The sequence below is a fragment of the Paroedura picta genome, chromosome 9, assembly GCF_049243985.1.
Source record: "Paroedura picta isolate Pp20150507F chromosome 9, Ppicta_v3.0, whole genome shotgun sequence".
In the NCBI taxonomy this organism is placed as follows: Eukaryota; Metazoa; Chordata; class Lepidosauria; order Squamata; family Gekkonidae; genus Paroedura; species Paroedura picta.
The window spans coordinates 9,620,387-9,691,917 of NC_135377.1; the positions used below are offsets into that span (position 1 = coordinate 9,620,387).

Here is a 71,531-nt window from a genome sequence, read left to right on the forward strand (position 1 = left end):
TCCTTGGCTGAAGGGCAAGAATTTTTTCCCCCAAAGGGAGCAGGTATTTCAACACTTCACTTATGCCCTGCCCTTCTCCACAATGGGGACCAAGGTGACTTACATAATTTCTTCCGTTTTATCTTCACAACAACCCTGTTAGGTAGGTTAGGGTTAGAGGGAGTGACTGACCGAAGGTCACCCGGCAAGTTCCCGGGACACAACGGGGATTTGAACCTGGTTCTCCCCATTCCTAGTCCAGCACTTGCACCACCACACACATGAACACTGAATCTGACCCTTGGTCCATCGAAGTTAGGATTGTCTACATAGACTGGTAGCAGCTCAGAAGGGTTGCCATGTTCCCCTCCTGCCCTGGCCAATAGCAGGGAATGGGGAGGCATGCAAGGCAGATGTTCTACCTCTGTGGTCTTTCACATCACATACTTGCTTTGTTCTTTTGACTGGAGATGCCTCTTGTGGCGCAGAGTGGTAAGGCAGCTGTCTGAAAGCTTTGCCCATGAGGCTGGGAGTTCAATCCCAGCAGCCGGCTCAAGGTTGACTCAGCCTTCCATCCTTCCGAGGTCGGTAAAATGAGTACCCAGTTGCTGCTGAGGGGTAAAACGGTAATGACTGGGGAAGGGAGTGGCAAACCACCCCGTATTGAGTCTGCCATGAAAACGCTAGAGGGCGTCACCCCAAGGGTCAGACATGACTCGGTGCTTGCACAGGGGATACCTTTACCTTTACCTTTACTTGCCTGGTTCATTTAACTGGAGATGCCAGGGATTGAACCTGGGACCTTCTGCATGCAAGGCAGGTGTTCTACCACTGAGATCTTTTGCATCACCCACTTGCCTGGTTCATTTAACTGGAGATGCCAGGGATTGAACCGGGGACCTTCTGCATGCAAGGCAGATGTTCTTCCACTGAAGTCTCTCACATCACCTACAGCCCAGTCCTTTTAAGTTGGAAATGACAGGGATTGAACCCGGGACCTTCTGCATGCCAGGCAAAAGCTCTGCCAGTGAGCCACAGCCCCCCATGCTGGTGTCATGTCAGGCTCCATGGAGTTCAGGGGCCTTTACTCCTGAGTAAGAGCAGCCGAGGCTTGCAGCCCTTCACAGCCTTTTGCATTAGAGCCAGGTGATTCACCGGATGACCTTTTAAGCTACCTCCTGGCTTTTAAGTTTTACGAGTCTATAATGGGGAGGCAGAGCATGTACCTTTGAATTATTTGAATGGGGAAGCTGTGTGCAGCCAGCTGCTCCCTCCCCCTCCCTTTCCAAATATGCTTAAACACTGTGAGATTTTTCTGGGCTGAAAATAAAGGCAGGAGGAGAGAGCCTGAAGAGCTGTAATAAAACAGGAGGCCTAATGGGCTTCTCAGGGATATGAATTAATCTCTTTCATGGGAAGGAATGCTGTTTGATAACTCCGTGAATATTCTAGCAGGGGAATACATTTCGCACCTACCCGGAATTTACTATTATGCATATCCTGAATGCCATCGAAATCCCCCGCCGAATCTCTACCCTCTAATGTCTATATAATAAAAGGCGATCTGTATTCTTGGCACGCAGGTAATAAATAGGGAAGCGGGTTTTCTTTCTCTTTTTTTCTCTCCTTTTTTTTAAAAAAAAGGGCCAGGCTTGGAGAGGAAATTCGAGATCTTATGGGATACGCATTAGTCCCTCCAATAAAAGAACACAAATCAAGAGACAGGCCTGAGCAGGAGATGAGTGACTGATTATGCAGGACTTCTAATGAAACCCTCTCCAGGAAGACGCGTTGGAAAGATTGATTGGAGTTTAGTTAGCTGCCCAAAATGTCCATTGCTGTAATGAATCTGACCAGGAATATTTCACACGATTTTGCAGTTGGGTGTTTTGTTCCAAGTGAAACCCCACCGGCTCCTTTACGGTCGAAATAAATCCGTTTGCTTTGCAGGGAGCTTTTTAAAATTTTATTTTTGGTTCCTCCGCAGGCTTATCTATTATGCTAAGTCAACCATTCAGAGCGAGTATTTATTATTTTTTTAATCACCCCCCCCCCGGGAGCTCAGGGCAGAATGCATAGAATTTGGGCTTGCCAACTTGCAGGTGGGGCCTGGAGATCTCCTGGAGTTACGACTGGCCTCCGGACAGCAGGGAGCAGCTCCCCCGGAGAAAGTGTTAATTTAAATTCATTTAATTTATTTAAAAGATCTAATAGCTGCCTTTCTCCTTTGCAGGACTCAAGGCGGTATAGAATAGAACACCCCCGTGATAAGAACTTAACTTGGGAACAACCCCCCAGAAAGTGCGTGCTAGAAATAATGGTTGTAACTGATGCTGCTATGTTACAGTTGTGATTTTAAATCGTTTTAAACTGGTTTACTATGTTATTCATTCTTAATTGTTTTTAACCTCTATTATTGTTTGTTGTGATGTTATACACTGCCCCGAGCCATGTACAACATCATAAATAGAATATTGGGGGGGGGGGTCATCATCTGGGCATGGAATTGGAATCACTGTGGGTGGGCAGGTAGTTGTGAATTTCCTGCATTCTGCCAGGGGTTGGACTAGATGGCCTTGGAGGTCCCTTCCCTCTCTGTGATTTGAGGATTCTATGAAATTAATAAGTAAACATCATTATTTTAAAAATGAAAGCAAGATTTAAAAAAGAGCAATCAGGAGAAACATATATAAGGTCACGATGGCTGCTTTGGAGGATGGACTATATGGTATTATAACCCGCTATGCCCCTCTCCTCAAATACTGTCTTAATCCAAGTACGATCTCCCAAATCTCCTGGAATTTCCCAACTCAGAGTTGGCAACACTAATAGAAGCTTTTAAAAACTGTATACCCGCTTTTCACTACCCAAAGGAGTCCCCAAGCAGCTTACACTCTCCTTCCCTTCCTTTCCCCGCAAAAGAGATCTTGTGAGGGAGGTGGGGCTGAGAGAGCCCTGAGAAAATTGTAACTAACCCAAGATCACCCAGCTGGCTGCATGTGGCAGAGCGGGGAATCAAACCCAGTTATCCAGATTAGAAACGACCGCTCTTATCCACTACGGGGGTAATCAACCTGTGGTCCTCCAGATGTCCATGGACTACAATTCCCATGACCCCCTGCCAGCAAACACTGGCAGGGGCTCATGGGAATTGTAGTCCGTGAACATCTGGAGGACCACAGGTTGACTACCACTGCACTACACCAGTCTGGCTCCTTTCTTAATACTGTTTCACATGCCATTTCTCCATGTAGGTCTGTGGTCCCCCAACATAGCCTTTTAGGGGGGATCACATAGGGGGTTTCCTCTTTCCGTGTCACCAGCAGAGGACATTTGCACAGTGAAGGGTGAATTTAAACCTGTCTGAGCCAGCTCTAACCACTAGACCACATTTCTCAAAATAGGGAGTCGAATTCCACTGAGAAGGGCAGAGTTTCTCATCTAGGGTTTTGTGACACCCTGGGGTTCCTTGAGGGCACTGGAAGAGTTTCCTGAATGGGTGGGAGTTGATTAATTTTTAAAATATTTTTTGAATTTGTTAAACATTTATCGGGTGATACGACCAGGTATGGTTATGTCGACCTACCCACCCCTTCCAAAATGGCCAATGATGGGCCTGGGATGGGTGGGAAGGGGAGGGCCCTGTGGGTGGGCGTGTCCACAGCTCTGCTTCCCAACCACATTCTGCATGATTGTGCCACTTCTGGGGTTCCTCGAAGCCTGAAGAATGTTGCAGGAGTTCCTCAATGGTAGAAAAGCAGAAAGGCCTTTCTAGGGGTTCTGAGCGTTGCCTCTTTTCCCCCTTTCAGCAGTAAGAGCTCAGAAGGAGGACGGTGTTCATCAGGGAACTAAGACGAGGCCTTTAAAGCTGCCAGTGCAGTTGAAAATTAATATAAATGGGGGAATATCCTTCCTGAGCAAAACAGCTGAGGAATTTTGAGGGAGGACAAAGGAGTGTCCAAGATGTTCAAAGAAGAATTCTCCTCAGGGAAACCATCTGAGGAATTTTGAGGGGGGGCCCATACAGAAACATTTCTCAGACAGGTGTCATACCTCCTCTGAGGAGAGCCTGTGCATTCCTTCCTACTATCTCCTCCTTTTCCCCCATCTCCTCCCTTTGAAGGGAAAAGTAGCAATATCTTGGGGAAGGCTACTCCAAGCCCACAGCCTCTATGGTGTACCCTGCCCTCTGTCCCTAACCCCTTTCAACATCGGGTTGCCAGCTCTGGGTTAGGAAAGGCCTGGAGACTTTGGGGGTGGAGCTGAGAGTGGGCAGGATTTGGAATGGGGAGGGACCTCAGTGGAGTATCATGCTATGGAGTTAGTTTCTATTGCTTTGTCAGGTATGGCTGAACTCTTGACAAGAGGCAAAACTGCTCATTCAGCATGTAAACTATGGCTAAATAACAGCTATGGGAATTTGCGAGCTGAGCAAGAGGGCATGCCTCAGCCAGCTTACAAAATTTGCCGGTTCCTCTTCCTTCATTCCCTGGAACAGTCAAAAACTGTTGACAATTCAGAAGAGGGACCCATCCCTTCTGCTTGTGAAGAGGGCTGTCAAGGAACAGCTGTTTTATGGTGACCCCATAGGGATTTCAAAGCAAGAGATGTTTGGAAGGGGTTTGCCATGGCCTACCTCCACATTGTGACCCTCGACTTCCTTGGTGGTCTCCCATCCAATAAACATCACCTGGGCATGGAATTGGGGTCACTGTGGTTGGGCAGTTGTGATTTTCCTCCATTCTGCACTGGGTTGGACTAGATGACCCTGGAGGTCCCTTCCAACTCCATAATTCTATGAGAGGAGAACCATTGCAAAAAAAAAAGCGAGGTACTCTGATTGTTCCATCCAGATAGGGCGTTAAATTGTTTTGTTGTGGTGTTTGTTTTCCTAAGGAGTGATCAAAACACCATCATCGCAGATAAATTTTTACCAGCTGGAGTCCTAATTGGAATTCGTTCAGGGTTCATAATAGCATTAGGTCATGTTCTGCTTATAGCATTAAGTAGTGATTACATCTAATGCTTTTGTCTTTTAATTAGCTCCTTCAGTTCATGATGAGAGAGAACCTTTCTAGACCATAATTCACTTTTGTTTACAATGGGAACAGCAGAAAAGGCAGGCTGTTTTGTGTGTCAAATGGGCAAATGTATAATTGACACAACCCATTTGCAGACTATTTGGGCCTGGCTATGTCCCGAGTTCCTGTCACTTATCAGTTCTGTTAATTGTCCTCAAATGGCAGCCCAGAGCTAGCATTAGCCCAGGCAGGGATGCAACATTGGCTGAAAAGTTTAGTTTCCAATAACAAGAAAGATCTGGACCACAGCATAAAACTTTCCCAAAGAGGCCATTATTGACAAGTTGCAAACAAACACGAGCCCCCCAAGACAAAAGCTGCTTCTGGCGTCGCTATGACTGAGACAAAGCTCAAATGTTTCACCATGGAGTTTTACCCAAAATCCTAGACTGTTTCATTGATGTAACACAGGCAACATGATGTCACTTCCGTGTATTTATTGGAAGTGATGTCATGCTACTGGTATAGCGCCATTTTTAAAGCTTTTTTTTTCCTGCTGGCCCTCATTAGGAGGCTTGGTATTCTGCCTGAGAGTGGCGGTATATAAATCAAATAATAAATAATAAAATATAGACCAGGGATTCTCAGAAGGGCTTGGGGGCACTTTTGGCATTTTAAGAAAAGGTAGGCAATGCCACCACAAAATGGCTGCCATGTGGGAGTAATCACAAAATGGCTGCCATGGGAACAATCACAAAATATCAGTAGAGTCCAAGTGAAGGATCCTACTTTGATAGAGGCCGCTGTTTCTTACCTTAGAGTTGTGAAACTCTAGGTAGGGTCTGAAGGAGTCCTGGAATTACAAGTGATCTCCACACCACAGCAACCAATTCCCCCTGGAGACTAGGGAAACTTGAGAAGGTGAACTCTGTGATATTGCATCTCTGGCAAGCTCCCCCTCTTCACCAAAGGATTTCCCAACCTAGAGGGTAAAATGGATAAGGGAAAACCAGGCACAGAGCTCTTTGCAAGAATGTCATAAACACATACTAGATAACGACTCAGATTTGGTCACCATCTGCTTTCTATAATGTTCTTGATGGTTTTCTGATTGGAGATCAACACGGAAGGATTCTAAACAATAATGTCAGAGGGGTGGGCGGAAGCAGCTACCTAACATTTCCCAGAATGCTCCAGGAAGTCCTGAAACACTCTGGTTTTACTAGAAGTGATGTCAATCAACACTTCCGCTCCTCATGTCCCATCACCCGTCCAAAGCTCCCTGGGCTTAAGGGCAACCCTAACAAGGTTGGGCCTCAATGATAGTAAGCCCCTCATTGCAAAACTGATGTCACTTCCTTTCAAACAAGGAGGCCCATCTGTGGGATGAGGCCTGTCCATTTCTTGCCGGGTCGCTCACACCTCCTCTAAAACTTGAACAGGATTCATTCAGATGAAAAGTAAACAATGCACCTCTTGCTGTCCTTCTACTGGACCCCGGCATGGGAGCCTGGAGGGGTGTGTAAATAAGATGGATGCTCTCTTTAATATTCTAATCATGTTCCAGCTTTGTATCTGGGATCCATATTTAATCTACCGATGGTCATGTCTATATCATATAAATAGTAACTCTCCCCCAATACCGAACCTTTAAAAAATGATGGATACGGTTGTTAGTTGGCGAGACCTTCATTTTGTAGATTGAGAGTGTAAGAATTGCCTTGCTGAATCAGACCAAAGATACATCTCATCTGACACTTTGTCTATAACAGCAGCCAATCAGAGGCCTCCTTGATAGTCCCAATCAAACATAATAGGGTTCTTTATTCTGTTGTACCAGGCATTTTCAGTGGTTCCTTTATGGCTGCTTTGCCCCGTTTTGCAGCATTGTGAGTCTGTACAAATGGGCTGCTTCTATTACACCTTTGCTATCCTCCACAATAGAACTCAGATTTGTTCTAAACCAGTGGTCGCCAACCCCCGGTCTGGAGACCGGGACCAGTCCGTGGATCAGTCGGTACCGGCTCCACGGCTCCTCCTCGTCCTCCTCCCCGGCTGCTGCCTCAGGGGCTGTCCTGCCATTCTGCTGCCGGCTCACCTTTGGTGCTCTCCAGTGGCCGCCATGGCTGGGGCTCCCCCTAGGCGTGGCACTGTGCAGCTGCTGCTGGCAGCACCCCCCAGTGGGAGGCGGGAAGTCAGGGGCGCCGGCAGGAAAGCAAGTGGAGCAGGGTGGCAACGTCCCTCAGCAAAAGACTCCCCCCCCCCCGGGGCTCAGTAAAATTGTCAAGCATTGACAGGTCCCCAGTGATAAAAAGGTTGGGGACCGCTGTTCTAAACCATCCCCACCCCAACACCAGGTAGATTTGGCAGGCCACTGCCAGGAATCCCCAAGAAGCAATAATGAGGAAAGGCCTGTTTAACCAGCATTTACTAGCATGTTGATGTCACTTCTGGTAAAAACTGGAAATGACATCATGGGACATTCTATGATTTCCAAAAGACTCTATGGTAAATAATAAAACCATAGAGTTTTTGCAAACCCTAAAGTGCCCACGATATAACTTTTGGCTTTTACTGGAAGTGACATTAGTGCACTGGGGGGCGCATACTCCAGTCCCCCCCCCCTTCATTACCTCTGACGGATGCCATCATACGGCAATATCATGGTGACATTCTTGGATTTGAGCAAAAGTTCTGTGGTAAAAATGGCTTTGTCCGTAGAGTTTTTGTCCAAACACCAAAGTGTTGCCCTCACATCACCATCATGATGATGTCACATACTGTGTGCACCAGAAGCGACATTGCCATGTTGCTGGCAATATCACCTGGGTTTCTTTCTCTGTTCACCTACTGGCCAGCTGACTGGCAGTGGGGGACCGGTGAGCTAGCAATCCTTTGGAGCAGGGGTAGTCAAACTGCGGCCCTCCAGATGTCCATGGACTACAATTCCCACAAGCCCCTGCCAGCGAATGCATCACCTAGGCATGCTGGCAGGGGCTTCTGGGAATTGTAGTCCATGGACATCTGGAGGGCCCCAGTTTGACTACCCCTGCTCTGGAGGTTCCATTATTCACTATTCTTGCTAACAGTCATCGTGTAAAAAGTGCATACTTTTTACAAAGTCATCAATGGTAATGTGCAATCTACACCACCAGATACTATGGCCATGCATTCTATATGTTAATCATCTATCGATTGATCCGACCTGTCGTCTGGCCTAAAGTTATTGTACAATTTTATTGGATGACTTTTAGCGTTTGGAAAAGGGGGGGGGAGGAATCATTTTATTTACTTTATTCTGCACTGTTAAATAATTTTATGAACTTCTTGGAAATTGTACATTTCAGGCCCTAAACCGGTGAAATTTTATGACAGGCAATTTGGCCGTGCTAAATAATAAATATCCTGCACCAGAAACAGCAGCAATAACTGAGATGTAACCTGATCTTCTTGGAAGCGTTCCTCACGCTGAATATGTTCAAAGCCCAGTATGGCAAAAGCACGTGGAGCACAATCTTATCAGAATCAAAGCACTTCAAAATTCCATGCATTTCAGTTGGGGACTTCAGCATACGCTTAAAGTAATGGGATTTCTAGGGAATGTCAAAGACCCATAATTAGGACCTGCTGCTTCTCCTCCCCCACTTGAAATCTAATTAGCCACCACAAGTGGCAGCTTTAAGGATCAAACACGGGTCACAGGCTGGAAGGGTGTGCAGTAAGTCAGGCATGGCAAAGCGACAGGTGAGCCCTCAGAATAGCTCATGGGAAGAACTGGCAGATAATCTGATCTTTGTGCACCTTCTACTTCCCTGTTTCTCCAGAAAACCCTATCTGACAAACCTTGAGAATAAAATGCACTGTACTACAGGTGGTCACACAAACAGAAGAGGTGATTTCATCTTATTTCCCTGCCTCACTGCAGTTCTCCCTTAGTGTGATGTGTTTTGTTAATGGTAGGTCTTTTGACCATCAACTGAGATCCTGGGGAGAAACAGCAAACTTCCAAGGGGGGGTGGGGGAGGAGGAGGAAGAGGAGTTGGTTCTTATATGCCGGAGACTCAAAGAGGAAGAGAAGTTGGTTCTTATATGCTGGAGACTCAAAGCCTTCCCTTTCCTCTCCCCACAACAGACACCCTGTGAGGTGGGTGAGGCTGAGAGAGCCCTGATATTACTTGCTGGGTCAGAACAGCTTTCTCAGTGCTGTGCTGAGCCCAAGGTCACCCAGCTGGATGCATGTGGGGGAGTGCAGAATCGAACCCGGCATGCCAGATTAGAAGTCCACATTCCTAAGCACTACATTAAACTGGAGGAGGAAGTGGCGGGTGACGCACTCCAACAACTCCTTCCAATGGTTTGGATCCAGCCCACTGTTCATCAGCTGAAAAAGGATTCTCAGCATAGCCCTGTCTCTGGATACTTAAATCCAAAGACTGGGGTCATGCATAGACAAGACAGATTCTTCTAGGAAGAAAACCTGAGAAAAGTCCCAGGTCTGCAGAAAAATCCAAAGAATACTAATAAAAAAAACTTAAGGGGGTTAATCCTCACCCAAATAATAGCAGAATTAATAGTGAACGCCCTCCATGAATGTTGCCAGCTTTCAAGCCTTATAAGGGCACTTTCACACATGGCTTAAAATGCTGTTTTAGAATCATAGAATCTTAGAGTTGGAAGGGGCCATACAGGCCATCTAGTCCAACCCCCTGCTCAATGCAGGATCAGCCCTAAGCATCCTAAAGCATCCAAGAAAAGTGTGTATCCAACCTTTGCTTGAAGACTGCCAGTGAGAGGGAGCTCACCACCTCCTTAGGCAGCCTATTCCACTGCTGAACTACTCTGACTGTGAAAAACTTTTTCCTGATGTCTAGCCTATATCACTGTACTTGTAGTTTAAACCCATTACTGCGTGTCCTCTCCTCTGCAGCCAGCAGAAACAGCATCCTGCCCTCCTCCAAGTGACAACCTTTCAAATGCTTAAAGAGGGCTATCATGTCCCCTCTCAACCTCCTTTTCTCCAGGCTGAACATTCCCAAGTCCCTCAACCTATCTTCATAGGGCTTGGTCCCTTGGCCCCAGATCATCTTCGTCGCTCTCCTCTGTACCCTTTCAATTTTATCTACGTCCTTCTTGAAGTGAGGCCTCCAGAACTGCACACAGTACTCCAGGTGTGGTCTGACCAGTGCCATATACAATGGGACTATGACATCTTGGGATTTTGATGTGACGCCTTTGTTGACACAGCCCAAAATGGCATTTGCCTTTTTTACCGCTGCATCACACTGCCTGCTCATGTTTAGTTTACAATCCACAAGTACCCCAAGGTCTCGTTCACACACAGTGTTACCTAGAAGCGTATCCCCCATCCAGTAGCCATGCTTTTCATTTTTCTGACCCAGATGCAGAACTTTACACTTATCTTTATTGAATTGCATCTTGTTCTCATTTGCCCATTTTTCCATTGTGTTCAGATCTCGTTGAACTCTGTCTCTATCTTCCGGAGTATTTGCCAATCCTCCCAATTTGGTGTCATCTGCAAACTTGATGAATAGTCCCTCCACCCCCTCATCTAGATCATTAATAAATATGTTAAAAAGTACCGGACCGAGCCCTGAGGTACCCCGCTGCTCACCTTCCTCCAGTCCGATGAAACACCATTGACAACAACTCTTTGAGTGCGGTTCTCTAACCAATGCCCTATCCACTTTATCTGAAAATCCAGATTGCAGTCCTTCAATTTATCCATCAGAACATCATGGGGAACCTTATCAAAAGCTTTACTAAAAGAGTGTACTGAAAGTGGTTTGAAAGTGCATTACTTAGTGTGTGTGGAAGCGCCCTTATTAGATTATGTCAGAGAGCCAGCTTAGTGTAGTGGTTAAGAGTGTTCATGGACTACAATTCCCATGAGCCCCTGCCAGCAAATGAACATCTGGAGGACCACAGGTTGACTACCCCTGATCTAAAAGACAGAAGCCCGTTTGTGCCCTGATACAGTTGAGACACTTTCCTTTTTGTTGTGTCAGCGAACAGGCAGACCCACAAAGAATCCACATGTTCGTCTGTCCTCCTGCTGCACACAACAAACAGTATTCAGAGACCTCTCTTCTCTGAGCTCAGGAGGTGTCTGGCACAGCTGCCGAGACAGGCATGTGTCCAGGGATGGATTCCCTTTCTGTCTGAGTTCTAATCTGTTCTCTCTCTTTCAAAGTCAAAGGAGTTACAGATGGCACTCCCACCTGTCTGTTTCTCAACCAAAATGTTCCCCATAGCATTTGTGTTTTCTTTGGATGTTTCCAAAGCTGATTTTTTTTTTGTATTACTTCAGTAGCGGATCGTTTCCCCTCCTCCTTCCCACGTCTGGCACACATGAAAAGGGGAAGCTGCCTTATACCAAGGACAAAAAGCAAAGTAAGAGAGCAAAAGGTTTTGGGGAGTAGGGATTTTTTTTTCAATTTGTGACTTTATAATTTCTGGGTGTTTTTCTTTCCTTTCTCTGGGGTCTGTCATTTCTCCTCCACCTCAGCATGGTGCAGTACAGCCCTTCTCAAATTTTTATTCGTTCCTCTCTCCAATCCTATTTAACTCCGTGATGCACCCTCTTGCCCAGCTGGTGCAGAGGTTTGGGCTGGATTGTCCTCAGCATGCAGATGGGCACCCAGCTCTTCCTCTCCTACCCTGATTCATCTCCAGAAGCCTTAGTCAGCTGCCTGGAATCAGCGACAACGTGGCTCAAGCTGAGTCACCTGAAGCTCAACCCTTCAAAGATGGAAGTCCTGTGGCTGGGCATTTTATGGATAAGATGTGATTGTTTTTACTCTTGTGCACAACCCTGAGCCAGTACGGAAGGGTAGCATATAATCACTGCCCGGAATAGGGGGAATAGCTATACTAGGTCGTTGACATCTTCATTGTCATATGTGTAAATTGTTTTAATTGTTTTGTGGGGATTTTTAATTGTATGGATGCTTTTATCGTGTTAACCACCGCGAGCCAGTTATGGGAGCAGCGGTATAAAAATCAAATAAATAATATGATAATAACAATAATAATAACAATAGCAGCAATAATAATAATAATAAATCTAGCTGGTGATTGATGTCCACACTTATTTGGAAGGAAGTTATATTAACAAGCTAGGGGACATGCTATTTTTGGTTAATTCACACACTATTTGTTAGTAGGGATGCCACCTTCCAGATGGGGCCTTGGGATATCCTGGAATTAATAAAAATAATAACCTCCAGAGATCAGTTCCCCTGGAGAAAATGGCTACTTTGGTTCTATTATACCTCACTGAGGTTTTTCCTCAGACGCCACCCACAAACCTCCAGGAATTTCCTAACCAGAGTTGACTACCCGATTTGCTAGAAATTCCCACTTAGCAAAATTTCCCTTTGTTTCTTTTAATATGTGTTCATATTTCATCAGTGGGTTCATTTCTCTGCCTCTCAGTGTTGATATTGTCGATTTGCTTGTGCCATGTCCTCCCGCTGTGCGTGTTTACACCCTATCGCTGGTGCGGTATTTATGCAAACAATGCATGCCATTTATATTTGTAACATATCGATTCACAAATAACACCGAGCACTGAAAAACATTTTCCAGGGAACTGGCGACATGAAATGGATGAGCCATGAGCTCAATTTGCAAAAAGGCAGGAGCAAAAGTAAAGCCAGGGCTTTGTGGGCCGAAACTTTGGGGATGAAAAATTCAGAATGTCTGACTTTTTTTATGAATAAAAATGCCCTCAATCATACTTCAGACTCGCTTCCAGACCAATGCTTCTTTTCGAGACTCCAATTCAGCTTTTTGCTCTATGCTTGTAATAAAGCTTTGTCTATTTTTCATGTATATGATTTCCATTTCCCCAGGATCAAGTGCTATTTTGCAATCATGCATACCCGAGTGATCAGTTTTACCAGTTTTGTGGGAGGAAGAGGGAGGGGAGCTGGCAATTTTGTGAAGTTGCCATGCTGTGAGATCAGGCATATCCGTGGTAAGCACAATGCCTGCTGTAGTAGTTGTAACAGTATTAGTAATTATTAGTATGAATTATCACAAACGATCAGACATTTGGCTGTGAATGGTGTTCTGCAATTCCTAGCCAAGCTCTTGGGAATTGCAGAGGTATCTTCACGGGATTCTTGCTGTTCCAAGCAACACTGACTCCTGGAGCTGAGCTAGAATTATGTGCTTAATGCCCAGAATATCCAGGTACTTGTGACTTCTAGGCACTGCTCCAAGCACTCCAGAGACAACTGGCACAATGGTTACCTTCTTCTCCCAGAGTCACTCTAAGTCTATTTGTAGGTCTTGGTATTTGGTTGTCTTCTCCTATTCTTTCTTTTCTGTTCTGCTGATTCCTGGGATACTAATGATGCAATGATCCAGTGATTTCTCATTTTTTTCCTACAGGTGTGATATCAGGAGTGTTATGCTCCAGATGTTTATCTGTTTGTAATCAGAAGTCTCAAAGAACCTTTGTTTCCTCATTCTCCATGCTCTTGTCTGGTCTGAATTTCTGGATAATGGTAAACTATTTCTGGATAATGGTAAACTATGCTTCTTGCAAAGATTCCCAGTTCAACACGGCTACAACTTTATTGTGATGTTCTTTATAGTCAGTTTGCTGTAGTAGTTGACAGTTCCACCCTTTGTCTTACAAAGTAGATGTTTGCTGTTACCACTGGTATTCTGAACCTCAGCTATGCAATTCAAGTGCCTGTTCTTGTCCAGCCAGAATAAGTACTTCCATTTCTTTCTTCAAGTGCCCATTTTTGAGCCACTTCCCGGTACTGTCACTATTAAATTCGTTCGTTCAGTTTATATACCACCTCTCACTGTGACATCTTGGGGCGGTATACATATAAAAACCAACTCTTCTTCTTCTACTAGAATCACAGGATCATAGAGTTGGAAGGGGACATACAGGCCATCTAGTCCAACCCCCTGCTCAACGCAGGATCAGCCCTAAGCATCCTAAAGCATCCAAGAAAAGTGTGTATCTAACCTTTGCTTGAAGATTGCCAGTGAGGGGGAGCTCACCACCTCCTTAGGCAGATAGTTTAAACCAGGGGTAGTCAAACTGTGGCCCTCCAGATGTCCATGGACTACAATTCCCATGAGCCCCTGCCAGTGTTCGCTGGCAGGGGCTCATGGGACTTGTAGTCCATGGACATCTGGAGGGCCACAGTTTGACTACCCCTGGTTTAAACCCATTACTGCGCATCCTTTCCTCTGCAGCCACTCTGCAGCTATTTCTACTTCTAGCAAAAACCATATCAAGAAACATACAACAAATGTCCACATATTCATGAGTTACTAAGCAATGTTTTACTGTGCCAAACATCGTGACCTTCCTTGTCCATTTCCTTGTATAGTTCTGTTTCTGAAAACAAGTAAGCCAAGAGGTGAATGGTTGTCTAGAATATTTTAATCATTTGGAAAGCCCCCTAATCTTGATATGGCTGACTTGGCCACCTGCAGCCACACCCAGGAATAAGTGTGCATATACATATGTGTTTTATCTATTTATTAAATTTGTATGCCCCCTTTCCCGAGGGCCCAGGGCAGCTCACAACATGTTAATACATTCCATTAAAACCAGTTTAGGTTAAAATCCAGTTATTATAAAAACCCAGGAGCTCAGGCCCGGAATCAAACCCAGCTTGCCAGATTAGAAGTCTGCACTCCTAACCCCTAACCCAGTGGTTCTCCACCTCCCTAATGCCGCGACCCTTTAATCCAGTTCCTCATATGGTGGTGACCCCCAACCATAACATTAGGCAAGTGTTCTTTCCCAGAAATTAAACCGAAACTGACCAATGGCGTGAAGACCCATTGTTCATGATTGTGTATAAATTGTTTTTTTTCCTGGGGTTTCTCAGTTCAGTTCTGCCTCTTGTCCCACCGTGCCGATCTCGCACTTTTAGCCGCTCCAGACCGACGAACGCTCTATCTCCATCTACCCCACAAGGCTGTTGTGTGGATGGTGCCACCCCCCACCTCCCCGGCCAAGCTGCTTGCCCTGCCGCGACTCCTTTGAAAGGGTCGTTCAACTCCCAAAGGGGTCCCAACCCCCAGGCTGAGAACCACTGCACTACACCAAGCTGGCTTTTAAGCAAGTAAATAAATGGCTGCTTCGGAGGTTGGACTCTAAGGCCTGATCTTGACCCGGATAGTCCAGGCAAGCCCAATCTCGGAAGCTAAGCTCTGACCAGCCCTTGGAAGAGGGTGACCAGGGCCATGATATCGGGTCAGGCAATGGCAAACCCTTTCCAGACATCTCTTGCCTGGCAGCCGGACAATCTAGATTGCACACATCCGCATGATAAATAAACACGAATAACCCATGGCATTGCACCCTGCTGAGGTCCCAATCCCCCCCGAACGCCACGCTCCAAATCTCCATGTATTTTCCAACCCAGAACTGGCAATCCTCATTTACGCATGGGTAGGATATCCCCAAGGAAGAGCCTCTTGTGGCGCAGGGTGGTAAGGCAGCAGACATGCAGTCTGAAAGCTCTGCTCATGAGGCTGGGAGTTCGATCCCAGCAGCTGGCTCAAGGTTGACTCAGCCTTCCGAGGTCGGTAAAATGAGTACCCAGATTTCTGGGGGGGTAAACGGTAATGACTGGGGAAGGCACTGGCAAACCACCCCGTATTGAGTCTGCCATGAAAACGCTGGAGGGCGTCACCCCAAGGGTCAGACATGACCTGGTGCTTGCACAGGGGATACCTTTACCTTTAGGATATCCCCCAGCCTGCTTTGGGTAACAGCAAGTGAGGCAGAGCAGGAATGAATTTGCAAAGTTCCTTCCCCAGTTCCCCTGCACCCCCCCCCCTACTTCTGCAGCCTCCAACCAGCCAAATGCAAGCTGCCCGTCTTTTAAAAATAACCCATAGCTAAGCAAAAAGAACATCAGCCTTTTTTCCTGGGACCTAATTCGAAACCCAACAAGCAAAAAGGCATCTGGGTTCAACATTCAGAAGTCCATCACAAAAGGTACGGTCTGTGTTGGCAGGAGCCGGCACCAGAATGAGAATCACATCTCTGCAGGAAATTAATAGGAAAATTGAAATCAGGCTGGGGGGGGGGCATCTTTAGGTCTTCCTGCTCCCCAGGCTTAATTGCCCTTCTCAGATCCATCGGGGTGTGAGGGGATCTCTTAGCTTCTTAGCCGCCATTCCTGTCCTTGCCTCGTCAAACTTTTCCTTCCCCGTCCGAGCCTCTGTATTTATTTGTTTTCCCCCTATCAGAAAAGGGTTTCAGGGGGGAGTGTCTGTGTACACAGCACCCCACCTGGGTTTCCAATCAGCATGTCAACTGCCATGCGGGATAACCCCAATCTACACCTTCGGACACTGCAGTTATGACAATCATCGGCAAGCAGATTATCTTGTCTGTACACGAAAAAACAGCCCTAGGAGGAAACGCTGGGGGACTTGGGAATGTTCAGCCCGGAGAAGAAGAGGTTGAGGGGGGGGGGGCAGGATGGCTCTCTTGAAGGATCTGAAAGGAAGAGGGCTGGGAAAGTTTCCTGTTGGCAGCAGAGGAAAGAACCTGCAGTGATGAGTTTCAATTAGGAATGGAAGGTATTGCTGGCTAAACATTAGGATTTTTATTTTAATAATTCATTGGTGGAACGGGCTGCCCAGGGAGGTGGTGAGCTTCAAGCAGTGGCTGGACAAACGCTTGTCAAGGATGCTCGAGGCTGATCCTGCGTTGAGCAGGAGGTTGGGCTAGGTGGCCTACATGGCCCCTTCCAACTCTTATCTTTAAACCGCCCGTGGCGCCACGGGCGCCACGGACTAAATAATTCGTTAAGGGGCCTTGAGGTGGGCTTTGTCCGTGATGAGGAAGGGTCCGGATTGGACCCTTCCTCACGACAGACAATCGGAGGGACCAATCGGTTGGTCCCTCCGATTCCCAGCCCCAGCAACTGCGAGCCGCGCGCAGCGTGGCTCGCAGTTGCTCCCGGCCTGACGCGGCGAGAGGCGTGAAGCGCCTCTCACCGCGTCAGGCCGCCGCCCGAGGGAGCCCCCGGCAGTCGCGCGAAGCGCGGCTGCCGGGGGTTCCCTGCCTGGCGGCCTGGCGCGGCGAGAGGCGGGAAGCACCTCTCGCCACGCCAGCCCGCCGCCGCCGACAGAACGCCGCAGCCGCGACTCCGCTTTGTGCCAGCTCCTGCCGCTGCTGGCCGAGGAGCCGGACCTGCGCTCGCTGGCCTGGGTGCTTCGCCAGAGGCCAGAGAGCGCCGCACACGACAACAGAACGCCGCCACCGACCACCGACCACCGACCAAGCCAGCCACCGCCGAAACACCGACGCCACAGTAAGTGCCTAGCGCCCGCTGCATTTAGCTGCAGCGGGCTTGATTACTAGTCATTCTATGTGTGGATATCGGGATGAAAGCAAACAAGAAGACCATGAGAAGCAACATGGGGAGGGGTTAGTTTCGAGAAGAGAAACGCCTTCAAGAATGGCTTCCTTTTAACCCCTTTCTTCCCCTCCAACTTGAGGAAATCTTGCATCCTCCAATTCCTGTGCCCTTGTAGTTATGCCTTCCATTACTCTTGCTTAGGAAAGGAAAAAAGATCAAGAGTTGGTTCTTTTATGCCGCTTTTCTCTACCTGAAGGAGTCTCAAAGCAGCTGACGATCACCTTTCCTTCTTCTCATAGAATCATAGAGTTGGAAGGGGCCACACAGGCCATCTAGTCCAACCCCCTGCTCAATGCAGGATCAGCCCTAAGCATCCTAAAGCATCCAAGAAAAATGTGTATCCAACCTTTGCTTGAAGACTGCCAGTGAGGGGGAGCTCACCACCTCCTTAGGCAGCCTATTCCACTGCTGAACTACTCTGACTGTGAAAAATGTTTTCCTGATATCTAGCCTATATCGTTGTACTTGAAGTTTAAACCCATTACTGCGCATCCTTTCCTCTGCAGCCAACGGGAACAGCATCCTGCCCTCCTCACAACAGACACTGTGAGAGAGCTCTGAGAGAGCTGTGCTTGCCCAAGGTCACCCGGCTGACTGCTTGTGGAGGCAGAGAAGGGAATCCAATCCGGTTCCCCAGATTAGAGGCCGCTTCTCTCAACCACTACACCAACCCTCCGATGAACCCATCGACACCCACCTAAAAGGACCAAGGAATCAGCTCACATCTGATGGATGCCACTGAACATTGTACATCCAATTGCTGTGGGGTTTGCCTCACCTTTCGTTACCCGGACAGGCTGAAGGAAGGCGGTGTCACTCCCGGCCTGTGACATTCTGGAAGCTACAGGTTGAAGGCCTGGGAGCAGCCCCTCCCATGAGGCAAAAACTCTAGACTGAATAAAACATGACACTGCCTAAGGCAGTCCGCCTGCCTGTCTTCCTGCTGTTTATTTTAATACCACCTATCAATCACCTAATTCCATGTTGTGTCACGGCACGTCAAAATTTTCAAAGTCATCTGCATCATCGGGAGACGAAGGTGAGTCACGGCAAGTGATGCTGCCTAGCGGGAAGAAACCCCCTGGATCAAATCCCCCGGCCTTTGGGGTAGAGCTGGAATAGATATGGTCCAGCCTGTCCTCCTGCGTTAATGGGTAACCTGCACAAGCAGCCTTCTTCCCATCCTATGGACACAGCATCCTCTTACAGTCTTCTTTGTTCGCAAGGAGCCAAGTTGGAGCCAGAAGGAACACTTGAAGCTGCCACATCCCATGTCAAGGGGCCATTCGAGGTCAGAATTGTTTACTGAGGTGGACAGCAGCTGTTGTGGGGAGAGGACAGGGAAGGTGATTGTAAGCCGCTTTGAAACTCCTTCCAGTAGAGAAAAGCAGCAGATAAAACCAACTCTTCTTCAAAGATGGGCGTTGTTTGCCCAGTACAGATCCGCTGATTTCATGAGGGGCGTAGAAAGACCTGAATTGAATTGAGGTGACAAGAGAGGAGGTCCTATGACTGACGGACAAATAAAAAACTGGCAGATCACCAAGCCGAAATAGTATACATCCAAGAGTGCTGAAAGAACTCCAATACGAACTTGTGGTTCTCCTGACAAACCTATGCAATCTATTACTGAAATCTGTCTCCATTCCCAGGGACTGGCCATCTTTTTTAGAAGGTCCCAGAGAAGTTCTGGGAAATTACAGTCAATCTAACACTGACGCTGGGTAAGTTGGTGGAATCTGTTATTAAGGACAGAATCAGTAAGCAGACTGATGAACAGGAGCTATTGAGGAAGAATCAATATGGATTCTACAAGGGAAGATCTTGTCTCACTAACCTTTTAAAGTTCTTTGAGAGGATGACCAAGAATGTGGATCAGGGTGTTTGCCTAAGTGTTGTTTGCCTAGACTTCTAGCATCCTCTTGTTAAAGTTCATCATCAAAGGCTCCTAAGTCAACTCAGCAGCCATGGGATAAGGGGACAAGTCCTCTTGCGGATTAAAACCTGGTTAATTAACAGGAGACAGAGTGCGGAAACGGGCCGTTTTCACCGCGGAAGGTGGAAAGCAGTGGGCCTCTGCAGGGTTCAATTCTAGGTCTCGTGCTTTTTAACTTGTTCATTCATTATTTGGAGTTGGGAGAAAGCAGTTAATTGGCTAAGTTTGCAGATGAAAGGGAAGTTATTCGGGCAGTGAAAACCAGGGAGGTCTGTAAGGCAGAAGGACCTGTCAAAGCTGGACTAGTGGGCACCAACTTGATAAACAAGGTTCAGAATGGGCAAATGCAAAGTGATGCATGCTGGAGCAAAAAACTAAACAAAACAAAACTGTAAATACAAGTAGATGGACTCAGTTCACCTGTAGAAATCAGTTCACCTGTAGACAATGTCTGCTTTGGAGGGGGGACTCTATGGCATTATGCCCCACTGAGGTTTCACCCCCCTCCCCAACACCCTCCCTCCCCATGTACCAATTTCAAAATCTCCTTGTTATTTCCCAGTCCAGAGCATAGTCTGTTGGAAGTTTTTCAGAGGAGACTGGATGAACACCTGTCAGAAGTGTGTGTGTTTTTAAGGTGTGGGGCTGGACTGGATGGCCCCTGGGGGTCTCTTCCAGCTCTGTGTGATTCTGATTCCTTAGAACGGCCTTTCTCAACTTTTTTAGTGTTGAGAAACCCCAGAAGTGGCACGATCCTGCAGAATACGGTTGGGAAACATACCTGTGTATACGCCCACCTGGGCATCTTCCCCTTCCCAGGCCATTTGGGGGAGGGTGGGTATAGATGATCGATAAATGATTACAAATTTTTAAATGTATTAAAACTCAATCAGCTCCCACCCATTTGGGAAACGCTTCCACAGCCATCGAGAACCCCTGGTTGAGAAAGTCTCCCTTAGAGGCTGCACTAGGTAAGGTGGTCCGAGGGTCTGGAGGCAGCTTCATGGCAGCACATAAGCCCACCTAGGGAAGGGTGGCATGCCTTGCTGTTTATGAAAAAGGCACCTAAATGATGTGAATAGCATTCAATTAAGACATTCAAATGAGCCGAGGCTAATTTCCACTCAGGAGATATTCTGCACCACATTCATTCCTGCTTCTCCCAGGCAGAATTAGTTAAGGCCCATTCCTTGGGGCCTCCCCCCCACTCTTGCTAACTGAACGCAGTGCAACAGGACCAAGGAAATAAATTGCATTTCAGGTTGGGTTTCACTCTGCAGGGCCGACAGGACCGAATGCTCAGCATGCCCCGGCCTGCGTGCTTCTTCCCACTCTGATGAGTGCGCAAAAACTCTCTTCTCCGCATCCCGCATTGGCCTCCCTTCCAGGGACTCCGCCAAGTAGCACTAATGCATTTCCCTTCCCTTTCAATTTTGCCTTTTTCACCTCTTTCACACTGACTCGCAGGCGGGTCTTTGAAGCTGTTTGCAGAGACGCCGGCTGGCCCCCGCCACAAAATGTGCTTAGGTGGGCAAATGCGGAGCTGGGACTGGAGCAGAAATGCGCTCTCCTCGGCTCCGAATCCTTTATTCCCTGAGCGTAAGGGAAGCTGGGACGGACGCCCGCTGTCACTCACATGTCACGACAAATTGGGCAAGGCTTGTGGTCGATTTCTTATTTTAAGGAGCTGTTTTGCAATTAGCGTTGAAATTTGGGTTCCCAACCACCAGGCGGGGCCAGGAGATCCCCCTGAATTACGACTGATGTCCAGATAAGAGGCATGGAAGAAAATGGCTATTTTTGAGGGTGAATGCTATGACATTATACCCCACTAAGGCAGGGCTGTTTTAACAGGATTATAGGTCCCTGGACAACGCACTGCTCTGGGGTCTCACCTACTCAACACTCGCAGGGATAGAAATGGAAATCGTTGAGCAAATTAAACTTATGTTTATCAGTAACTCCAAAAAATCAGGGTTTATAGATTTAAAAACATGCTGTACGCCAAAGGTTAATCAAGACAGCCTGTCCATTCACATATCACAAACTACTGATACATACATTGATTAGCCCTATGCTTATGGGGGGCCCTATGCTTGTGGGGGGCCCCAAAAGCTGCCAAGTGTATGCCCAAGTGTTAAGACTCCATTGCACTGAGATCCCTCCCCAAACTCCACCTTCCCCAAATTCCATCCCGAAATCTCCTGGATGAAAAATTAGTTTTTATTCCCCACTTTTCTCTACCATTTAAAGAGTCTCAAAGTAGCTTACAATCGCCTTCCCTTCCTCTATGCATAACAGATATCCTGTGAGGTAGGTGGGGCTGAGTGAGCTCGGGGAGAACTGTGACTGGTCCAAAATCACTCAGCTGGCTTCATGCACCTCAAAGCACCTATCAATCACCTTCCCTTCCTTTCCCTACAAAGGATACCCTGCAAAGCAGGTGGGGCTGAGAGAGCTCTGAGAGAACTGCAACTGGGCCAAGGTCACCCTGCAGGCTTTGGGCATAGGAGAAGCAGAAATCAAACCGACTCTCCAGATTCGAGATCACTGCCCTTAACCACCATCCCATCTTTCTTTTTTTCTTTTCTTCCTCCCCCTTCGCAATCACAGACGCCTTTGGCCTCCCGCCACAGAAACCAAAGCAAAATCACCAGGGGTTAAAAGACCTAAATTGGATTATTCTCACCCCGCTTTGGAAAACAGTGTTGCCAGTAATTGCATTCCATTCAATAAATATCCCCACATCAGTGGGTGTTGCATTAGTGTGCAGATAATTATGTTCCTTGAGTTAATTCACTTGCTTGGGAAGATGCCGATCCCAGCTCAGAATCGCAAAACAATTCATGCATTCTGAGAATGGGTACTAAAAAGTAAACGGGATTCTGGGTCGATTAATAACATGGTAGAAATCCAGTGACCCTTCCCCGCTCCAACCCCCCCCCCCACACACACAGACACATTGCTAAATTATCTATAGGGTTGTGCCAAGCAGGGGGTGGGTACAGTGAGTGTCACTGCTCTTATAGATTTCAAAATGTATTTAGATATTTGTTTGAGAGACACTATGGCGTAGGGGGTGGAATGATGGACAGGGATCCCAGCCGACCCATGTTCCAATCCCTACTTCTTCTGTGGAAGCTTGCCAGGTAATCTTGGGCCTGTCACAAACTCTCAGCCTGGCCTACCTAACAGGGCTGTTTGTCAGAAAATGGAGGAGAGCCAGGTTCTAAATAGGGTTACCAACTCTGAAACGGGAAATTCCTGGGTATTTGAGAGACTTGCCCAGGGAGGGTGGAGTTTGGGGGAGAGAAGGCAACTCAGCAGAGTGGGACAGCTTGCTAGGACTTTGGTTTCTTCTAGACTCTGTGGTAAACCATAGACTCTGCTTTCTGAAGTTGCTGTATCTTCCAGGGAAACCGGTCTCTGTACTCTGGAGCAGAAGTGTTTTATTCTAGGAGCGCATGAAGCACATGCTGTGGGCCACACAGTTCCAGAGGCATGGCAGCGCTGTAGGGTTAGGGGGCCTTCACAGAGTGATTGTCAGGGGGTCTTCATGCTTATGTGGCTTGTGGACCACAAGAATGAAAAAAGGGAGATATGCATACTCTGTTAGTAACTGAACACGTGCATCCTTCATCAAGTGTGCATGTGAACCATAAGCTGCATTAGTGTGATGGTCACCTTGCTTAGACCATGCTTTCTCAACCAGGGGGTTGTGAAATCCTGGGGTTTCTTGACAGGCCTGGAAGGGTTTGCTGAGTGGGTGAGGATTAATTAATTTATATAGCTATGGGCTCCGCAGATCTTTAAACCAGGCTTGCTCTCGCAATCAACTGTCATTCCAGGAAATCTCCAGGACCCACCTGGAGGTTGGCAACCACAGTTCAAAAGGCCACTATGATTCTGAAATGGATAAAAATGCAGACTATAGATAAATGCAAATGCATAGCCCACTTAACCTCTCTAGCGGGGATCCAATACAGCTGACAACATCAGGGTTATGCCATCTTTCTTCCCTCTTTGCACTCTGTCCTCACCGCCACAACAGCCCTGTGAGGTAGGCTAGGCTGAGAGTGACAGGACCTGAGACACCCGGCATGCTTCCGCTGCAGAGTGGCAATTCGAACCCAAGTCTCTCAGGACCACAACTCTTGACCACCACCCCATGCAATGGGCTCTGTCTTCCCCATTCCACTGAAAGGACATTTGTGTCCTTTTTGTTTCAGGAAGGCAAACTCAAAGTCCTCCAGGAGCACAAAAACAAAGGATTTGTCCGTCGCCCACTGATCTCCAGACCCAATCCATCATGCCCTTTAATACCAGCGCTTAATAGCTGTGGATTGCAGGCTCCGAAATGAAACACAGGTAATGGCCCAAGACACAACCAAGCTGAGTTGGCCAAGAAGGAAGCAGAGCGTATATTACAGCAAGTGGCTTTTAAGATCAGCACCTTGCTTTTAAAAGCAGCAACGCGCTTTAACGCCTGACACAGGCAGTCTTGGCTCACTGGCTGCGCATCTCATAAAACCAGCATGTGCAATTAGACACAACCTCTGATCTGTATTTTGGTTGGCGTCTGCAAGGGGCCCAGCTGGGCTGCGGGATTCGTTCATACAGTCCTGAGAAACCAGGGCTTTTGGAGGGTCAGGCTGACGTTACCTTTATTGGGTGAAATGTAATCAAACTATCATTTCCCCTGGAAGCACAGAAGGGTTTTTTGCAATATCCCCATGTGAAGTAATGCGGTGGTTTTTTGGTGGTTTTATTTTTTTTTTTAATTTTAGGTTTGAAATGAGCAAGACCTTCACTCTGAAGAGAGCCAGCTTGGTATAGTGGTTAGGAGTGCAGACTTCTAATATGGCAAGACCGATTTGAGTCTGCGCTCCCCTACATGCAGCCAGCTGGGTGACCTTGAGCTCATCACAGCACTGATAAAGCTGTCCTGACTGAGCAGGAATATCAGGGCTCTCTCAGCTTCACCCACCTCACAGGGTCTGTTGTGGGGAGAGGAAAGGGAATTGGAAGCTGCATTGAGACTTCTTTGGGTAGAGAAAAGCAGCATAGAAGAACCAACACTTCTTCTTCTTCAGTAATCTCAGGGCTCTCTCAGCCTCCCCTCCCTCACAGGGTGTCTGTTGTGAGGAGAGGAAAGGGAAGGCAACTGTAAGCCGCTCTGAGACTCCTTCGAGTGAAGCCATGGTGGGTCAAGGCCAATGGCCCATCCAGCTTCCCACTCTGTCTCACACAGTAGTCAAAACCCAGGGACCATTGTGAGGTCCACCAGCAGGGCCAGAACTCCAGAAGCCCTCCCACTGGGCTCCCCTAGCATCAAGAATTCACAGCATCCCTGCCCTGGACATAGTGTTACTTCTATACCTTGGGGCTAATAGCCACCCATGGACCTCTGCTCCAGATATTTATGCAGTCCCCTCTGTAAGCTGCCTAGGCTTGTGGCTGCCACCACTTTCTGCGGCAGGGACTTTGGTTGGAAAGGCGGCATTAAAAATAAACAGATAAAACATTGCACCACCATTTATCGGCTGTCCCACCACTTAGGGCGGCCTCTCAGCATTGACTGTAGGCCGGGCCTTCTGCATTGTAGCTCTGTGGGATGAGATAAACAAAGGAGAGAGTTGGAAGACCTCCTTAGAAAAATTCCAGAGATGCTGCTGTCTGGTCTGTCTCTTTCAGGCAAGAGAAACAACTCTGCTCCATCCTCTACATGGTCGGGTCTTTTGATGGGGGCTGAACTGGCAGGGAGAAGGAGTGAGAGGTCTGGGGTTGGTTATTTGATTCCAGTTTAAATAGAAATAATTCACACAGTTTTTGTAAGGTGTCTTGCCCAACGTGGAAAGACAGGCTATAAATATTGCAATATATAAATTAAATAGATGGCACCATCTTTGCAGATAGCCCCACTTGAGGCAGATTTCTTTGTGATGAGTCCTTCAGAACCTTTAAATATGGCTGTGTTTATGGCTTGATGCTGCTTGCTATTATTAAAGTTATAAAGCACCTTGCCTACTGCTGGGAAATGGTTCGCTCAATATACTAAAAATAAGCTATGCAAGAAAGAAAAAAAGATTCCAGATGTTCAGGCTATCCCTATTTAGGTTCTGACAACCCCTTTTTTGGGGTTAACCGTTCCTCCAGAAACACAATCCCTACTTCATCTTTTAAAACTTTTGCCCATTTGTGCATAGGAACTGCAAAATTATTATCGTTCTTGGGGCTCAGTCTAGGGGTGACAACCTCCTGGTGGGACTTGGGGAATTTCCCCCAAATTACAGCTTGTTTCCATACCACAGAAATGAGTTCCCCTGGATGAAATGGATGTTTTGAAGGGGAGGCTCTATGACTTTTTACCCCTAATGATGTCCTTGTGCTCCCCAGGCTCCACCGCCAGTAGTCTCCCAACCTGGAGCTGGGAAACCTACCGCCAATCCCACTGGTGGCCCGGGGTTCATAGAACCATAGAATACCAGAGTTGGAAGGGACCTCCTGGGCCATCTAGTCCAACCCCCTACACTATGCAGGACACCCACAACCCTATTGCTCATCCACTGTAACCTGCCACCCTCTTAAGCCTTCACAGAATTAGCCTTTCTGTCAGATGGCTATCTAGCCTCTGTTTAAAAATGCCCAAAGATGGAGAACCCACCACCTCCTGAGGAAGCCTGCTCCACTGAGGAACCGCTCTTTCAGGAACTTCTTCCGGATGTTTAGACGGCATATCTTTTGCATTCATTTCATCCCATTGGTTCTGGTCTGTCCCTCTCGGGCAAGAGAGAACAACTCTGCTCCATCCTCTATATGGCAGCCTTTTAAATACTTGAAGATGATTATCAGATCTCCTCTCCGTCGTCTCCTCTCCAGGCTAAACAGGCCAAGTTCCCCCAACCTTTCTTCATACGTCTTGGTCTCCAAACCCCTCACCATCTTTGTTGCCCTCCTCTGGACACGCTCCAGTTTGTCTACATCCCTGATCCAAGCATACCTTTTGTATTCCTGTGTTCTATTATTTCTAAGCGGCATCCTCATAACCAGAGCACTGGATTTGGTTGGGCTATATGCAGTAGCATCTTAAAGACTAACAAAATTCATGGCAAGGGATGAACTTTCACAAATTTGCTTAGTCTTCAAGGTGTTCCTGGACTCTTGTTCTTTTCCACTGTTCCAAGCAGCCTAAGGCAGCCTCAATCTAATCTATATGTGGTTAGTTGGAACATCTGAGTCATCATGCAAAGGACTGGACTGGATGTATAATATTGGTATGCATGAGGTAGAACAAGACATCCGACCTTTTAGAAAGAGAGTTCTATGATTCTAAGGGGAGTTGGGAATGGTATACTGCAGCCTGATCGTGTCAGATTTCAAAATCAGTATTAGGTTGGAACTTGGGTGGGACTCTGCCAAGGAAGACTCTACAGAAGACTCTACAGATGGTTGTTGGGTTGGACATCCATGGCTTACGAGGAGGAGCCAAGAGAATTGGGTCTGTAGAGCCTGAAGAAGAAGAGGACAAGGGGTCAAACACAGAAATGCTGAAGAGGGGGTCAACTTGTCTACTGCAGCTTTAGAAACAAGGACTAGGAGCAAAGGGTTGAAATTATGGGAAGGGAGGTTCCACTTAAATATTAGAAAGCATTTTATGATGGTGAAGCCTGTTTGTAGATGGAATAGGTTGCCTCAGAGGGAGGTGGCGTCTCCATTGTTGGAAGTTTTTGGAGGACATTCGATGAGCACTTGTCAGGAGTCTGATTTTTAATTCTTCGAGCAGGTGGGGAGCTGGACTGGAAGGCCCCATTGGGGTCTTCCCTTCCAGCTCTGTGCGATTCTGATTCGGAGGAAGGCACTGGTAAACCACTTCTGCTGTTCACAGGCATTGAAAGCCTCTTGCAGGACTCACCATTCAGTCATGACTTTATGCCGCATACATATGTCTATATAGCATCCTTTTTTGACTGTTGAGAAACCCCTGAAACATCCTTCAAGCTTTTAGAAACCCCAGAAGTGGGTTGAGCATGCAGAATATGGTTGGGAAGCAGAGTTGTGGACACGCCCACCCAGGGCTCACTCCCCACCCGCTCCTGGCCCATCATTGACCAATTTGGGAGGGATGGGTGGGTCGACATGACCATATATGCTCGTTATCGCCTGATAAATGTTTAACAAATTTAAAAAATAAATTTTAAATTAATTAACTCCCACCCATTCAGGATACCCTCCCTGGACTGTCAAGAAACTGCACGAAACCTTGGTTGAGAAATCCTGATCGATAGGAAGGGGGCCATTTCTTTAAAAGAAATTCCAAATGCCTGCGGAATGCACCTAAGCGTATTTCTTAATTTTGAGCCACTTAAAGCCTTCCATTGTTTTCAGGTTGCATGTGCTTCCTAATCCCCCCCTCCCCCTTAAGCAAGGGGTACCTTTGCCTCGTTTGGCAAATAAAAGAGCTGGAATCCAAGATGTTGGGGGCGGGGGGAGGACGGTTTCCTTGGAAAGTAATTCCGAAGGCTGAAACAAACACAGTCAAACCTTAATCTTCGCCACGCCGGGTTCAAGCACTGCCACCCGAAATGTTAAACAAGAAGAACAAACATTTGGAGCAAACCTTGTCGAGAATCAGCTCAACCCCCTAAGCCCGTTTCAAAGCTCCTTTTGTGATCGGAATGTGAGGTACGCACTTGAAATATTTGAGAAGCCAGGTCTCTGTGTGGACTGCCCAACTTCCAGTCTTGTAGAGAAGATTGTATTTCAGTGGTCGGTGGAAAGTGTCCACCCGCTTCTTGGGGTAAAGACAGCAGAGTCATCATCAATTCAGACAGAAGACCAAATATGCCCTGACCTGGAAGGTCTAGGACAGGGGTAGTCAAACTGCGGCCCTCCAGATGTCCATGGACTACAATTCCCAGGAGCCCCTGCCAGCGAACGCTGGCAGGGGCTCCTGGGAATTGTAGTCCATGGACATCTGGAGGGCCGCAGTTTGACTACCCCTGTTCTAAAAGAAGGGGCTTTCCTGGAACTGCAAAACAGAAGGCGAACGCTGGCAGGGGCTTCTGGGAATTGTAGTCCATGGACATCTGGAGGGCCGCAGTTTGACTACCCCTGGTCTAGGATAACCCAGTGTAGCCAGATTTTGGAAGCTAAGGATGGAAGGTCACCAAGGAAGCCCAGGGTTACTATACATAGACGTGTAGATGGGATACGCTGTCTTGGAGGGTAGCCTCCTTTGTTGGAAGTTTTTAGGAGGACATTGGAGAGTGTCAGGAGAGTGTAATTTTTAAGTCCCCATAGAATCATAGAGTTGGAAGGGACCTCCTGGGTCATCTAGTCCAACCCCCTGCACTATGCAGGACACTCACAACCCTCTCACTCATCCCCTGTAATCTGCCACCTCCTTGAACCTTCACAGAATCAGCCTCTCAGTCAGAAGGTGGATGGTCTCTTCCAGCTCTGGATGATCCTGACACTGCATTCACTTTTCTCCTCACAAGGGTCTAACAAGCGTAATTTTGACAGATTCTTTTGTCACCCCTTGGCTGACGGCACTGACAAAACAGTTGTTTTCATTATGGCCTTTCCTATCAGCTTGTTTTAGCCTTTGGTCATGACAAGGCAGAAGCACTTTTTAAGACCAGGGTGACAGAAGTCGAGAGGCAACATTAATAGGATACAAGAGCCTCTTTTTAAAAATGTTTTGATCCCATGCCTAATTAACATCACATTAATAGAATCAACGCGATCTGTACATCATAAATAGTTAATCGTTTTATTTATTTGTATTAATACCTTTTATGGTGTGCAGTGATTTTATATCCCGTTTTGATGATGTGTATCGATTGTGTTTTTTGCATCCCTCTTACCTGTATTTATGTCATACTCGTCCAGGACTGTGAATAAACTATTGACGGATGGATCAATACCGCGTTCACAAATGCGCTAGAACAGGGGTAGTCAAACTGCGGCCCTCCAGATGTCCATGGACTACAATTCCCAGGAGCCCCTGCCAGCATTCGCTGGCAGGGGCTCCTGGGAATTGTAGTCCATGGACATCTGGAGGGCCGCAGTTTAACTACCCCTGCTCTAGAATTGCAGCCAAGAACGGGAAACGGAAACAAAAAACAGAGACCGGTTAACAGCAACGATCCAGCATTCCCACAAAGAGAAGGTGCCAATCTCCCCAAAAATTCAATCCAAGAAGGTTCGGCTTTAATGAGCGAGAAGGCCCTTTCCACCAGCCTCTCCGGAGGCCACAGCCGTCACCTCGCAGCCTGGAAACGGCGCAACCCCGTGTCCCCTTTTGGGCCGGACAATAAATCTGCGGCGGATGAACCCAAAATGACTGGGAGGCCTCCCTGCTCAGGCCGTGCTTTAATGGTAGACTCTGTCTGGCGGAGAGCCCAGCGGAGGGGGAGAAGCTGAAAGAGAAATGAATTACAGCCTCTCTCTTCCTCTCCCTTGTCCCTCCTGCCCAATTGCCTTGCTGGGCGAAAGAACATCTGTCTACCGAAAGGGGCAAACATGTACATCTGTCAGTTCTAACGGGTATTAGAGTCATTATTACGAGCGCACACATCATTATCCACCCCGGGCTTGATAACTCTATTCCTGTCATGCTGCCGTGCGGGCCACTGGCTTCCTCGCACGCAGCGTGAGATGATTTTCATCCACAGGCGCCAAGGACCAAAGGAAGGCCCATCTGCTCTGGCGGGTGCTTCCTGGAGAGTCTTATTGTGAAGCTTTGTCCCTCAGTGATGAATGACGGCAAGCTTCAGGAGTGGGAGGGAGGGAGGGAGTGTCGGCCGGCACCACCTTCCTTGACCATGAAAAAAGGCCGGCAGTTGTTTTGCCACGTTCGCCAGGGTGGGTGGCGAGACCCAAGGCCGTCGCCCGAAAGCCCCATTTTAAGTGCGGCGGAAAATCTTGGCCAATGAAGGTCTCCCCCTGAATGGACTTTGACTGTCCTACGGGAGGGTTTGTGGCTCTCTCGCGGTCCAAGGAGGGACAGCGTGAGGGAAGGTTGCCAGCTTCCAGGTGGCGGCTGGGGAGTCTCCTGGAATTAGAACTGCTCCCCAGGGGATGAAGGTTGGTTTCCCTGGAGAAAGGGGCTGCATAATAAGAGAAGAGCCTTTTTTATATATATATATATACCCTAATTTTTACTATAGTGGCTTACAAACTCCTTTCCCTTTCTCTCCCCACAACAGAACCTGGGAGGCAGGTGGGGCTGAGAGAACTCTAAGGGAACTGCTCTGGAAGAACAGCCCAAAGAGAACTGCAACTAGCCCAAGGCCACCCAGCTGGTTGCATGAGGAGGAATGGGGAATCAAACCCGGTCCTCCAGGTTAGAGGCTTCTTCTCCCTGCAACAGACACCTTGTGAGGTAGGTGGGGCTGAGAGAGCTCTGAGAGAACTGTGGGTGACTCAAGGTCACTCAGCTGGCTGTATGTGTATGAGTGGGGAATCAAGCCTGGTTCTCCAGATTAGAGGTTGCCACACTTAGCCACTATGCCAGGGTGGTTCTCAGAACATAGGGCTTTACCCAGAATAGCCCGAGTTCATAAGAATTCTCATACGAGAATCTGCTTTGAGGTAGTAAGGATGGCTTTCCTGTGCCAGATCACTTCGAGAATTAGAATCACAGAATCCTAGAGTTGGAAGGGGCCATACAGGCCATCTAGTCCAACCCCCTGCTCAACGCAGGATCAGCCCTAAGCATCCTAAAGCAGCCCTAAGCATCCTAAATTCCCTCCTGCCCTTCCATTGCAGCCCTAGTTGCTAATTCTGGGGAAGAGGGGGATTCCCTCTTGCTTTCACACCCACTGGATAATACTCTTTCAGTGCAATTCATCAATAGTTAGCCAGCTGATTTTCCTGTTCCACGAGGGAAAATCCAGCTGGCTAACTATTGATGAATTGCATTGAAAGAGTATTATCCAGTGGGTGTGAAAGCAAGAGGGAATCCCCCTCTTCCCCAGAATTAGCAACTAAGGCTGCACATGGGAAAATCCAGCTGCCAACAGGAGCTGTAGCGCATTGAAAGCACAGTAGCCAACATGTCCGAAAACAGCCTGGAAAGAGGGTTTTGCATCTAGCTTTTCAGAAGCAGAAGAGGGACCCTTGACTACCCCCCTTCCGACTAGGGTAGGTGCCAGCGATCACGTAGAGTCCTCATGGAAGGTGAGAATAACAACAAAACGGGGCTAATCTTTCTCCTCCAAGACGCTCCCCTCAAAAATCACGGGCCAGATGGCACTGTGAGCAAAACATGGCTGTTTCTGTGAATTGAGGCAGATCGGGAGTGGGTGGGCAGAAGGGACTGTGTCTCAGCTTGGCTCTTGGGGTCCTTTGTTGCATGCCAGGAAAATGCCAATCTCCACTTGGGGGTCAGGAGTCAAATTTCCTCCAGGCCAGACTGGCCAGGGATTCTGTTCTGGGGGGGGGGCTTCATCTGGGCATGGAATTGGGGTCCCTGAGATGGGCAGATACTTGCGAATTCCCTGCATTCTGCAGGGGGTTGGACTAGATGACCCCGGAGGGCCCTTCCAACTCTGTGATTCTAAGGCAAAAGAGCTTCCTTTTGCAACCCATGCTGTAAACCTTACGAGTGCTTTGTTTGCCCAATGGAGATCTACCAGTGCACTAACTAAACGGGCAGAGCTGTTTTGAAGCAAAGTGTAAAGGAGATCCCCAGCCTTGGCAAATACACACCTGTTTTTCAACAGCATCATTGTTGAAATTAGGCCCTGCAGAACTGCTGAAGGAGAGATGCACTTGGCATTTCGCTGGCAACTCTGCCCCCTCCTAGTATTCTGAGACATCTGGCACCACTGGGGCTGCAGGATTGCCAACTCCTAGTTGGACATCCCTGGAAATGGGCGAGGAAGGGGCCTCCGTTGAGTATAATGCCCTAGAAAAAGCAGAGTTGGTTGTTATACCCTGCTTTTCACTGCCCAAAGGAGTCCCCAAAGCAGCTTACGGTCGTTTTCCCTTTCTCTCCCCACCACAGACACCCTGTGAGGTAGGTGAGGCTGAGGGGGCTCTGACAGGACTGCTCAGTCAGAACAGCTCTAACAGGACTGTGAGGAGCCCAAGGTCACCCAGCTGGCTGCATGTGGAGGAGCAGGGAATCAAACCCGCTCACCAGATTAGCAGCTGCCGCTCTTAACCACAACACAACACTGGCTCTCTAAGAGCAGGGGTAGTCAACCTGTGGTCCTCCAGAAGTCCATGGACTACAATTCCCATGAGCCCTTGCCAGCGTTCGCTGGCAGGGGCTCATGGGAATTGTAGTCCATGGACATCTGGAGGACCACAGGTTGACTACCCCTGCTCTAGAGTTCACTGCAGCCATTTTTCTCCAGGGTAACTGTTCTCAGGAGCTTGGTGAGCAATTGGCTTTCCATTCTTGGGGATCTCCAGGCCCCACCTGGAAGTTGGCATTTGGCAACCCCATTGGCCCGCAGCCCGGGAGGGGAAAGCCCAGTGGATAAACAGACCCAGGGGAAAAGCACCGGCTGCAAAAACACGGATGGTATCTTCGCAAGGGCCGGACCATGATAAAAAAAATTATTTTCCCTCTAACGCTGGCAAGCTTAGCCTTCCTTTATCTGCTGGAACGTCCCTGCCTTCCCCCTCTATCTACTTTCGGGAAGATTGGCTTGTGCTGCTAAAGCTGCCTTAAAAATAAAAACCTGACCCTGTTCTTGTACCTTTAATAGCAACTGGGCAAAATGAAATTTAGCAGCTGAAGTTTCCCATCGCTTTATCTCTCGAAAAAAAAACTTGGATTTCTGAGCAGCTGGCTGATGCTAAAGGCACAGGAGTGACACACTCATATGTGCTAGGATGCCTTAACATGGTGCCCCTGGGCACAGTGGCTCCCATGTTCAAATGTCTTTTGAACACCTGGGTGGGGTCAGAGAGGGGTCCTGCCCAACAGGGTCTCTGAGTGGCCACTGGAGAGCTGATTGGCTGTGCAAATTAAAGAAAGGACACTTTGGTGAGAGTGGCCACTACAATATACTCTCTTTCCCAGTGTAGAGAGCCAGCTTGGTGAAGTGGTTGGGAGTGGTGGCCTCTAATCCGGTGAACCAAGTTTGATTCCCCAGTCCCCCACATGCAGCCAGCTGGGTGACTTCGGGCCAGTCACAGAACTGTTCTTGCAGTGCAAAGAATGTGAGAAGAACTGTTATATGCCATAAGAGGCATGTCTTCACATTCCTCTGTAAACCAGCTTGGTGTCTTAAGTGCAGTGGCTTCTAATCTGGTGAGCCGTGTTTGATTCCCTACTCCTCCACCTGCAGTCAGCTGGGGGACCTTGGGCTAATCCCAGTCCTGAGGGCTATTCTCACAGAGCACTTCTCTTAGAGCTCTCTCAGCCGCACCTACCTCACAGGGTGTCTGTTGCGGGGAAAGGGTGGGAAAGCGATTGGAAGCCCCCAAGGCAGAGACCTAGGACTGGCCTACAGGGGCATGACCCCAAGAGAAAATGCATCACTGAAGGCTAGAAGCAAGCGGAGCCTGGGGGCGAGCAAAAACCCTCATTACCAGGCCAGAGAACCAATTCCAGAGCAGGAAATTTCCAGGCAGACAGAGAGCTGCTTAGCTGTGGGAGCAAACAGCTTCTCTGCATTGTAATGGAACTGATCTTCGCTCTAAGGACCATTTCTTCCCGTACGATCCAGCCCTCCAGTTAAGATCTGGCTGTTGGACCCTGCCCTCTGACTCTTTGCCTTCAGAGGAGAGGTAGGTGGTGACTACTTCCTGTTGCAACCCACCCTGAGCCAACCAAGAAGGGCGGGTTGTTGTTATTGAGACGGAGCCCTTTCAGCAGTGGCCCCTCATCTCTGGAGTATCACCCCTTGAAGGTGACTACCGTTAAGCACCAGGCTGCAACTCTCTTGACCAGGGGTCCTTCCAGCTCTAGGTTGGGAAACACCTGGAAATTTGGGGGATGGAGGCTAAAAAGGGCAGGATTTGGGGAAGGGCGTCAGCGGGATGCAATGCCAGAGTCCACCCCCCCAAAGCGGCCATTTTCTCCAGGTGAACCGATTTCTGTGGCCTGGAGATTAGTTGGGAATCCAAGCTTATTCTTTGAGGTGTTGTCTCCCCAGTGTGGTGTCAATGTTAAGAGCAGCAGCTTCTAATTTGGCAAGATGGGTTTGATTTCCCACACCTACACATGGAACCGAGTGACCTTGGGCTAGTCACAGCCCTGATAGTTCTGTTCTCACAGAGCAGTCCTGTCAGAGGTCTCTCAGTCCCGCGTACCTCACAGGGTGTCTGTTGTGGGGAGAGGAAGGGAAGGCTAAGCTGCTTTGAGACTCCTTCGGGCACTGAAAAGCAGTGTAGAAAAAAAACAATTGTTCTTCTAAATGCTCTAATTTTGTTTGCTAGATGTTTTATGCCTGGCCATTTCTACATAAGTGATGTCATTTGGGTTTGACTCAAACACCCGGCATGCATCAGTACGGAGACTCTGGTGACTCCTTACCTCCTCGAAAACCTTAGTGATCTGAGCCAAATCAGGTAGAAATGAACGGAAAGATTCATGCTCATCCAAATTAGTCGCCGCTCATGGGAATTGTAGTCCATGAACATCTGGAGGACCACAGGTTGACTACCCCTGCTTCAGAGTATTCTAGAGTTTTTTTGTGGAGGAATAATTTGGACTTGAAACTGGGGTCACTGTGGGTGGGCAGGTAGTTGTGAGCTCCTGCATTGTACGGGGGTTGGACTAGATGACCCTGGAGGCCCCGTCCAACTCTATGATTCTATGATTCCGTGTTAACGCGCACAAGATCAGGTTGTAAACTGGCTTACAAAAGTGGTGTGCACTACTAGAGCAAGTTCTTTCCTCATAAGGGGAGCATTTCACACCTGGAAATGTATGCTTTGAAAAACCTTTTGGACGTTTTCCTATTAAAATGGGGGGGGGAAGCTACTTTGGAAAATGACAGTTGATCACGAGGCTCCTATTTCAAAAGCCTCCGTCCCCCAAAGACGTCACGACATAAAACCGAGCCAACTGCGAAACGTACATCCGTATTTACTTTAGAGAAGAAACTAATCTCTTGCAGGGACTGCTGAACTGGTTTTCTGGAGTCTCACCCCCCCCATCTACTGACCACGCCCACGGAGCACTAGCCCTGCCCCTCAGAGGCGTAACCTCTTCATTCAGAAACCAACCTCTGTGCGCCCTGAAGGTGCCCCTGGACCCTCATTCTGTTCTGTTGCTTCAGACCACGGGTAGTCAAACTGCGGCCCACCAGATGTCCGTAGACTACAATTCCCAGGAGCCCCTGCCAGCGAATGCTGGCAGGGGCTCCTGGGAATTGTAGTCCATGGACATCTGAAGGGCCGCAGTTTGACTACCCCTGCTTCAGACCAACACAGGCACACACCTGGATCCGGAAACTGCAGGAGGTTGAAAAGAAAGCCACCCTCCAGGATGCACAGAATACCTTCCCATTTGTCTTTGTCCATGGGGTCGCGATGGGTCGGACACAACTTCGCACCTAACAACAACATTCAGGAGGCAGTGTGTTGCAGAGCAGACGCCATATGGCTTCCGTGCAGGTCGGATCCCAGGGACCTCTTCTTGCAAACGGAACGCTTGCATTCCTTACATTTAGATCATTTTAATTAGTGCATTAAGCACAGCCCACACACCAGGCGACAGGCTTCCGAAGACGTTATTCCGACAATATGCTTGGAAACATTTCACAGTTCCTGGCGGCGTTTCAGCCAAACTTCAGGCCCGCGCCCACTTTTCTCCATTTCTGCCCTTGCAACAGTCGCCATCTGACCAGGCCGTATTCTGCACACAACAGATAATGCACTTTCGATGCACGTTAGAAGTAGATTTTCCTGCTCCGCACAGGAAAATCCAGCTGCAAAACTGCATCGAAAGTACATTATCCTATGTGTGCAGAATTGGCTAAGGAAAAAAAGCTTGGCCTACTCTTCTGCCTTTGACAGCGCCCTGATCTACTGAACCACGGAGACATGAGACTTTTAAATGCCCCGAGAGAGTTGTTGTTACAAGCCCAGGGTTGCCAACTGACCCCAAAACTTAGCCAGGTTTGCTCTTAGGCCTTTTACATCCCCATCACAGAACTTGGGAGGCATGAAGCTTTTAAGACCTGCAGACTGAGCAGCTCAAGGTGCTGCTTCCAAACCCATCCCTAATTGGGGGTTGCCAACTGACCAGAAAAATCTAGTTAGGCATGCTCTTGTCACTTTAACAAGGGGGGTTGTAACTTTTTCCAGCCTGTGGACGGTTTTGGAATTCTAACACAACCCCGGCGGGCATAAGCCCAAGATGGCTCCTCCAGGAAGAGGTGCTGATCTCCCACAGAGAAAGACCTTGGCTACACAGACCAATCGCATCTCCAACAGCAAATCCAAAGCCGTGCTGGGCGATAGCCCCACCTGGCCCGGCCCATTTTCTATAAACACCTGGCACGGCCCGGGAAACGTGTCGGAAGGCGCCGGTGCCCCCGGGGACCACGTTGGGGGCAGCGGCTTCGAACCCCTCTCTTATCTCGAGAACGGCCCAGGCGGGGCGCTTTGAACGCAAATTTGCCACGCAGATCGCGCGGCCGTTCCGAGGCCCAGCCGCCGGTTCGAAGCCGCTCGGGGGTTGCCAACTGGCCGGGGGAGGGGAAGAGGAGGAGAGAGAGACACAAGCGAGGCGGGTCTGCTGCTGCTCCCAAACCCCGGCGGAGAAGCTCGCCCGCGGACTCCTCCACCGGCCAGGCGCAGGAAGCGAAGCCGGCTCCGCACGGGGTTTGCGCGCCCTGTTGCTTCCCTGGCGCGGAGCTCGAGTTTCCAGCCGCGGCACTTCCCGGCCGGCCCAGGCGAAGCGGCCGCTCCGGCTCCTCCTCCACCGCCTCCTCCCGCCCCCAATCGAAGGCTCCCCCCACCGGCGGCGAGCGGCGCTGCGCTGTGCCTGGTGCGCGCCGAGCCGAGCGGAGCGGAGCCGAGGAGGAAGCGGCCGCCGGCGCCGTGGCCGGGCGCGGGGCTCGATGTGGGGACGCAGCCGGCGGCGGCGACAGAAGGGGACGCTCCGTCGCTCCGCCCGGGGACCCCGCGCCTCTCCCTGGCCGCGCTGGTGGCTGGCCGAGGCGGAGCGCTCCGAGGGGCAACTATGAGCCACCTGCGGCCGGGCTGAGCGGACCCCCGGCGGCCACTGTCGGCTCGGGGCCAGCGCTCCGGCGCCCGCGCTCTCCCCCCGGGCCGGCGGACCCGGCCGAGCCCCCGAGGGCGCCCTTTCCCCCCCGAAGCAGCAGCAGCGCCGCCGCCGCTTGGTAAGTTTCCAGCGCCTCCGACCAGCCAGCGCCGCCGCCGCTCAGGTGCGAGGGGAGGAGCGGGGGAAGGTCTGGGGAGAGGATCAGGTGACGGCGGCCGGGCGCACCTGGGCTGATCGCGGGCTTGGTCGGGCCGAGAAGGCGGCGGCGGCTGGGCGAGGTGAGTGAGCTCGCCGGGCTTGGGCGGCTGGCGCTGGGGTCTGCGATCCCCCAACCCCGCCGCCGTCGTTTATCTCGCCCCCCCCCTTTGCCCACGCGAGCCAAACTTTGGTCGCAGGTGCCCAGGTGGGAACGGCGCGGCCATGGGCGCTGTTGGGGCCACGGGCGGGCGTGGTTCGCTCCGCGGGGCGGGGCGGGAAGCGGCGGCTTGGGAAGTCGGCGTGTCACAGGTAAAGTGAAGTTCGAGGCGGAGGAAGATCGCAGGGCTGCCCGTCGACAGGTGCTACACGCAGCCGTTTTTAAAAGGGGAGGAGCTTAGCCGGAATATCCCGGAACAATGCGCAGGCTTCCAAGTTCCACAGAGGTCTTTTAGAGAAATGATAAAGTGTCAAATGTGCCCTCTTGCTCACCTGAAGTGTTTGGGAGAACCCCCGCCCCCTAGCTTGCTCATTTCGTTTTGGAGAGGGATCCCAGGTGGTGTCCTGATCAGAGAGTCAGAGGAAGTTGGGGGGGGGGGACGACTTGGGTTCAAATCCTCCCTAGTGCGATGGGAGCTTGCTGAGCACTCTTGGACTGGTCACAACGTCCCAGTCTAACCTACCTCACAGGGTTGTTGTGAGAGTAAGATGGAGGACAAGATAATGACCTAAGCCATTTGGGGACACCTTGGAGAGAAAGGTGGGGGTATAAATGAATTAAATAAATATTTGGGCTGTCACTGATGAAAAGGCACTGCGCTTTTGCAGTTGTGAGAAAGGGGGTGGTGTTAAGCTTTGACACCCCCCTTCCCTTTGGTCCTGAGCCTGGTTGCTTAGTACACCAATTTAATAGGACTTACTCCCTGGTAAGAACACGGTCATGATGGATCCCGCTTTGAGCAGCCTGCAACCAGCTGCTTTCTCAGCCTCCATCTGCCTTGTGATGACAGCGCAGGCCTACCTCGCAAGGCTGTTGTAATGATGTCTAGGGAGGCTAGTTATTTGGGCCCTCCCCAAACGTGATGTAAATGCCCCCTGATACCTTTACTGGCTTCTCTGCTCTTTGTGTGGCTGTATGGAGAACTGGGAGGGCCGGGCAGGATTACTGTTGTGGGGGAGTAGGTAGCTGATCGGCAGACGACCCCTGTGCTTTTGAGGAAGGGCCGTGGAAAGGGAATCATTTACACCCCCGGATTTCCCGGGTCCCTTGAGTGCCTCCTTGGCCTCTTCGCTTTGCCGTTGTTCAGTCCCCATGTGGTTAAGCGGTTGCATTATTATGTGTTATTTTATGGCGTTGTGAAATAAGGCAAACGGCTAACCACGTGGGGACTAAATTAAAAAAGAAGTCACCATAAAGATTGATTTCCTTCATTTCTGGCCCTGTTTTAGCTGGCTGCCACAGGCTAACTCAGCTCAGTTGTCATTGCATGGTGTCTCTGGACCAGCCTCTCCATCCAGTGGTGGAGATCCCAAAATAAGCACAGCTAGGACGTAGTAGCCTTCCAATTCGGCCTGGCTCCGACTGCCGGCGAGAGTTGGCCACCTGTCACTTCCAGCCAGTCCGGCGTGAACCGCGCACCTCTTGGGGTCTCCGAGCAGGCCCAGGAAATGTGGTCTCCCTCCGCTGACTGCAGGCACCCAGCTGGGGCCTCTGACTCTCTGCAGAGCTCACCCGCACCATGGCATCTTCGGTGGAGGAAATATTTGGGATTCTTTTGTGGGGGGGAGGCTACGGTGCCAAAAGGACTGAGCATCTCAGGCCATGTTCAGTAATACTTTTGGGCATAGCAGCCACTTTCTCCCCCCCCCCCCCCACCACCATTTTCTCCTGGGGATTGTGAGTCTCCGCATGTAAGCATGTGTGTGTGTGTACGTGTGGGTAATGTCATGCCGATCCTATGCATGCGTCTTCCAGGGCAGTAACAACCTCGTTTGGGGACTGGTGCACCTCGAGTCTTGCCTTGGCACCTCTTCTCCGGATTGTGACTGGAAGCGCCTCGGGGCAGGGGTTGTTCTTTTCGCTCCCTGCTGCCCTTCAAAGCAGCCTAGCTGCTGATGCGAGCAGAGGGATTGCTTGACTTTGCTCCGGCAGCCTCTGCTTGTGAAACTGTACTTCCCAGGCCCTCTTCTTCCTGTGCCCTGCCTAGCATCCTCCACCCCCTACCTCCAATGCCTCTGCTGTGCGTTGACAGTCCGTGCAGGGAGGAAAATCCCTTTTCCTGGCATTAACCCATACTTAGCTTGCTAGAGACAGCTGAATGCACCTCATCCCACCTTCCTGCCTTCATGCTGATATGCATCTCTGCAGCGGTGTCCCATCGTTCAAATCCTTTGCATGGTGGGTGTGCCCCCCTTCCCTGTTTTGTGCACATGGGGACTTGCTCCCTCCCCGTCCTTTCCCAATTCCGTCCCGTTGTTCCTTCCGCCCTCCTCCTCCCCTCGCCTCTTGTAATCACTTGTGCTTTCGGGGACAGTTCAGTCATTTAGGGAGAGACCAGCATGTTCTTTAGAATAGCCGCTGGTTAACAGAGGAGCTGGGGGCGTCGAGGACACGGAGGGTCTCCCTGTCACTGGAGATTGCACCCTAAGGAAATCCAGGAGGGGGGATGGCTAGGCAGGTGGCGTGGCCAGTGGAGTAGCGAGCCTCTTGGAGTCACTGTAGCTCAGGGGGAGAGCTTGTGATCTTACGGGTTTCCTGGGGGCTGTCCCCGGAATGTCACGTGAAAGAATCCCAGGGAGACAAACCGGGAAAGGCATTTCTTTGCCTCAGAGCGGGGTCTGGAAAGCACAACTTGTGTGGTTTAGCAAACTGCAGGTCTTTCTGTCCTAGGGTTGGATGCGGGGCTAGTTGCTGGCTGAGATTATGAAGGGGGGTGAGAGGTCTGTTCAGCTTCCAAAGCAGGGGTGGCCAAGCTGTAATCCAGATGACCATGGACTACAATTACCATGAGCCCCTGCTAAGATGCGGGCTCTCTTGAGTGGGGGGAGGCATATTCTTATTCTGGTGTATTTTTAATTGTGTGGTGGGGGGATGGTTTTTATCTTTATTTGCACGTTTTTATTTGCGTATGGGGGTGTGGCCAGCTGACACCACTTCCTGGTCCCTAGAAGACTATCAAAAATGTCAGGTGTGCCTGACAAAAGGTTGAAAAGTGCTGGTTTTGTCATTTTAGCATCTAGGGAGAGTTCAACTTCGACTTGACCTGGACCTCACGTTTGTCTTTCCAGTGGGCCACAATATCCATAAATATCTTGTCAGCATTTGCCAGTTGTCATGGGGAATACTGTGGCATGAATTCACTTGATCTTACGGTGGATCGAAGAGCCCTTGATTCAGATCCCTGTTCTGCAATGAAACTTCGCCTTATCCCTGAAGGTGGAGGCTGACATAAGACGAGGGAGGCAAATCCCCTGCATGCTGTCTTGAATTCTTTGGTTCAAGGGCTGTGATGAAATGCTGTGATGAAGTTGATAAATGAATGGGCCACCAGGACTTTTGTTGCCAACTCACAGTCCGTCTGTCCGTAAAGCAGGCTTTGACTCCAGGGGTACCTTTAAGACCAGCAAGGTTTAATTTACATGATCTACTCAGAATTAAATTTTGTTGCTCTTAAAGGTGCCACTGAAGTTATTTCTTTCCTCTTGCTCCCGAACAGCATACCTGAGTCCCCAAATCTGTTAATCCATGGGCATCTTCTCCCTTGAATTTGGAACAACAGCAAGGACTTAGAGTGAGGACAAATATTAATACGTTTATTTTCAACCTTCTCCGGCTGTCTCAGGGCAGGTAGAAGCAAGGCAAATATTGTAACAAAATTGAACCATTAAAATGATATTAAAACCACCCTTTACAGTTTTTAAATATTCGGAGGGGTTAATCGATATTTAGCTGGCGGAACGTTAGGTGGGTTCTTGAGTAGAGAGGCCAAAGTTTTAATGGTATTATTTCCTAGCCTCGTCCTCAAGCAACAGGAGCACACAAAGAAGACAACACAGAGAAACACAAAGCCATTGAGGGCTGATGTTCTGACATTTGGTTAATGCTGCTGAAGAAAGTCATGACGCAGAGTTTGTTATACCGGAATCCTGGTCAGCATGCATTATAGAGGATTTCTCCTTTGGTGTCTAAGGACTGGACAATAAACAGGACTTATAATTTGATTTACATATTATTGTATACATTTATGTATTGGGGGGCATAGCAGAAGAGGCAGTCCTATAGCTACAGGGTCCCAAACTGTTTTAAGGGCTTTAGAAGTCAGAATTAGAACCTTGAATCTGATTCAGCGGAGAGGGAAAAGTTTAGCAAGATCCTTCTCCCCCTTCCCTGCCCAGGTTGTTTCCTGTTTAAGGAAGCAGAGCAGGAAATGGAACAAAATGGCCCAGAGCTGTGTGTAATGTGTAGTTTGTCCCTCTTCCAAAGCCCTTGTCAGACACTAAAATGGGACATATGTGGCACTTACTGACAGTGTGTAGATTATCCTGATACACCAATAGCCATGCTATGCAGAGTGGGCCAATGGGCATGTTGACCATGAGTGAACACCTCTGGTGAGCATGAAGTAACTACTGAATTTGTCAAAGGTCACATTGATGCATCCTGAAGCTGTTCACACTTGCTATTTCCCCAGTTCACAGAACGTGGCGATGTGGGTGGCAGGCTTTCTCAACCAGGGTTTTGTGAAACCCTGAGGTTTCTTGATGGATGGTTTCCTAAATGGGGTGGGCGCTAGTAGAAGAAGAACTGGTTCTTATATGCCTCTTTTCTCTACCCGAAGGAGTCTCAGAGTGGCTTACATTCGCCTTCCCTTTCCTCTCCCCACAACAGACACCCTGCGAGGCAGGAGCTTAAGATCTAGTGAGCAAAATGTGCTCAAAATCCCTGATCCTAAAGAGGATAAAATGGCTTCTACCAGAGTCGGGGCCTTTTCAGCCCTTGCCCCGGCCTAGCAGAACCCTCTGGACAATGAGATCAGGTTTCTGAGGGACCTGGGACAGTTCCAGAGAGCCTGTGAGGCAGAACTGTTCTGCCATGGCTATGGTTGAGGCCTAGACACAACATAACTCCAGCCTCCCTACCCGGAGAGCCTGAAATGCCACCATCTGAGTGTAGTGGTTAAAGTAAAGCCAGCTTGTTATAATGGTTAAGAGCAGTGGCCAGTGTTCTTGAGAATTTGTTTTGATTCCCCACTTCTCCACACGCAGCCATCTGGGTGACTTCGGGCCAGTCACAGTCCTGTTAGGGCTGATCTCACAGGGCAGTTCTGTCAGAGTTCTTTCAGTCCCATCTGCCTCACAGAGTGTCTCTTGTGGGGAGAGGAAGGGAAGGCAGTTATGAAGCTGCTTTGAGACTCCTTTCGATAGGGAAAAGCAGGGTATAAAAACAAACTACTTCTTCTAATAGCAGTGCTGAGTATAATGGATGCCCTTTATGTGCCCATCTCTCTCTAGAGAAAAGGAGTCTGCCCTGTGAAATTGTGGGATTTTAATTTAAATTATTAATTTAATTTACGTTATTTTATGTGTCATTTTATAATTTTACAGTCTATTTATGAACTGTTGTGAGCCCCTCTGGGGAAGGAGAGCGTACAAATGGAAAAATAAATAAATAAAATCAAGATCTATGCAGCCCCCTTCATGCTTTTTGCACCCCAGTTCGGGAGGAGCTGTGGGAGAGCATCTCTTTAACATGTGCAAGGCCCTAGTTTCAATCCATGACCTCTCCAGCGAAAAGGATCATGTGACAGGCGGTGTGATGAAATTCTTCCTGGGAGCCTGGTGCCGACAGAAGTAGTTGGGCCCATAGCACCAGAGCCAGTTCAAGGACTTGTGGAACCCTAGCAGGGTACAATTGCAGTGGGACCAGCCAGATGGGGGGGTAGAGGGGCTCCCTCACAGTGGAAAGGAGTATCACTCCAAGGGCCTTAAAGAGGGGAAAGGGTGGGTAGGAGAGAAGCTATAGCCCTGATCCATGGGGGGAAGGCACTGTGCGTGGCATCTGGGAGTGTGGGGTCCATAGCACATGCTCCATGCGCTACCTGGATAAACCGGCCATGGTTGCCGGTCTGAGTGAGTTATGTTGATGTTGATGGACCAGTGGGTCTGATTCAAGTATTTAAAAGGCTGCCATGTAGAGGAAGGAGCAGAGTTGTTCTCTCTTGCGCCGGAGGGACGGACCAGAACCAATGGGAGGAAATGAATGCAAAAGAAATTCCGTCTAAACATCCGGAAGAAGTTCCTGACAGTTAGAGCGGTTTCTCAGTGGAACAGGCTTCCTCAGGAGGTGGTGGGTTCTCCATTTTTGGAAATCTTTAAACAGAGGCTGGAGAGCCATCTGACGGAAAGGCTAATTCTGTGAAGGCTCAAGGGGATGGCAGGCGACAGTGGATGAGCGATAGGGTTGTGAGTGTCCTGCATAGTGCAGGGGGTTGGACTAGATGACCCAGGAGATCCCTTCCAACCCTATTATTCTATGATGATTCAGTATTAGCTTTGTGCGTTCGGCTACACGTGTCCTAATGCTCGCTTTCGTTTGGCTTCAGCAGGCATGGGGAACCAAGTGGAAAAACTGACCCACCTAAACTACAAAGAAGTCCCTACAGCCGACCCGACGGGCATGGACAGAGACGAGGGTCCGAGGATTGGGGTCTCCTACATATTTTCGAACGACGACGACGAACTGGAGCCGCCGCCAGACCCGGGGGTGGCGGATCGAGGCCGGGAGCACCCCTTCTCGCACCGGGAACACCCCTACGACCCGCAGCTGCACGAAGTGGAATGTTCGGTCTATTATCGCGACGAATGCATCTATCAGAAGAGCTTCTCTGCGGATGATACGCTTCCGGCGGAGGGGGAGGGGGAGGGGGAGGGCGGTGGCGCAGGCCCCCTGGCGACCTACACGCCGGAGAACCTTTTGAACAAGTGCCAGCCGGGCGACCTGGTGGAGTTTGTGTGCCAGGCCCAATACCCGCATTGGGTGGTCTACGTTGGGGATTTCCAAGTGGTCCACCTGCACAGGCTGGAAGTGGTGAACGGCTTCCTGACGGACGCCAGCCAGGGCCGCAGGGGCCGGATCGCCAACCAGCTGTACCGTTACAAGCCGCTCAGCCCGGCCGCGGTGGTCCAGAACGCCTTGGACCAGGTCGGGTGCAAGGACCGCGATCTCAGCTGGAGGAACTCGGAATGTTTTGCCGCCTGGTGCCGCTACGGCAAGCGCGAGTTCAAAATCGGCGGGGAGATCCGCATCGGCAAGCAGCCCTATCGGCTGCAGCTGAGGCTGGGCGACAAGCGCAGCCACACGCTGGAGTTCCAGAGCCTGGAGGATCTCATCATGGAGAAGCGCAGGAACGACCAGATCGGCCGGGCGGCCGTGATCCAGGAGCTCTCCAGCCACCTGCAGCCCGCCGAGGAGGAAGACGGCCATGATCCGGGCACCCAGACTGCCGCCGAGTAGCGGTCCGTGCTTGAGCGGGCTGCTTAGCCTGGGTGACGGGGATTAAAGCCGAAGGCTGCGAAATTGAGCTGTTATAAGCCCATTGGGCTGCTTCAGTGCAGCTTGGCTCCAATCACATGTGAAGGGATGTTGGGGGGAGGAACGGGAGAAAGCTGATTAAGTGTCAGTACTCGAGCACTTAACTCCAGAAGTGCTGGACGGAGCCGTCAGTTTTCCACCTCGAAGGTTAAAACTCAGGGAGACCTCCCGCTCGCTCTGGGCTAGGCAGAAGCCTGTCCCCCAAATCGTCCTCACACTAGAATGTACGTGCCTGCCCCAGCGTAAAGATGAAATCTCAGAACTGGGGAAATTGCTGCTTTCCTTTCCCCGTCTTTAGTTTGCGTTGGTATTTCTGGAATCTGATGTCCTTCGGCATTGCAGGCTGTGATCTTTTGATGGCCGCCTTTCCTGCCTTCCAGGGGTTTAATGGCCAAGTCACTGTTGACTCTGTGTTAATTGGGTCAAAGAGGAGGTGGGCAGGTGAGTTTTGGAGAGGGGTTGCACCATTTCTTTGGGAAATGGCACCGAAAGATTCAGGGCCCTCCCGATCTTGGTTTCCACGAAAAGGTCTGAGACATCTCAGCATAGGAGAGTCGCTGGCCGCAAACTAAACTTCCCTGTGCCTTCATATTTGGTGGCACTGGAGGTCCAAGCAGGTCACCATCACCTTCCTTTGGGTGGCGCTGGGTGGCCTCGGAAAGCATCTCTTGGTTTTGGTGGGTTAGGCCGTGCCCCAGACACTGTAGGTGCCACCTACAAATAGGTTTACCTTGGCATATGTGGGTGAGGGAGGGTGAGATCGATCCACAAAATTTGTTTGTTAGGATCCATTTGCTTGGGATTCAGGTACCAGTCGGGCACACCTCTTTGGCCGTGAATGGGAATTAGATTTAAAACCGGTTTAAGTAATCTTTGGTTTCTTCAAGAACCTAGATATTAGGGGTTCCAAACCTCCAAGGAGTGTCTCAGCTTTGGAAGCTAGCTGTCCCTTGCTTTGTCATGTCTAAACCGTTTTGTGGGTGGGGCCTTCTGTTTTGCAGTTCCAGGGAAGCCCCTTCTTTTAGAACAGGGGTAGTCAAACTGCGGCCCTCCAGATGTCCATGGACTACAATTCCCAGGAGCCCCTGCCAGCAAATGCTGGCAGGGGCTCCTGGGAATTGTAGTCCATGGACATCTGGAGGGCCGCAGTTTGACTACCCCTGTTTTAGAAAGTTGTCTAATTTTCCCCCCTTCCCACCGCAACAAACATAGTGAATTGCAGATTCAAGTGGGGCAGCCTTGTTGCTCTGAAGCAGCACAACAGAACAAAATCAGAGTCCAGTGGCACCTTTAGGACCAACAAATACATCTCTGCTGGTCTTGAAGGTGCCACTGGACTCTGATTTTGTATTGTGAATTGTAGACATTGTCTCCCTTTGTATAGTTACTTGGAGAAGGAATTGGGTTACCTCCGTGTGAAGCCATTGTGCATTTTCAAGCTCGGGAAAATTCTTTCTGTACCCACTTCAAGTAAATCCCCTCTTGAAGAGTAAGCCTCAAGGTTCATCATCTTTTCTGTTCTATTCTGTTCCTTTTTCTTTTTTTTAATTCCCCCTGGTGAGCCATTGACAGCTGGGCAAAGAAAGAAAGCAGGAAGAAGCAAGCTGTTTTGGTGTTTTTTGCTTAAAAAAAAAAGAGGCTTGGGTACTTTTCGCCCAGTAAACACCCTTCAGTGGGGGGGGGGGGGCGGGATTCAACACCCCATTTATCACATCTGCTTAGACACTGTTCCTGGGTCTTGTTAGGCTAAGTCCTGCTCCGATGTAAACCCTTTTGTTTATGTAGGAGCCTCGCTCGGTGTATGGCTCTCTAGTGGCACATTACATTCTGGTTTTGAGTCCCCGGGGAATAGAAACATCTGACTTCATCTCCCTCTCTCTCTTTCACATGAGTTGGCTGTTAACAACTCCCCCCCCCCCAACACACACACACACACGCAATGAACCAGAAAGCTGATTACTCAGATGAACCTCGTATTTGATTTAAGGAGCGGGAATTAGTATTTGGAAAGCAAAGGTGTTCCCTTTAATTAAGCAGCATATTTTTAAAAGTTGTCTGATTTCCCCGCCGCCCACTCCCCGTTGCCTGCCATTGATTTCTGTTGCCGGAAGCTGAAATCTGTACTTTTGCCGCCTTACAAGGTTAGGGGGAAGCACGCCTGTTGCAAGCGGGAAATTTCCGCCGTGATTGAAATGTACCGCTGCAGACCTCGAGACGTGTGCTCCAGAGGGGGTCTTTCGGATGGGGTTTAGGACTTCTCCGGCACAAGGGCACTGAAGATTGGGAATAGTTTAGAAGGTAGATGGGTTTCAGGCGACATTTCATTATTGTAAATATTGCGCAGACGCTGGGAAATGGTTGCGAGGAGGTCCTTTAGACCTGTTCTTTGGAGAAATACTTGTAGCATGAAGACCCACCATCCAGACCCTTACACTCATACTGCCTGAAGTCAATTTAGTCTGTGCCGCTGAAACAAGAATCCTCAACCTCCTTATTCATCAGATTTTCAAAGCAAAGTTAACACCTTCATCTTCTTTGGCATATGGGGCCAATTTCTGCATTCAGTGGGGTTAGGTGTTGTTATGTTTCTGGGGGTCTGGGGACAGAGTCCCAGATTTTGCATACTTTTCCTGTAGCCCCATGCTGGCTCCAGGATATGAAGAGAGGCAGCAACCCAGGAGAAAAAATTAAAAAGAGAAATAAGGTCTCATTTATCTAACAGGAAGTAATTGGCATAAAGTCCATGGCAATTCCTAGAGCTACCTGCGACTGACAGAGGAAAGCTCTATGGTAAAACCATAGAGTTTCTGGCAGTCCCTAGAGCTGCCCTTTGTCACTTCCAGATAACTCTAGGAACTCTATGGTAATAACTTCCTGTAAATAGATCAGGCCTTATTTTACTTTCTCAGTTTTTCTCCTTCTGCAGCTTGCTTCCAGCAGTGGTGGGCAATGAGACCCTCCTGTACCAGCTTTGGCAGCCCTCCTTGGTTGTGTGATCTTCTCTCTTTCCTGGCTAGTGACACTAAGGAGCCACAAGTGTACAGTATGTTTTTGTGACAGCTAAGCCCATCGACGTCAGGCTTAATGTCAACACTCTCGGTTCGGGTGCAGGGGGGGAAGCCACAGATGTGCTGTAATTGTCTTCTCCCGGAATGGAGCATCTCAGCTTTCCACTGCGAGAGACAGAAGCCTACTGGGATAAGTGGCTTGAGCGTCTGACTGTCAGTGAAATCTTTGCAGCATAAGCATTCTGAGTCACGTTCTCCCGATACTGGGGTCGCTGAGTATGATGTGCAACACTGGAAGGAAAACAGCGCAGAAGAAGCCATCTGAGCCCTGTTTTGAGGGCGATGGGGTGATATCTCCCCTGTGCTGGGCTCCCCCCCCCCACACACACTTCAGTGCTGCTAATTGTTGAGAGGTTAGTTCCCCTTTGTTGACAAGAGTTCCGTCATCCCCCCTGGGAAATTATACCAGCGCGCCTGAATTACAGATTCAAATTGCCTTGCATCGGAAGATTCCAGTCAGTGGCTTCACCAGGAAATAAGAATTGGGAACCTTGAGTAGATTTTTTTTGGGGGGGGGGGGATTGGATCCCACGGATCTGTTGCAGCTCAGTGGTTCTGCGTTCTCTTGGTAGAAGGCACCGTGTGCTGGAGGGCAGTGGAACTGGGGCATAGGACCCAACTGCTTAATTGTGCCCAGGCGGAAGAAAAGGGAACGTATCCCGAAATCAGTGCTGGGAAGGAAATAGTTTTGAAGGTAGCCCTGATAGCTATTTGGGATTGAAGTGGGTGCCTCTTGGCAACGGTGACCGTGCCAGCAGGGGCTCATGGTCAGTGTAGTCCATGGACATTGGGAGAGCCACAGTTTGGTCACCCTTGCTCTATGTGTGAAGATACCCCACTGATTTTCCAGTGGAGACCCCTGGAAAGCCCAGGTTTTCAAATCTATACTTAACTGCTAAACGTCGCCTTCTGTGTGAGGCCTTGTAACAATTCTGTAGAAGGGGGAATTTTGGTCCCTGCAATTTCTCCCAGCCCTGTAGTATTATAAACAGAGAAGCAGCAATCCCTAAAATTCTCCCTTCTGCACTGTTATTTAAAGGCAAAAGAGTTTTGCCTGTGATTGAATCCAGCAACTTTAGCCTAGAGCCAGAGCTGGTATTTCGTGTTGACTATTGTCCTCCCAAATTTTGTACAGAACAGAGTTTTATTCCACTATATATATATAACGAGTGGTTGTAAAGAGATGATATTTTCTTACAAGTATTTTTTGCAAAGAGTCCATCATGAGGTGGGGGGCGGGAATTGCATTTTTGGGGAAAGTTCCTGTATTATTTTCCAAGAATCCTCCGAATCGATTTTATTTTTGTTACCGGTGATCTAAAAGTAATTTTCTAGGTCCAAAAGTCTAATGTAAAAGAATCTATTGATGTCAAAACATTATGAGCCTACAGATCTGCAAGGTACTGAATAATGAAAAATTAACTGTGAAGAGAATATCTCCCCCCCCTAACCTTTGTTTGTAACGTCAGCAATTTGTTTTCAAAAGCAAATCTTGTTTCCCTTTATTTCATAGATGTTACAAACCATCGTCTGCCCTGTTTATCAAAGCACAAATCATTTGCTGCTGGGCAACCAACCCCGTACAGGTTGTTAACTGACTATTTGGTGCAGCATTAACTGTTTTGCATAATGCCTCCAATAGTTGGTACTACAGATTAATTTTCATGTGCTCTTATTATTATTATTAGATGGTTTGACTGTGTAGCTTCTATATTTTGTTGATCCTGGAAGCAGTAGCGAGCTCCCATCTCTACAAGATATATTGGCAATGGGAAGCTGTAGCAATCCATACTCTGCTCACACTATAGAGTAGGTAGGTCCGGCAAAGGCGCTGTAGTAACCTCTCCGTTCTCAGTCAAGTTGGTCACTTGAGTCCTTTTTCCTTTCTGCCTTGTGATGGCTTTATGTCAACCTTTCTCAACTTTCTTTTTTTCCCTTGAGAAACCCCTGAAACATTCTTCAGGCTGCAAGAAACTCCAGAAGAGGCAGGATCATGCAGAATATGGTTGGGAAGCTGAGCTGTGTACATCACTTGGGACCTTTTCCCTTCCCAACCCCTCCAGGCCCATCATTGGCCATTTTGGGAGGGGGGAGGTCGACATGACCATATTTGGTCACATCGCCCAATAAATGTTTAACAAATTTTTAAAAATATGTAAAAAATTAGTTAATTCCGACCCATTCAGGAAACCTTTCCAGGACCATCAAGAAACCCAAAGATTTCACAAAACCCTGGTTGAGAAATCCTGGCTTATGTAAAGGGAGAGCATTGCTTTGAGACTGAAGATGGCTTGCCCAGTCTACAGACTCATAGACAATACAGAACTTGGTAGAACATCCATCAGGTGTTCCTAAAGACTATAAGGACACAGTGGCCTCGATTTGGTGCAGCTGTGGAACTCTTGGGATCAATCCTGCCACTCATTTTCTAAACTCTCCAGATGGAGACACAGCCGGTTGCCAGGAGACTTGGGAGCTCCGCCCAACTGGCTGTGGATTTGATCATGTGACAGGAAGCCCACGCCCTCCTCTCCCAGTCAATGCTGATTTCTCACCCTGGAGCCTGCCGAAGAACAGCAAACCAGCTCCATGTTTGCCCTTGGTTTTTTTGGTTTTCTGATTTGCTTTGTCTCCATGGTGATAATTGAGCTCTGCAGTTGGGGCACGACCTATGCTACAGACTTGCACCACCCGCTGCCCTGAGGATGCCTAGTTTGGCGAAGATGGAGTTCCGTAGCAGTCCCTGGAGCTCTCCGAGAAACCGGTTTAGCCTGTGGTGTAGGCGTGCCTTCTGGCTTTTTGGCTTGGAACTGATCAACGGCCTCTGCCTAGACTAGCCTGGGTGTGCAAAACTGGCCCATCCCGAAGGGGAACAGTGCAAGGCTTCCAGCGGAGAGGTCAGGTTATGGAAAAAATGGATTGTATACCGCAGGGGTAGTCAGCCTGTGGTCCTCCAGATGTCCATGGACTACAATTCCCATGAGCCCCTGCCAGCATTTGCTGGCAGGGGCTCATGGGAATTGTAGTCCATGTGCATCTGGAGGACCACAGGTTGACTACCCCTGGTATACGGAATGTGATTGGGATTCCCGATTGGTTGGAAGCTAAGCAGGGTTGACCACGGTTAGTACTTATATGAGAGACCACTGAAGAAGATAGCAATGGCAGACCACCTCTGCTGCTAAGGGGTCACCAGAAGTCAGCTGTGACTTGACCATTTTGACAAGTATTAAGTTTTCATTTGAAAGTTTCCTCCCAAATTAGCAGCCAGGCAGCTTTTTTATCACTCAGTCTCACGTACCGTGGCTGCCCCTGCCCACGATCCCCAACATAGCCATTTGGGTGGTTAAAGGGGACCCCCTGTTCACCAGCCCTGCCCCCGTTCACCAGCAGAGAAAGCATTTAACCTCATGCCCAGAATTGTGGGTTTTTAAAAATTTTTAGTCATGCTGCTGGGGTCACCCAGAATGGCTTGAGAGAGTGAACTTGCTTCTACAAAAGGAGACATGAGTTCTGTTGGGAAAGGCAATAGCTTTTGGGCAAAGAGAAGAGGACTCTGTAGGGGGTAGGAAGAAGACAATTAGTTAGGATAGTGAGGCACTTAGCACCTTTTCTCCTTTTAAGTCTGGTTTATTGTCTGTCTCCAGATTGCTTCTCCACATTCAATCTTACCCCTTCTCAGCTGGAGATGTGGGTCTCTTTTCTATCAAGTATGTTAATTCCTAAATAAACCTTTATTTTTTTAAATCAGGTTGTGCACTGTTGCTGTGTTAATTACTCTGCCACCGAGTTCAGTCTTGATCGCATCTGAATTAGACCCCAGCTTCTTTTTTCCAGAGCTGGTTTGCTTTCTGGAGTTCATGAGTAAGCCGCTAGAAATAACAGAACTTGCTCACATGTTGCAGCTAGCAACCCTTGTTTGGAAACAAGCCATGTTTTCCATTTGACGTGTTTTCCTTTTGACTCAAGGATTAGATATGTTGGCACATAAAAGCCTGAAACAGAAGACGCAAATTTTGTAGTAAGGGGAAAAAAATGTGTCATTTGGACGGAACAGTCTCCTATAGTCATAATAAGACTAGCAGGAAATAAATCTTTGAAACCGTTGTATCTACAGTATACTTAGAAACTCTCATTCTGTAGCATTGTGGATTGTCTTGGACAGAAGCCTTCATTCCACACACATTTGGAGACAATAAAAAAGCATTTTGCTCATTCCGAAAGAGAAAACATTTCACAGACAGACTTTCTCTTAAGTGTTCTTCAGCATTTCCAGTTTTTTTCCAAGGAAAAGGGAGGAGAAATTCATGGTGGGGGACGCGAGTATCAGGCCGGATGAGATGTTCTGTGTTTGAAGGAGGGTGGTGAAATCTCTGCACACAGAAAACTAGAAAGTCAAGGGGGAAGCCCTTGTATACTAGAATTTTACAGGACATGTGCCCTTTTACATAAAGAGAGGCGTATAGGTGGCTGGTATTGATGTGAAATTGCTACCTGTCAAATGGGAATGTCCAGGAGCTGTTCTACCAAGTGAAACAAATATATACCAATAGCAGACCGTCAGTCTTTTGAACTGAAGCCTTATGTGTAATTTTAGTTACTGTTATACTGAAGAATTTGCACCTGCAATTCAACTGCAAAGGGGGTTGACAACTCCTCTCCTTTATGGGGGACGGTGGGGTTCTACACCTCTAGTTTATGTACATCACAGAATAAACACAACCCCCGCCAAGGGAGAATCAGTGAACTTGGACAGCTACACCTGTTGAATTTCCCCTCCCTATGCCTGTTCACACGATAGAAGCCTTGCTGTGAAAAAGATAGCTGTTCCATTTCTACCGCAAAGCCGTGTAGTTTTGAATAGCTGTTTGCTCTAGAGCAGGGGTAGTCAAACTGTGGCCCTCCAGATGTCCGTGGACTACAATTCCCATGAGCCCCTGCCAGCGAACGTTGGCAGGGGCTCATGGGAATTGTAGTCCACGGACATCTGGAGGGCCGCAGTTTGACTACCCTTGCTCTAGAGAGATACAATAAGGAGTAGAGATTTTTCTGCCTTTCATAATGTTCCATATGATTTAATGTAATGCGACTGGATTCTGACAAACTCTGTGTGGTTTGAAAATGTAATCTCAGGAGAGCAACACTCGGCCTCATTGCAATGAGTTCTGTTATGTTGTTCTTCAAGAAAAAGCGAGTGCTTTAATAGCCTTCTTACAATGTCTTGGCCATCCGTTTAGATGTCATAATTAGGTGTTGGGACCAGCTGGACTGAGAAATCTTACCACTTAGGCATACGATAGCCCATGACTTTCAGCGAATGTAGAACCAGACAAAAAGTTCTGGAGTGGGGTGGAGGGGGAAAACGTGCAATTCCAGGAGAACATTTGAGCAATTCGTAAATTCGGTGCTGTCAGAATTCCTAACTTCACATTCTTTCTTCCACGATGCAGCCTGGAAAAGTGAGCACAGTGAAAATACATGAGCATGTGGGAGAGGAATTCATGAGGTGCAAAAACGACAAGCGCATACAAGGTTTTCCAAATTTTGTTTCAAAACCCTTTGCTGGCCAGACATTGGGTAATCGGTAGGCTTTACAAAAGCATTTCCGGTCAGGTCCCCAATTGAAACCGATACTTGACTATCCCAGAAGAATTGAGTCTTTGCAATTTGAACGGGCACCAGCTAGCACAATTAATATAGCATTGTTTTGTACTGACAAATCACAGCCCGTTTGTAAAACAAGCCTTCAGTTTTCGTGTGTGTACCCTCCCGACCAAGAGAGATTCAGATGGTATCTTAAGAGGGTTCCAGATTTTGCTCCTCATGCAAAAGTTTCTCCCTGGTACACTGGGGCTTGTTTCTCGGCTGTTAGGCCTTCTGGAGCTCTTCAACTGTTTAACTGCGATGATTTATAATAGAGCCATGTAGGAACGAATATTTCCAAGAGCAAAATATTAGTTTTGTTACAAAAAGATGGTATAGATTTGAGCAAATTTAGGTAGAGAAGATAAAATGTGTTCTGTAAAGCCAGAAGTCTTTCCCTTCCAGCTTCCCCTTAACCAGGGTTAGTCAACCTGTGGTCCTCTAGATGTTCATGGTCTACAATTCCCATGAGCCCCTGCCAGCAAATGCTGGCAGGGGCTCATGGGAATTGTAGTCCATGAACATCTGGAGGAGCACAGGTTGACTACCCCTGCCCTTAACCATTCATTAGTTTGCTGCTAGGTCTGTGAATCAAAGCCAGAGGAATAATTAAAGAGCGGTGAATGGAGGGCTTGCTTTTCAATCTTGCATTCGTCATCTTCCGAATGAAAACCAGGACACGCTTTTGACATACGGGCTAGGCACTTTGTTCAACAGCTGCTAGATGTTTTGTTTAATGCTGTCAGATCCTGGTCCCAATGAGCCCTGCGGTCATGCGTGACAGCGACAGATTTGCTTTCTCCACAAGCTGGTTTTATCAACCAGCATTTCCCAAACTTCTAGTTAAAAAAAAAAAACGAAGGCAATGTTTCATTCATTACTCAAAAAGTTATGCCCATCTTCCTGATCGGCTGCTGAAACGCAAAGCAGACGCACCCCCGTGTGGTTCCATGCCGATCGATCTGGGTCACATGACCACCTACTCTCTTCCTTGCCCAACCAATCAGAGAGAGGAGTGTCCTTTCAACACATACGGAGGCTGCTGGAATCCCCCCCTACCACACTAAGGAATCATGGGTAACCTTTCCTTTTGGGGAAATGATTGCTGCGTCTTCACAGCTTGGGGGGGCGGGATGGAGTATGTTCAGTAGGGTGGCTTAATACCAAGGCCATGTCAGCCTCGGTATTGTCATGACAAGCGAGTATGCCTCAGCCGTGCACAATGTTTGGGAATTGCTGTTATCGACTGTCTGTGAACGTTACAGTTGTTTGCAGAAACATCCGTTCTTACCGCGGGGGACGGTAAAGGTTCCTGGTTGTATCACTTCCTTCAAAATGAAGGGTTTATTGCCTAGTAATGAAGACGAAATAAAGGATTTATAATATCTTTTAAATGCTTTCCTTTTGTGGTTTTTGGTGTGAAAACCTCTTATGCGGCAGCCGTAGGGGAAATCTTTAAGATACGCAACGGAAGTCTGTTACGGAAGTCATTGCTAATCAGCAACATCTCAAGGACACTGAGACAGGAGCTGTGAACAACCGGGAGCATTAGGTGTATGCTTCTTTAGTGAGGTGTACTTCATACGGTACAGCCACAGGCAGCAAGCAAAATGCTCCTGCAGTGCATCGCGATACCTCCATTATTTTGGGGATGTTTTCAAAAATGTAAAAACCCAACCATTTTGTCACATGGAGATTTTAAATCTGATATTAAAAAAAAACCTGAAAAATTTTAAAGCAATAATTCAAACACTGTGGAGTTTTACCGTTTAATGTTTTGATATACATCTTTTGCACAATCCGATTCTCACAACTCCCCACCCCACTTTCCCCACACCTTGTCCCATGTGGCTTCAGAGAAACAGCCATCTCTTTTGAAGTTGGGTTGCAGAAACGTTTGGGTCGCCAGCCTCTAGGTGGGGCCTGGAAGTCTTCCAGATCTACAACCAATTTTCAGTTAATATTGAATTTTCGTTCTCCCTGGAAAAAATGCTTGGCTTGGAGCAGGGGTAGTCAAACCGGCCCTCCAGATGTCCATGGACTACAATTCCCAGGAGCCCTTGCCAGCATTCGCTGGCAAATGCTGGCAAGGGCTTCTGGGAATTGTAGTCCATGGACATCTGGAGGGCCGCAGTTTGACTACCCCTGTGGCTTTATATGCCAAAGATGGCCCAATCCTCACCCTTCTTATTCTTCACTCCAGATATTTCCTAACCTAGACTTGATAAATCCCAGTGAATTTAAGAAGAGCGTCAAGACTTAGCTGACCATCAAAAGGCATCCATAAAAGAAGTTCAGAAGGTCCTGCAAAGCTGATGATGCTGGATAGATCAACCAGCATTTGAACCAAGGACCAAGATTCAGCTCTTGAATGACAGAAAATCAGACAATTCTGAAAGTCAGTCACATGAGTACTTGCTTGGGAGATCTCCCAGATGACCTCTGGGAAGAAATGACTGCTTTGGTAGGTGGATTCTGTGGCTTTATTCACTGCAGAGGTCCCTCCCCAAAGCCAGTCCTCCCAAGAAGGACAACTGATCTCCAAACCAACAGAGATCACTTCTTTTGGAGCAAATGGTGACTTTGTAGGGCAGATTCCGTAGCATCCAATCCCTGCTAAGCACCTTGTTCCCCTCCCCAAACTCTTATGGGTCTCAAGCTCTGCCCTCAAATCTGAAATTTTCCAGCCTGGAGTTGGGTGACCTTAGACTGGAGACACAGAGGAGCTCCTACAGGGCAGCAGATCTTAGGGAAAGGCCAAGAGATCACCTACCCTCAAGCGCTTCAGCCAATTTATAACAGTGCCTGTCTTAGGGGTTCTTGGGGGGGGGGAGCAGGGAATCCCTGGATTTATTATTTGGCCTGTGTATAATATAGTCAAGTGATTGCTTGCTAGGCCCGAGAAATTCAGAAGTGGTTTGCCATTGACTGTCCTGCATCTTTGTCCCAGGATTCCTTGAAGATCACCCTAATGGAAGCTGACCCTCCTTAGCTTCCAAAATCTGGCAGGATCAGGCTTCCCTGGGCTGTCCCTGGAATTATGGTTCATCTCCAGACTACAAGGATCAATTGTCCTGGAGGAAACAGATGCTTTGGAGGCCCCCATCCTCAAATCTCGAGTTTCTCAGCCAGGATCTGGTAACTTTTTCCCCCCAGGTGGCCTGGAGGTCCCTGACAGCACAATCTTGGTTCTCTCCAGGTGGAGAATGTTCACAGACTCCCTTTTGTTAGGGAGAGTCACCTGCTTCAGGCTACAAGGAGTCCATTTCCTAATACTTAAAGCCAAGGGAAGAACTATCTTGGGTCATTAAGACATTACCTTTCCTCGGATATCCCCCCAGGCATGTCACTGTCAGCAGATTCCAAGCTTGCAAAGATAAGGGAGGGAAAACAAACTCTGTTCCATTTCTGGCAACTGGCCCCAAAGCTTAGGAATTGGGGGGGGGGGTTAGAATGTATTTCCCCCTTGTCTGCTTGCCAGCCCTACGTTCTGTTCACAGGTAGAGAAAAGAAGACCTTGTTTTTATACACGGCTTTTCACTACCCGAAGGAGTTCCAAAGTGGGTTACAAATGCCTTTCCCTTCCTCTCCCCACCACAGACGGACACCTTGTGAAGTAAGTGAGGCTGAGAGGTCTCCAAGAGAACTCTGTGAAAACATCCCAAGAGAACTGTGACTAGCCCAAAATCACCCAGCTGACTGCATGTGGAGAAGCGGGGAATCAAACCCAGCTCTCCAGTTTAGAGGCTGCCGCTCTTAACCGCTACACCAAGCTAGCTGTAATTTTCTGCGTTGCTGGCTTTTATCTCTGCATGAGATGAGTATTTTACAGGTGGTTGCTTTGGGACCTACAAGAAGGGTTGCCAGCCTCCAGGTCATGGCTGGAGCTCTGTCTATTGCAAATGATCTCCAGATGCCAGAAATCAGTTCACCTGGAGAAGACAGCTTCTTTGGAAAGTGGACACAAAGGCATTGTACCCCACTGAAGTCCCTCCCCTCCCCAAATTCCACCCTATTCAGGCTCCAACCCCCAATCTCCATGAACTTTTTGGAAGAATGGAGCCATTGAAATTGCTAGAATGCTGCTAAATATGCATTCTAATTACCTGAATTCCTCCGCTTCTACTTCACCCTCGGCCTCCGAAAATCGAACTTGTAGCCCTCAGGGTGGTAAAAAGATGCTTGGAAGTGTAAGGACAGAGGAGAGGACATGCAGTAATGGGTTTAAACTACAAGTACAAAGATATAGGCTAGATTCCAGGGGAAAAAATTTCCCCGTCAGAGTAGTTCAGCAGTGGAATAGGCTGCCTAAGGAGGTGGTGAGCTCCCCCTCACTGGCCGTCTTCAAGCAAAGGTTGGAGACACACTTTTCTTGGATGCTATAGGATGCTTAGGGCTGATCCTGCGTTGAGCAGGGGGTTGGACTAGATGGCCTCTATGGCCCCTTCCAACTCTATGATTCTATGCTAGTGCCTGGGGTGCCTGGGGAAATTTGAGATTCTGACAAATAAGATAAGTTGTTCTATGGCCTGTGCAGTTTATGGTTTCTAGCAAAAATCAGAATAAATTCTGCTAAATAAGAACATGCATGCAGATTTAAGCATGATCTTTGCAGTCTGGATTTCCGTGGTGCGGAACCTTACGTTCAGTGCAGAGTACATCATGAATAGGCTTGTAGAAATGCCTTGCCTTTAACTATTTGGATCTGGAGGACAATTCCCTGCCCGTAAAGCATTTGGTTGCATGACCGGGTAATTCTAGGTTCAGAGAGCACATTGGGTGTTCTCTTCAAAGCCTTTCCCCTGTGAATATTATCACAGCCCTTCCTCGTATTCCAAGGTGGGCCGGCCCCAGAGGAGAGGAGAGGAGAGGAGAGGCTGTCCATTTCCCGTCCGTGTGACTGGTTCCATTGTACGGTAAGAAGCTGTCGAGCCAGATAAGCTGGTATGCAGTCATGTGTTGGAAACATGCCACAAGGGAAAGATAATGCTGACTGGGCAACGTTATCACTTGCCGTGCAATTCCTGTGAGACCGAAGACAAGCACGGACGCTTACAAGTCCGGCTCCTCTGTTTGCAGATAAGCCAGTGATTAAGGCTTTGTTTAAAGCTGCGACCGGGTGCCACCTCTGAACCTTTGGTCTAATGAGGCACATCGGCAGGATGTGCCAGCAGCACGGCGTTACTACTGGATTGCACTCGTGGGCCGTTGCAGCGTTGCTGTTTCATTGGTGCATTTGGAGGAGAGGCGCATAAGTTTCCATGTGAGTCACTTCGGGTAGAAAAAGACAAGGAGAAGAAGAGATGATTTTTGTGTACCCCACTTTTTATTCGATTGATTGATTTGTCTGTTTAGGAATTTATTTATTTAGGGATTTCTATGCCGCCCCTCTATGCCTCTGGGTACTCATTTTACCGACCTTGGAAGGATGGAAGGCTGAGTCAACCTTGAGCCGGCTGCTGGGATCGAACTCCCAACCTCATGGGCAGACAGCTTCGGACAGCATTTCTGCTGCCTTTCCACTCTGCGCCACAAGAGCCTCATAAAACCAGTATATTCCATATATAAACAATACATGAAATTGACTATTCCAAAAAATCTCAAGGCTGCTAATAATCACCTTGCCTTCTCCACAACAGTTGGTGAGGCTGGGGGAGCTCCGAGAGAACTGTGACTAGCCCAAGTCAGTTCTCCAGACCCAAGGCCGCTTCTCTGAACCACAACACCAGGCTGGCTGTCAAATACCCACAGATTTCCTCATATAGACAGTGCCTTCAGAAGTTCCTCCAAGGATGCAGAAGCCAAAGCCTCAAGACGTACAACACATTGCAGGTGTGTTTCCTACATCTCTGTTGTAGATCTGTGAAATGAGGAAATGTTCTACATTTGCTGGCAAGAATGGTGAATGAGATAGAGGTTGATCAAAATGAGTATTAGCTTATCTATATGCCTGACCTGGGTAGCCCAGGCAAGTCCGATCCGGTCAGATCTCAGAAGCTAAACAGGGGTGACTTTGGCCCTGGCTAGCACTTGGAAGGGTGACCTCAAGGAATACCAGGATCGTGGCACATGGGCAGGCAATGGCAAGCCACCTCCAAAGGCAGCCAGAGAGTCTTAGGAACTCCTGGCTGTACTTAGAAGAAGAAGGAGGAGGAGGAGGAGGAGGAGGAGGAGGGCTGGTTCTTATATGCCCCTTTTCTCTAACCAAAGGAGTCTCAAAGTGGCTTCCGGTCACCTTCCCTTTCCTCTCCCCACAACAGACACCCTGTGAGGGAGGGGAGGCTGAGAGAGGAGCCCTGATATTACTGAAGAAGAAGAAGAGTTGGTTCTTATATGCCTCTTTTCTCTACCCAAAGGAGCCTCAAAGTGGCTTCCAGTTGCCTTCCCTTTCCTCTCCCCACAACAGACACCCTGTGAGGGAGGAGAGGCTGAGAGAGCCTTGATTTTCCTGCTCAGTCAGAACAGCTTTATCAGTGCTGTGACGAGCCCAAGGTCACCCAGCTGGCTGCATGTGGGGGAGCAGGGAATCAAACCCGGCTCACCAGATTAGAAGTCGGCACTCCCAGCCACAACGCCAAGCTAGCTGAACTACACATAAGTGAACAACAAAATAGGAAAAACAAACTCAACTCTAAATATTCCAATGCAGTCAGGAGGGTCAAACTGCAACAACTATAATAACAAATTAAATATTTATTATATAGTGCGAACACATTTAAAATGAGATGCATTAGGTGTCTGAAAATCAGACGGTGCAATTTACAAGCATTCCTAGTGATAACGGCCTCCCCTGCTGGTTCGGGATCTTTTCCCACATCCTCCCTCCTATGGGGAATTAACAGCAAGACTTAGTGCAAGAGATTTAAGGTGAGCTTTTAGAAGTTTTAATTGTATTTTAAATGTATTAGTGTATTTAACTCTACAATGCTCCATGCTGCCCCAAAGTGACAGACTCAAAAGGGGCGGTCTATCAATTTAAATAATAAACATATTAATTTAGTTCCCCCCCCCACCTTTTTTAAATTTCAGAGAACAAAGCCTGGTTGAGAAAAATAGATATTACTCTCTGAAGGTATGCTCTGTATATCTAATGTGTTTTTGGACACTGAGGAAGGCTGTAGAGGCCATAATGTGTCTGGTTTAGAATCACAGAATCATAGAATCATAGAGTTGGAAGGGGCCATACAGGCCATCTAGTCCAACCCCCTGCTCAACGCAGGATCAGCCCTAAGCATCCTAAATCATCCAAGAAAAGTGTGTATCCAACCTTTGCTTGAAGACCGCCAGTGAGGGGGAGCTCACCACCTCCTTAGGCAGCCTATTCCACTGCTGAACTACTCTGACTGTGAAATTTGTTTCCTGATATCTAGCCTATATCGTTGTCCTTGTAGTTTAAACCCATTACTGCGTGTCCTCTCCTCTGCAGCCAATGGGAACAGCATCCTGCCCTCCTCCAAGTGACAACCTTTCAAATACTTAAAGAGGGCTATCATGTCCCCTCTCAACCTCCTTTTCTCCAGGCTGAACATTCCCAAGTCCATGTAGTTTCACGTAGTTCATAGGACACTTATATACTAGGAATGCTTGCAAATTATACAGTCTGATATTTGGACCCCTCGTGTTTTTAATGTTACATGTGTGCACACTATGAAGAAGAGTGGTTCTTATATGCAGCTTTCCTCTATCTGAAGGAGGCTCAAAGTGTCTTACAGTCACCTTCCCTTTCCTCTCCCCACACCCGACACCCTGTGAGGGAGGTGAGGCTGAAAGAGCCCTGAGATTACTGAAGAAGAAGAAGAGTTGGTTCTTATATGCCGCTTTTCTCTACCCGAAGGAGGCTCAAAGTGTCTTACAGTCACCTTCCCTTTCCTCTCCCCACAACAGACACCCTATGAGGGAGGTGAGGCTGAGGGATGCCTGATATTACAGAAGAAGAAGAAGAGTTGGTTCTTATATGCCGCTTTTCTCTACCCGAATGAGCCTCAAAGCGGCTTCCAATTGCCTTCCCTTTCCTCTCCCCACAACAGACACCCTGTGAGGGAGGTGAGGCTGAGAGAGCCCTGAGATTACAGGTAGTCTCCCATCCAACAACTAACCAAGCTAGCCTGGGCCATCCACAATAGGGAGATTTTCTTGCAGCCTGTTTTAAAATCCAATTGTATCACATTAATACAGATCCTTAAACAAATTGAAGTAGATTGCTGTGTTAATAAAAAGGAAGCCATTCAATACAAAGAACCAAAAATGGCAACATTTGTAATTTCTAATTAGTATTATCTCAAATTTTTGTTACCTTTGAAACTTTCAGCTTTTCCACAGCAAGTACATAAGGTCTGCAGGAAGTTCAACTACTTCACAACATGTTCGTATTTTTTAGGGTGAAGAGGTACATTTTTCTTCCCCTGACAAAATGTACAGACATCTGGGTCGACCCAGAAGTTCCTTCCCTATGCTATTTGCATCGCAGAAGGGGGCCTGTTATCCAAGCTTGTTGCTTACATGTCTGTGTCTAATTTGCTGCTTGCTATTAGAAGGGCTAGGGCTGTGCTTTGTGCAGGATGACATGCAAAAGCCTTTATTACAAACCTGAAGAGGACTGCAAGATTTCTCAAGAACAAGGAGTTCTGTTACAACTTAAAAACTCAAACCTTTTGGACGCCAGGAATTCGTAGACTTTCCCACTCTCAAGGCACAGTTGATTTATTGTCACCCCTGGTGGTGTTTTCAAGGTAAGAGAAATTCAGAGATGGTTTGCCACTGCCTGACTCTGTATTATGAATTCTTGGTGGCCTCCCATCCAACAACCAACCAAGACCAACTCCGCTTAGCTTCCAAGATCTGATGAGGTCAGGTTAGCCTGGACTATCCAGCTTAAATTCTACCCATATTGATTAATATACTTTCAATGCACTTTAGAAGTAGTTTTTCCCTGTTCTGCACAGGAAAATACAGTTTTTTCCAGACATAGAAAGGCTGTAAATCAGTGGCCAGAATGCAGAAGATCCTGAGGTCAGATGCTGGCACCTTGGGTTTAAAAGAATCTATTGGGAACAGGACAGAAAAGGATGTTTTTAGCTGAGAACCTGAAAAATTGACTGCCAGTCCAGAATTGAGTTCCCAACCTCCAGGTGGGGACTGGAGAGCTCCTGGAATTACAACTGAGCTCCAGATAAGTTCACTTGGAGAGACCAGCTGCTTTAGAGGCTGGACTCTCTGACATTCTATCCTGGCCCAGGCTCCATCCCCAGATCTCCAAGAATGTCTCAACCTGGAGTTGGTAGCCTTAGAAATTCTGGGCTGACTGGACCAATGGTCCTATTTACTATAAGGACATTTCATATGTTCAAAGCTTCCCTTCCAAGTTCTGAGTCTCCTGCTGCACACAGCCTGTTCAATATGGGGACAATTTTGTGCTCTTTGAGGAATAGCCACTTTCCAACTGCCTTCCCCTTGGTGCTCCTTTTAAAATAGCATGTCCAAGATGGTGGAGTTCTATGTGGTACAGAGAACCACTACCAGCATCAAAAGTTATAAAGCATTTATTTAAAAGAATATGTTCACAAGCATACTTTTAGCACAGCACTAAACTGATCAAGGGATAAAAGGAGAATGGATAAAATGGGCAAAATGTCATTCCTCTGTCTCTCCCTGTATGCATGCCCTACCAGTTGTTAAAATATAAGACAGACTCCTTTGCCTAGAATGTTATAGATCTCTACAGAGTTTCCACTATCTTACAGTTTCCTTCAACTGTCCAGGCCAGTACCTGGCTGTGTCCCCCAGACCTCCATTAAGAGTTCTGTCTGCTCTGATCGACTCAGCACAAGAGATTTTCCTCCTTGCTTCCCTGTGTTTTATATTCTCTCTTTCCCCCACTCACTGCCCAGTTCAGGCTGGCTCAGAGAAGCTTTTTCTGGAAATTATTCCTGGAGTCTTTCTAGTCTAAAGTCTTCCAAATCTTTGCCCCCGGCTTAAAGAAGCAGAGGAGCTGTAGCCACACATTATGTCTCCTGCTAGATAGATTGTATGAAGGTAGACTGAGGTACATCTAGAAAGTAATTGACTTCCCCCTTCCTGCCTATTCTCTGCACACAGAGAATGTTTTTAAACCCTCCTGGTACAGGTTTTACACAGGTCAGTCCTCTAACAAAAAAAATGCATCTCTCCACAGGCACTGAAGGGAGTATAGGGTTCTGGGGAGTTGGAAACAGCAAACTCAAATGTTCAAATCAGACCACAGCCATGTCCTTTCAGATTTTCCATTCACCATCCTCTTATGAAACTTGTAAGTCTCTTTGATAACATTCCAAGCTGCTCTCCTACATTTTCCGCATTAATATGCGACTCAAAGCTACCTTCTTTATTGCATTGGTATTCATGTTTTTATGTGACTGCCACATTTAGGAACATCTGTCGTGACATTCTCAGCGGGATCCAACACAGCTGGATGGTGCTTTGGCAAATGACTCGCCCTATTTCACCAGAGGTGGCTAAGCCACTGCAGCCAATGAGAACGGTGATGCTTGCTGTCATGTGATCCACCATCCAATGGGAAAAGCTGATACCAAGTTAGAGGAATCGAGATGGAGAACAAGGGAGCAATAATATTTGGCATAAAAGCATTACAGACCGTGGTTAATAAAGCAAAAGAGGCACCCAGCCTAAATTTGTTTTCACAAGAAAGACACGACATATTATTTTTAAAACAGACAATAAAGTTCTGCATTTAGGAAACCAACATCCCAGGCTAGGAACAATTCATGCCAATCAATCCACTCCATGCAAATGTGCTTATTTCAGACAAATGCATTCAACCTCCCATCTTAATTTTGAACTTGATGTTCAATTCCCAGACAGTTGTCCAAGCAGCCCCCATGCAACCCTTCATTCTGGACCTATTTTTAGAGTAGAGTGAAATTGTAAATTCTGTTCTCAAACTGAGCATACTTACAAACTCAAAAGAGGAGAATTCAGCAATTTTTAAACTCTAGAGCAGCTATTCTCAGTAGAAGCCGTGTGCTGTTGGCCCAAATGAAGTGTGTCTGGCCTTGGACAAGACCAGGGTCTTTTTGGTGCTGGCCCCAGTCTGATAGAACATGCTATGGAGACCCTGGCCCTGACAGAGCCATCAAAGTTCCACAGGATGTCAGTCTCCAGGTGACACCTGGGGATCCCTTGGAATTCCAGGTCCTCTCTAGACAACGGAATCATAGAATCATAGAATGATAGAGTTGGAAGGAGCCATACAGGCCATCTAGTCCAACCCCCTGCTCAACGCAGGATCAGCCCTAACCATCCTAAAGCATCCAAGAAAAGTGTGTATCCAGCCTTTGCTTGAAGACTGCCAGTGAGGGGGAGTTCACCACCTCCTTAGGCAGCCTATTCCACTGCTGAACTACTCTGACTGTGACATTTTTCTCCCTGATATCTAGCCTATATCGTTGTACTTGAAGTTTAAACCCATTACTGCGTGTCCTCTCCTCTGCAGCCAACAGAAACAGCATCCTGCCCTCCTCCAAGTGACAACCTTTCAAATACTTAAAGAGGGCTATCATGTCCCCTCTCAACCTCCTTTTCTCCAGGCTGAACATTCCCAAGTCCCTCAACCTATCTTCATAGGGCTTGGTCCCTTGACCCCAGATCCTCGTCGCTCTCCTCTGTACCCTTTCAATTTTATCTACGTCCTTCTTGAAGTGAGGCCTCCAGAACTGCACACAGTACTCCAGGTACTGAGATCACTCCCCCTGGAGAAAATGGATGCCACTACCCCAAACTGGCTGTCTAACAGATTATTCTGTCTGTTCATTCCGGAGGCAAGCAAAGAGGAAGCATTCTCAACGGAGCAAGAAGTCCCCCATTGAGCTGACTGGGACAGAGAAGGAGATTCTTTGCAAAATACCAGGAGTTCTGAATCCAACTATGCAAAACACCCATCTCCTCTGATGCCCTCTGTAGGACCTTCTTCATCTGCTCTTGAATGATGCACACTACAGATTTCGCCTATTCCAGCACTCCCTCCGATGTTGACCGAGCGCTTAGGCAGCACAAGTCAAAGTCAAAGACGTGCGGAACATGATTCTAGCAAGGTTTTGTTACTGTTTGTCTCCACTGTTCCATGTCTCTGTTCTTGGCCAGATGTTTCCCGTGTTATTACAATTAGCCTGTTTTCTGGACTAGAGATCCCAAGCCTGTCCGTTATAGAAACTGTCAGGGTTTTTTTTTTTTTTAAGTTGTTTCGGTTCCATGGGGAGCCGAGAAGCCATAAAACTATATCATTATCATAAGCCTGTTGCATTATTGAACACCCTAGTAGGGGCTGAGAGAATACACGAGGCGCACTTGTGGAATGACCTTTCTTAAGCATGCGCTGACCTTCCGACAGTTCCATATTGAATACTAAGCAGGCCCTTAAAGTTTTAAGGCTACCGCTGGGATTGGCAGCCCAGTCCTTGCTGCTCAGGCCTGCTTTGGAGATATTCAGACCACTTCTCGGAAACATCAAAACTTTGTCTGCAGCTCCTGAACAAGGAAGAAGAAGCACTGGCTTTTTATACCCTGCTTTTCACTACGCAAGTGAGACCCAAAGCAGCTTACAAACACCTTTCCCTGCCTCTCCCCACAACAAACACCCTGTGAGGTAGGTGAGGCTGACAGAGCTCTAAGAGAGCTGCTCTGTGAGAACAGCCCTGTGACTAGCCCAAGGTCACCCAGCTGGCTGCATGTGGAGGAGCAGGGAATCCAACCCGTTCTTACGGATCAGAGTCCAGTGCTCTTTAACTACCACCTGAGACTTGAGACTGCCAAGATTCCCATGGCCAGTGAGCTTTCATTCCATGGAGGCACGCAATGCAAATCTAACCAATGAGGACTAGCTGCAGGTAAGGTAAAGGTAAAGGTCTCCCCCGTGCAAGCACCGAGTCATGTCTGACCCTTGGGGTGACGCCCTCTAGCGTTTTCTTGGCAGACTCAATACCGGGTGGTTTGCCAGTGCCTTCCCCAGTCATCACCGTTTACCCCCCAGCAAGCTGGGTACTCATTTTACCGACCTCGGAAGGATGGAAGGCTGAGTCAACCTTGAGCCGGCTGCTGGGATTGAACTCCCAACCTCATGGGCAGACAGATTCAGACAGCATATCGCTGCCTTACCACTCTGCGCCACAAGAGGCTCATAGCTGCAGGTAAACATGAAGCTAATTATTTTATTTTATTTTATTTTATTTTATTTTATTTTATTTTATTTTATTTTATTTTATTTTATTTTATTTTATTTTATTTTATTTTATTTTATTTTATTTTATTTTATTTTATTTTATTTTATTTTATTTTATTTTATTTTATTTTATTTTATTTTATTTTATTTTTAGAGAATGGAATTTGTTAGGGGCCAGGCCAATGTGGAATGATACGCCATGCGGTTGCTGCTGAAGTTATCCAAAATTAAAGTTAGCCTCTAACGTCGTCCCATGCACTCTTAAAATGGCATTTGCTTTATTAAGCTTACTAGCTTGCCAAGCCCCTAGCACATACGGAAGTGCTGGTCGGGATCTTTCTATAAAGGTGGTGTACGACATGTGCAGTATTATGGTAGCCTGCATGAAACAAACCGGGAAAAACATGAAGCTGTCTCATACCTTGGACCATCAACTGCTTCAAACTGGAAGTGCCAGGGATTGAACCTGGGACCTTCTGTATGCTAAGCAGATGCTCTAGCACTGAGCCATAGACTATACTTACAGGATAATGTAAATCATCATATATCTGTTGTACAGCCGACACAAGTAATTCTGATTGCCACTAAGGGGTACTGATAGCTTCAAGGCAGTCCTGAGAGTATAGCTCAAGGGTGGGCAACCAGTAGCTCTCCAGATGTCCATGGATTACAATTACCGTGAGTTCTGGCCAGCATGACCAATTGGCAGGGGCTCATAGTTATTGTAGTCCATGAACATCTAGGGAGCCACAGTTTGGCCACTCCTGTGTGTGTGTCAGAAAGAGAGAGAGAGAGAGAGAGAGAGAAACCGAAAGAGCAGCATATTCCTGTCCATTACTAAAGCCATTAATGTTGACTGTATTAAGCCCCGCGGTGACTTATTTGACAAAGCTACTGATTAGCTGGAGCTCCGTACGGACTTTGTGATCTTACTGCAAATCTGGCAGGAAACGTGTTATCAAAACTAACGGTGTCACTTTCGCTGAGTCATGGTTTCCCCGAGAAAACCTTATGCAAGCATTTGAGACGCACGGAGCTTGTATAGACAGGAGAGTGAGTTTTTGATTCTCCCTACTCGGTGGGCGGTTTGTTGGCTTTTTAAAGCCAGACTCAGTGTCAGAGTACCTTTGTGGGGAGAAAGCCAGTGAATGGGTTTAAAGCAGGGGTAGTCAAACTGCGGCCCTCCAGATGTTCGTGGACTACAATTCCCAGGAGCCCCTGCCAGCGAATGGACATCTGGAGGGCCGCAGTTTGACTACCCCTGCTTTAAAGCAAGGTGGAGCATCTGGGTAAATATTGCAGGTGCTCCACCTCGGAAGTGGTGCAGTGCAATCACGCTTGCTGAGATTATTGGGGGAGGAGGGGGGGCTAACACAGCAGGTGAGTAAAACAAGTTAAAAGAGTAACTGCTCGAGTTGCATTTTTGCTGCATTTCGGCTGGAAAGCAATGAGAACAACGAGAAAAGCAACTTGGGAAATTGTAGTCCCTTCTGAGGAGGCTCCAGTGATCACCCCTACTGACTGGCTATCCTGAATTGAGAGGCGGTTTTGAATGCAGAGCGTGTGAAAGAGCAAGGAAGGAGAAACAGACTGAGAGGAGGAGTTTTTTTTGTACCCAAAGGAGTATCAAAGTGGATATTGGGGATGGAGCCTGGGGAGGACACGTAGCTCAGTTGGGTACAAGGCCAGATGGTGCACCCTCCAAAGCATCCCTTTTCTGCAGGGGAACTGTTTAGTTGCAATTCCGGGGCCCTCCAGGTCCTGCCTGGAGACTGGCATCCCTAGCGGGGGTGTCTGCAGTGGGAAGGGAGAATAATTGGAAATTGATACTATGGAGTTAACCAGTTAGATTTAAGGATGAAAACTACTTCAGGGACCTCTAACCTTTTTGAGCCTGTGGGCACTTTAAGAATTCTGATAAGAGTGTGATGGTTGCCACAAAATGGCTGCCACAAAATGGCTGCCACGAGAGGCGGAACCAGTCGGTTGTCCTCAACACTTTACTCAGGTTTTATTGAATTTGCTGGGATTCAACTCAGACCCTCCCCCCCAAAAAATGATTTCTGTCCATTTGATTTCGGAGATCAGTTTGAAAAGCTGATGGAGACCCCCCTCCTCATCAGATAAGTAACTAAACTGAGCAGATAGGGTTCAGTGGCTGTTATTTCTCCTTATAGTCTGTCTATAGTCTGCCTCCGGGGAGGGCGGTATATAAGTATGATAAATAAATAAATAATTTCCTTTATCTCCAGTTGGTTCATGTTTTCTCGCAGTTTTGGGAGAGAAATCTCCGAAGGAGATTTCGGAATACGTACAATATGTTCCCCAACTGTATTTTGACAGCTGCCAACCTTGTGAAAATAATTTGCAAACTGCATTAATTAGATTCAACTTAAACATGCAAATCAGTGGGAGAATGCCTCCCCACCCCCCGCAATGTACAGTATACTCCTAGGGCGTCCCACGCTGCCAAACGAATTGTCCACCTTTCCGTCAGCAAGAACGATCCGTTCACAAGGGACAACAATTAAAATGAATGGGTTTTAATTAAATTTTATACATTTCTTTCTTTTAAACCAGGCGCCCCAAACAGACCATTAATCATACTATTAGCTCCTCCAAAATGAAAACACAGGGTGTTAGCCCTCCAGAGGCATTCTGTGAATGGATGGCATTTCCCTCTTGCGCCAGGAATTATGTAAGAGGCAAAACGAATCTCCAGGATTCTACCCAGCATATCTCATCCATATTTTCTCATTTTCAAGTTGTGTCTTGATGCTGCCCCCCTGCTGTTTGACATTGGCATGAAACTGCTGGGAGAGATCATTTGAGGTCTGGAGGGAATTGTTATCAAACAACAGGTAATATCCAGCTAAGTTTGAGAGTTGTCTGCTCACAGGGTGTAAACTCTCAACCTCAGGGGCCTGCAATCAAGGAAGTAAAGAACGAGAGAAAACATGGATTGAAAATGGCCTCCATTAGAACCTCCCTCTCAGGCATTTCCCCATCTCTCTCTCTGTTATTTACCATAGAGATTACCGAAAATTCCTAGAGCAGCCTCCAGCAATGATGTCACGTCCTCCCGAACTAGGTCCTTCCCCTGTACTGCCTGTGGGCAGAGTTTAAATATGCAACAAGGTGTAGCATCAGGCTGCTTAAAACAATAAAATAGTTTTATTGTGAAGAGAAACAACTTTGGAGAGAGAGAGAGAGAGAGAGAGAGACGACTAATACTCTTTCATTCTGTCTGTTCTGGAGGAAAGCAGGGAGGAAGGGTGGTTAAAGGAGCAGGAAGTCTCCAAATGAGCCAATCAGGACATAGGAGGAGGTTCCTATTCTAACTATGTTAACTACATCTCTCGTCCACTGCCCCCTGCAGGATATTCTTCATACAATTTGGATCATGCACACAATAGATCATGAAGATTCCAACGTTGCCTCAATATCTCCCAATATTTGCGGAGGTGGTACTGCCAACTCTACATTCAACCCCAACTCTCCTTTCCGTTGCGATCCGCAGGGGCAATTAGACCCACTGACACAATGCTCGGTGGCTGAGAGGGCGTTGTGGCCCCCACTGACCAGCTCGGTGACTCAGCCTCAGAGTCATCAGAGGAAGAACCCCAAGAGCCAGAGGTCACAAGCTGAGGAGGACCAGCCAGGCCCGGGGGCAGCCTAACATGGATGAGGCACCTGCTGAAAGAGGTATAGCAGCACAAGAGGCCGCATTACCTGCAACGGAGGCCCCGCCACTGCCCCCTCTGAGATAATCACCAGGGCTCTGCTGTAGCCTGTAGCCCCCAGGAGATATTCCTACTCTGCAGGGATGACAGCAGCAGAAAGCCAGGGCTCAGGTGGCCCAATGGAGACAAAGTGCTCAACTGGCTGCATGCAATCCCATCCCATGCAATAAGAACAATGACTGTTGTGGGTTTTCTGGGCTGCATTGTCTAGTAGTTTTAGTCGATGATGTTTCACCAGTAACTGGGGCTGGCATTTTCAAGATGTAGGACATGGCAACTCCGCACTTTGGCACAGAGAGATTCCCGTCTTGCTGCGTCCCAGCTCTGAAGATGCCAGCCACAATGACTGGTTAAATGTCAGGGACTGGAACTCCCAGGTCACTTTGGCCACACAGCCAGAAAAGCACACAACAGCCAGTGGACTCCGGCCATGAAAACCTTGGGCAATTCAATGAGAACAAGGATTCTTTGCAGGATCCTGACTCAGACACAGAGCAGCT

At 48.1% G+C, this 71,531-nt stretch overlaps 1 protein-coding gene across 4 annotated transcripts; it reads left to right on the top strand.

Moving 5' to 3' along the window:
* The first annotated feature begins 37,339 nt into the window (after window positions 1-37,339).
* Window positions 37,340-46,428, top strand: LRATD2 (LRAT domain containing 2). Of its 4 annotated transcripts, none has more exons than XM_077351503.1 (2): window positions 37,340-37,699; window positions 44,379-46,428. In XM_077351503.1, exon 2 carries the CDS (start codon window positions 44,384-44,386, stop codon window positions 45,287-45,289), a length of 906 nt encoding a protein of 301 aa, XP_077207618.1. In that variant the 5' UTR covers window positions 37,340-37,699; window positions 44,379-44,383; the 3' UTR covers window positions 45,290-46,428. The 4 variants fall into 4 exon arrangements, with proteins under 4 accessions (XP_077207618.1, XP_077207619.1, XP_077207621.1 ...); XM_077351504.1 differs by having other exon boundaries at window positions 44,382-46,428; XM_077351506.1 differs by lacking the exon at window positions 37,340-37,699 and adding an exon at window positions 37,793-37,859 and having other exon boundaries at window positions 44,382-46,428.
* Window positions 46,429-71,531: the final 25,103 nt, after the last annotated feature.

What these genes read in the sequence shown, in the direction of transcription:
- LRATD2 (XM_077351503.1), top strand. Translation starts at nt 44,384, where the DNA reads ATGGGGAACCAAGTGGAAAAACTGACCCACCTAAACTACAAAGAAGTC.